The sequence below is a fragment of the Dipteris shenzhenensis genome, chromosome 16, assembly GCF_047967505.1.
Source record: "Dipteris shenzhenensis isolate YYH24624 ecotype China chromosome 16, Dip_SZ_1.0, whole genome shotgun sequence".
Lineage (NCBI taxonomy): Eukaryota > Viridiplantae > Streptophyta > Polypodiopsida > Gleicheniales > Dipteridaceae > Dipteris > Dipteris shenzhenensis.
The window spans coordinates 21,827,130-21,899,218 of NC_141611.1; the positions used below are offsets into that span (position 1 = coordinate 21,827,130).

The 72,089-nt window shown below is 44.8% G+C and overlaps 1 protein-coding gene across 1 annotated transcript; it reads left to right on the top strand.

Moving 5' to 3' along the window:
- Positions 1-6,962: 6,962 nt before the first annotated feature.
- On the top strand, positions 6,963-57,629 carry LON2 (lon protease 2). Its single transcript, XM_087386936.1, has 17 exons — positions 6,963-7,731; positions 7,826-7,941; positions 8,124-8,238; positions 8,833-9,002; positions 9,425-9,516; positions 17,397-17,576; positions 17,666-17,749; positions 40,820-40,947; positions 41,495-41,696; positions 41,872-42,078; positions 42,455-42,585; positions 43,482-43,695; positions 55,661-55,960; positions 56,107-56,301; positions 56,408-56,653; positions 56,775-56,876; positions 57,058-57,629. Exons 1-17 carry the CDS (start codon positions 7,625-7,627, stop codon positions 57,139-57,141), a joined length of 2,673 nt encoding a protein of 890 aa, XP_087243062.1. The 5' UTR covers positions 6,963-7,624; the 3' UTR covers positions 57,142-57,629.
- Positions 57,630-72,089: the final 14,460 nt, after the last annotated feature.

The following is a 72,089-nucleotide window of genomic DNA, read 5'->3' on the forward strand; positions in this document are numbered from 1 at the left end:
GTAATGAAGGCTTTCGCCTTCATTGGGGGTTGTAGGGATTAGGAGGAGTTTAAGGGTTAGAAGGAGGTTCCAGGGATAGAAGGAGGTTCTAGGGTTTAGAAGGAGTTCCAGGGTTTAGAAGGAATCCAGGGTTAGAAGGAGAATTTAAGGTTTAGAAGGAGGTTCCAGGGTTTAGAAGGAGTTCCAAGGTTTAGAAGGAGGTTCCACGGTTTAGAAGGAGGTTCCAAGGTTCAGGGTAGAGTACATGGTGGAGAACTCGTCTCCCTCGTAGATCATGGAGTTTTAAGGGATGAGGAACAAAGGGTTTAGGGGGAGCATAGGAGTGGCAGAGGAAGAAAGTGTAAGAGAATGGGGGAGAGAGGAGGGAGGAGGAGGAGGGAGAAGGAGGAGAGAGGAGGAGGAGGGAGGAGGAGAGGGAGAGGGTGGGTTACAAGGTTGGAGGAGAGGGGAGGAGGAGTTGCAAGGTTAGGACATGCTTTTGGAAGTGGAGTGCAAGGAAGCATGGACACTTGAGACAAATGCTTGGAATACCAAAGTAGACTCAACACAATGCCGCAAAGAGTGTGGGCTTCATTCCATTATGGGGTATTTATACAAGTTGGAGAGCTTCTCTCTCTGCATGTAGGAATTGTAACACAAAGTTGTAACACAAAGTTGTATCACAAAGTTGTAACATAAAGTTGTAACACAAAGTTGAAGTCGTATGTAGAAGTTGTAACACAAAGTTGTATCACAAAGTTGTAACACATTCTTTTTCTACATGTAGAAGTTGTAACACAAAGTTGTATCACAAAGTTGTTACACAAAGTTGTAACACAATAAGCGGCTAGTTCCTTGTAAGCAAATTGCTATTGCAAGGTTGTGCAAGGCACCGACACTGATTCATGAGAGTGACGCACATTGTTGCAGTGTGATCACCGAGTTCCGTACTCCATATGTGGAATCGATTATGCAAAGTACGCACGATACAAAAGACCAGACGGCTACACCTTTGCAAGACCGGATCGAGCCAATCGAGGTGACAGATTCAGACACTGAAACAGTACCTACGACAGAAACAGAAGCTGTCCAGGCCCACGAAAATATACAATATAACACTGAGCAGGATTCAGGAGCTGCGGAGCTAGATCTGCAACTGAGTTGCAAGAAACGCGATAGCTAAGGAAGCATTGATTGCCCTGAATCTCTTGAATTTTGAAGAATTCTTGAGTGTAGTCTCCACCTGTAGCATGAATCACATACCAAGTCTTCGCTTCTCTCAATGTATATGCAAATGCTGTTCTTAAAGTCACACACACATTGGTAGATAGACTAGTCTAAGATTAAGTTGGTTCCACAAAAATACTCTTCAAAAGACACTTGTTAGCACGTTCAGTTATCTCCCTTTTGTTTAAGGTCCTTAGGTTTTGAATTTTCTTACTACGTTGGATCATCACCTTCCCTTTGGAGAAAAAGGAAAACGTAGTGCTTAACATTCCATGTTTATTTCTACATGTAGAAGTTGTAACACAAAGTTGTAACACAGAGTTGTATCACAAAGTTGTCACAAAGTTGTATCACAAGGTTGTAACACAAAGTTGCATCACATTCTCTTTCTACATAAGTTCATGTTGGCACAAAGTCAACAACTACCGAATCCCTTGACCGGTTGGCATCGCTGTTGGCCCCAAGCTTGACTGTTGTGCTACCTTCCACACCCCATTGCTTCACACGTGCTCCTAGACTTCCTGCACAGATGTTCCTTATGTCACATCTACCCTTCTTCAAATTGGACTCACAGGTCTCCTTTTTCTTCTTCTCTCTTATTAACTCAAACACCCCCCTCCTCCTTTAACACCTCTCTCTCTTTCTACTTTCTATTTTGTAATTCATTTTTCCTTATTCTTCCTTTTTAATTTTGTGATTTTCAGTGCTTTTTTGTTTTTAGCATCTTCATCACAAACTCTTCTAGTTAATAAACCCCTTTAAACTAATGCTTTCTTTTTTAATTCTAACCCCTTCCTATCCTTCTACCCTCTAAATCCTCCTTTCCCCTTTCTTTTTTTTTTTTGGTCCTGCCCTCTGGGTAGCCTTAGCAATAGTTTGAGTTTTGCAAAGGTAAAAATCATGATTATTTCTATTTGTTGGAGTGAGAATTTCCTATTGGTTGCTAGCAACTTTGGCAGGCTGGTATTTATGACTTTGGTACAAAGGTGATTGGTCCAAGTATGCTCCTTGTAAGAGGCTTTAATGCGTGCATTTAATGACTACGTCTTCTCTCTCTCTCTCTCTCTCGCAAGGCTCTTCTCTCTCTCTCTCTCTCTCTCTCTCTCTCTCTCTCTCTCTTCTTCTTTTCTTCTTCTCTCTAGGTTTGCCCCCCCCCCCTCTCTCTCATTCATCTTGTTGACTTTTGGACCATTTGCATTTACTACGCTTTCTACATTGTTACACGCACACTCACTAGCATATGCACGTTTTTGCACATTTAGGAAGACCTAATCAATTTTGTATTAGGGATGATTGAGTCTTAGTTTCCCTATTAAATCCCACAAATAAGTATATAGTTAGTCCCTACCTAATCGACACATCACATGCATTCACATGATTTTGCATAGGCACATAATAGATTGCATCAATAATAGTATCACACACTTTCATTCCTTACTCTCAAAGCTGTGGACATGTTAAAATCCCAGCGGTAAAAAATGTCAAAGTGCAACGACTGTGATGATCTAAAAACTTGAGAGTGCAACATCTCCAGGAAAAAAAGAGGCATACAAAAAAAAGAGAGAATTTCATCATGGACTTGTTCGACATTCTAGAATAGATTATGCATTTTGGAAGGAGCAAGCTATTTCCCATCCAAATGAGTACATGTGCGCTATTGTAGATGGTATGGATCAAAATACAACAACATTACCTCGATTCGTTAACACTCCACCTAAGCTACAAGGAAAATACTTTTTAAAGACACATCTATGTGGAGTGTTAGTGCATGGATTTAAGTTTCTTGCAGACATATTCAAATCAAGAAATGGGGCCCAAATGGTCTTGAGATTCTTGTAGAAGACTAGTTTAGCACTAAGGAAAATGGTCATAGCTGTAAGAATTAAGCAGTGGTAGCCATGGTCATCATTGTCATTGTTGCCATCCAATTTCTTGATGCCAAGTTAGCAAAAACATGGGGGAGGAGCACAAATTATTCTATTTTACTAGCTAGAAGCAGTTCAGTTCCTGGACTGGTTCTTGCACTAAATTTAGGTCTTGGACCGGTTCCTTGATTGACTATGCACACATGTGCTCATGTGTGGAAGACTTGACAACACCCGTTTGCATAGTGAAATGACCAGAGAGTGAAGCTGGAGAATGGAATAGAAAGAGAAACTTATTGCATGAAAGGAAGAGTATTGATCAAGTAGGTGAACCCCTAAAAGTTACCAAGTGGTGGGCAATTTTGAAAAAATGATTTTGCACAACTACATAAAAGTAGAGCTTGGACAAGCCGTAGTAGCAAGCATCACTTCTATTGATCATAAACACCCCTCCCTTGTTATCAGAGTCGCAATAAAATTAATGTTTAACTACAAACTTATAAAGCTAGATGCGCATACAATTAGCTATAAGTAAACAAGTGATTAAGTGAGTTATGTAGGATTAAAGGATTGATTTAAGATCATCTATAGAGAGGGAAATATAAGAAAAGGTAGGGGGGAAAATGAGGGAAAAGGGTTAAATAGAATGAGGAAAGAATGAAAAAGTAACAGGTGGAGGAGAAGAAGAAAAAGGATGATAGGAAGGGGAGGGGTAGATAGTTTAACAAAGTGAACGATATGTGTCTATCATTCATTAGGCCTTCCTATGGGTGAGTGAAATGCTTAAGAGAGAGCATAAAATTGGAGGCATGAAAAGGAAAGAGTGAAATTTGTGGTGTGTACATGCATGTTCATTTGTGTATGTATTTGTGGGATGGACATGGACATATACCAACAAGTGTACAGGTAAATCTATACTTGTATTCATTTCTATGGAGACATGAATGCCTCAAAGAGTCTACATCCCATGTTTTGCTCTTCTTTTGCCATATGGCATCCTAAGAGGGCATGCTAATATACTCTCAAGGTCTTCATGAAGGAGGACATTATATAATAGAAAACGATCTATTTCAAGTATGATCAGAGAATTAATGTCTTTCAAGAAGTTCTAAAGGAATGGATTGTCTAATTTTGGACGGCATTTTTTAGTTTTCTCCCAAAAAGTTGATTTGATGATGCTAGCTTATATGGGACAAAAGAGCCAAGTGGCTTCATGATTTCTAAAACTTAAGAAGAGTGGCATTGGTAAGTTGCTTTGGCATGGTGCCCTTGGCATATTGACTAAGATCTTTGTGCCCTCTTTCAAAGGAAGGAGACAAGATAATATTCTAAGGGCACTACAAAAAATATAAAAAAGTTGGATTCATATAAAGGTGAGAAAGAATAACTTTGACTCCATTGCAATGACATTGCCATATGGTTGGATATGGGCTAGTAGATATTGAAAGGCAAGGTGTTTTTCTTAAGGCATGCCTTAGCCTTTAATGTAGGTATGTAGTTTTAAGTGGGTCCAAAACATGGGAATTTGTGATACTTAGTCCACTATGATGCCGTAAGGGGTGTTGTTCATAGAAGCATGAGTGAGACAACCTTATGAGGGAGAAAGGGTGCTTAACCTTGTGTTATATGTGAAGATGGGGCAATTGTCATTGCTACCATTGATTAGTTACAATGATCGACTATGTGGGTAGAGCAAGGATGGGGGCAACCCAATTCTATAAAAAGCAATATGAGCGAGAGTGACGTGAGGTGTGTGAGATTGAAGAAACCCCAAGGCACACCTCACCTCACTCTCGCTCACATCACTTTTTATAGAATGGGTAGCCCCATCCATGATGTATGTGAGATTGAGCGAGAATCACTTTGTAAAAGAACATATAAGACGTGCAAGCAATCACACATTTAAAATACCCCTGTATTTAAGATTGTAAATTTTTTTGCATAATTGTTTTCCCCACCGCCCTCTATATACGTGTTATAATTTCAAATTTAAAAGTCCTTCTCCATACATGTACATACCAGATAAGTATTTTTATACAAGATAAGTAGTTTTAACCCTCTCTTGTTTGTATACGGTTAGTAAGACCATGAGATTAAAATTGCACTTTGTTAACATATTATGTTACATATTTATAAAGGTACATGTGAACTTTGGGTTTGGGATATTGTTAGGAAAGGCATATGAGGTAATCCAAAGTTGGGTGCCCATCGCCATCCTCGCATTCATTTAACCAACTTACTATGTTACATGTTTATAAATATATGAGAGCTCGAGAACCAAGAGAGTAAGCTGATTGCAGTTACAAATTCATTGGCAAGAGGCCCAACTAATTGTCATATCTAAGTCATTTGCAAAATGGTTTGAAAGAAATCTTTGCACCATGATCCTCTCATTCAATTATTGAACCTACTATGTTACATGCTTATAAAGGTATGAGCCAAGCTTGGGTTTGGAGTAGAGTTACTTATTGAAGGAGGAAAGGCATACATGACAGTCCAATTTGAGGAGGGCAACGTGCCAAAATCCTACATCATCATCCTCTAATTCAATTAACGAATCTAGTATGTTACATGTTAAAAAGGTACCAACCAACCTTGGGTTTGGATAAGTGTTCAACCCCCCCCCCCAACAAACACATAGACACAACAATCTATGAGGGGCACAATCTCCTGTTGCCTACAACAGGGGGTCAGCTCTGGGTGATTATAGACTAGCGCACCATGGGTACCGCCCATGAATCATGCAGAGCAAGATTGCCTACCCACTGCCCATGTCTAGACCATGGCCCGGATACATTCAATGCTCTAGTTTGTTTGTATTTTTGGTTTTGTGCGGCCTACTTCCATTTTAAGTGAAAACAAGTCCATGGGGCTTGAAAATAGAACCGGTCCGAACTCACCCACCCCACATCCTTACGCGACAATGTTAATATATATTTTGGACATTTTCCCTTGTGAAAGTTATAGTATTCAGCATCATGAGCTTCTGTAGGGGAGGCACTATACACCTAGCTAGGTGTGGCTAGGAGCAGGGGAATGTTTGCTTGGGGTGGCAGGCTGGCAGCCTGTTGCATGTTGTTGCACCTAGCTGCCTCCCTGGATCAAGCTCATGATGTTGTTAGGTGACCTCCCCGTGCTAGTAGGAGTACTAAAATATCAGCAGGCCCTTGCCCAGTCATCATTTCCAAAAATGTGGTCCCATGAAGCCTCATGGAGGCTTGTGCATTTCTTTAATGCAGCGCAATGCTGCACTTTTGTACGCTGTTAAAGCCAAACCCATAGCCCACAGACTATTTGGGCAAATTAGGAGCTTTGGGCATTGCAAGGCTGAGTAAGCATCCTGAAATTTTCGGATGCTGGGCTAGAGCTGCAATGCCAGCCTAACATTCTCAGCCAACCCTAGCTCTGTATGGGGCTGTGAGAGTTGCCTGCTAGTAGGGTTAGGAGAGCCCCACCAACATGCATGGGGAAGCTCTCTTATAATGTGGGAATCTGTGTAAAACTTCCAGCCTAGGGTGACACTTAGGGGAGTTCACGCCACTCGCCCGGATGGTTGCAAAAAAGAAAAGAAAGGGGCGCTGTCTCACGTGGACAAATTAGCATTGCAGGCCCGAATAGAAAGAAGGGAAAAATTCGTCCGCCTTAGTGAGGCCACTGCCCAGGAGATGGGCAACCCGAGAATATTGTGCGCGAAGTGTTCTTTGTGGGTCTCTTGAACCCAGGAGATGGGACCCAACGAGTTCTCCCCAAAATGAAATGCTGTTGCATGTAATGGTTCTCATATTTTACATAAATTGTTTCGTGGTGGTGCTCTTTCCCTCTTCTTTTTCACCCCTCTTGTCTTCTCCACAACTAATGAAAAGGAATTTCCTATTTTTCAATGTAGGCTAGGGCCGTGGGGTGTGAATTTCCAGTCTTAGCCACACCGAGCTAGGCAGAGCCAAAATCCTTGTGTGCACCATCATCCATCATCCTCTTTTCCTCTGGTTCATCGTCATCTTGTAATAAGTATTGCTTTGCAAGCATCAGTTTTCCCGATTCTTTCATCTCCTCTCTCTATTGCTTTCCTCCCCTTTACGCTTCTTCCCTGTTGCTTCTTCTTCTTCTTCCCCATTCTGCCAATCCTTCCTTCCTTTATCTCCTCGCATTCTGCCTTTTGCTCTCTCCCTTCCTTGCCTCCTCTCCTCATAACCCTAACTTTCCTTATCAGAATCCTCACAGCAGCTCCACATCCTCCCCCTTCTCTTTGCTGCTCCGAATTCGTTGAAATGTCTGCTTTTTGTGGCAATTCCGATGGGGACGCTTCCTTTAGCCCCAGGTTAGGAGAATAGCGAGACGCTTATTGAAGAATTCTATGCGGAGAAGCGCCATGCAGGCATTGGCGAACTGAATTGCCACAAAGAGGATGTTGATCATCTGCCAGCTCGACGAGATGATACTATTGCGTTGCCGTCCAGTCGTGACCCGTGTTGCCTCTGCGAAGCTGCTTTAAAAGAGGCAATTGAACACCACCTTTCTAACCAGATAGCCTCCCTTGGTTCTGAGGCTTTAGAATGAGGGAGGTCGTGGAATTGCCAAATCGTTTGGCGATTTTGCCATTCAGGAATCGTGTGCTATTGCCAGGAGCAATCGTCCGAATACGTTGCACTTCACCCACAAGGTGCTTTGCTTTTCCAGAACTAAAACGTGATCTGCTTTGATTGATGCAAACCGCCTCGTCTTGGTTTATATGGAAGGAATGCAATTGTTTGCAGTGTCAGGCTCGTGGAACAGGAGCTGTGGCAAAAGGAAGAAAGAGGACTGATTGGCGTGCTACCTGTCACAGATGCGCAAACGCCTCCTCCTCCGCATCTAGCAGACTCCTCCCAGGGTACGCAATAGACTTGTTTCCTAGTGGAGAAACAAATCTTTCGTTTGGGTCTTGTTCAGAGTTTGGCTTTTTCTTTGTAGTGTTACTTGGTTTGTCACAAACGAGCTACAGACTCTTTGCTTGAAAGCTCTTGCAACAATTCAAGTTGCTCGTTGAACGCTAATTCTCAAAATTGAGTGAAGGTGCTGTTTCAATTTTGGACGAAAGGGGGGATAAAGGAAGTTCTGCACCTGCGTCAGAATATCATCAGGGACCTGTAGCAAAACAGTCAAATGAACCTGTCCAGTGGCATTCAAGGTTTCTTTTCTCTTCACTTCTACTTGAAGAAACTCAAAGATAAGGTCAATGCAAGACTCAGGCTTCTCTTCACACGTTTATTTCTGTGGACCTGTGCTGTGTACCACACACACAAACTGTGTGTAAAGACATGGGTGCGTACACAAGCACCTAGATCTCAATGCGTATGCAAATGATCTTCCAGCAACGTTTCTGCATGTGTGCTTTTATTTGTGTAAGCCATGAGAAGATTCTGCTTTGTGTAAGCTGGAACTGTTACGCACGATTGTTCCAACAACTTCTCCTTGGATACCTTTATTTGGCCCTTTTGCTATTGTAGAACCTTTCTAATCAATCTCCTCAAGCCTCATAGGCATGATTTGTTCTTCTTTTATGTTTTGTGAAAGGTCATTGTTTGTACCATTGTTGGGTTTAGGCTATTGAATACTTACTCTTTTTCTGTAAAATCACATTTTATAAAAAGTCTTCTTGCAAGATGTGCGATAACTTTTTGATGGGCTAGTTCTGTCACAGTAAAGCTCTGTAAAGCAGATGTTTGAATGAGGTGAACTATGACAGATGGAGGCCTTCTCTGATGTGCCATTTCTCTGACAGGGGAGTGGCAGCCAGGGCATTGCATTTATCAAGAGGAATGGAAAAACCGAGTGGGCGTGTCACCTACACAGTTGTGTTGGAAGGGTGGTGCAGATTCAGCTTGCAAGAGATGAATGCAAGAGGTCCCTATAACACCGCCTCAGTTGCTCAGCTTGATATGACAAGAGCTGGTAAATCATCACTTTGGACTGTGTGTAAACGAATATGGGGAATTATTTTTGGCATGGCAATATTGTGTCAGTTTAGAGAGTTATTTGACCAGGTGTCTTGGTTGACAATTTGAAATCAACTTGTTAATGCTTCCTTCGTAAATTGAATGGCACTTCCCTAACCCACGTCACCATAGCTAAAAGAGGAATTAGGATTCCTCATGGCGATGTCAGCCTTTTTAATCTAATTAGGAACAATAGAACTTGGCAATTGCCCTTGTGCAGAGGTGAATTTGGGAAGTGTGCATGCCATGATATTGATCTGCAACGTCTTTGGTCATGTGGAATTAGAGCTTTTTGAATACAGAAAAAAGATTTAGATTGATTTATTGGTTGGCATATAATTGCTTATGCATCTATTCCCTCACGTTTGCTTACTGTAGAGATGGATCAAGCAGAACGTGATCCTGAGGTGCAGGCTATTGCACGCCAGTTCAAATTGATTGCTGGGGAGTTGATTACGGTTCTTGAGCAGGTACATGGGTTCTCTCGTTAAGTAGAATATTTTTGGAAATATGGGGTCCACTTCAAGCATTTTACCAAGGTTTACTATGGCTGAGTGCACATTTCTCTAGTTGTTCTCTAGTGAACACTAAAAGATGGCTGGATATGGTTTAATCAATGCATTTCCATAAGTTTTGGGAAGTACAAAGTTTTTTGATTTCACTTTTCTTCGAACCTGTAATTTGCAAAGATGAATTCAAAGTTGCCATGATTGAGAAATCTGATTCAGTTTTGAAATTTCTGTTCGCTAAAAATGAAACATCATGACACTTCTTCATAAAGAAAGGTTAACACAAACGTTGTAAACACTGAAGTTTTCTGGTTGAATTTTCTGAAAGCTGGATATGGTTTAATCAATGCATTTCCATAAGTTTTGGGAAGTACAAAGTTTTTTGATTTCACTTTTCTTCAAACCTGTAATTTGCAAAGATGAATTCAAAGTTGCCATGATTGAGAAATCTGATTCAGTTTTGAAATTTCTGTTGGCTAAAAATGAAACATCATGACACTTCTTCATAAAGAAAGGTTAACACAAACGTTGTAAACACTGAAGTTTTCTGGTTGAATTTCCTGAAAGATATCCTTTAGGCTGTTCTATGTGATCCTTTGTTCCATTAAATAGTGAAATTTCTATATGTAAAATGTGCCACCCTTTCAACAAGCTTCCAAAAATATCTATGTTTTGATTTTGCTTTGTGTAGGATTTGATGGCTTCTGCATCTGAACAACCAAATCTGGATAACCTTTAATGAAAGTTTGGTAGTCTGTAGATATATTCCAAAAAATAGTTCGCTTTTCAGAAGATTTAATTTGTAAGGTTGGGTCTTATGAAGGGATATAGTCTGTATATGTTTTGTGCTCAAAATTTTCTAGCTCCAAGATCTTATGTACAAAGATTCAAAATTGCAATATTGGATTAATATATTATTCCAATTATAATGAGTCTAGTTTCATGTGAATCGGACTATATTATGATTCATGAATGAGAATTCAGTTTCCTTAAAATTATTCAATCTACCTTTCGTTTGGAGGTTGAAGGTGTGATAGAAAACAAGAACATAATCAGAGTATTTTAAATGTGTAAATAAGATATCTATCACTAATAAGAGTGCAGTGGCATTAGAGTCTGACTAGTCCCTTCTCAGGTAGGTGGATAGGTTAGTGCCTATTATGTGGGCCTCTTAGTTTAGGGTAGTCATCTCCGTTACAGCATGGACCATTGCCTTAAACATTTAATTCTCTGCCTGTTGAATCAGTAAGAGTGCTTAGCACTCTTCTTTGACACATGCATGCACTCTTGGATGCAGTGATGCGATAATCCGTCTTAGACTCTAGTCTCTTCTCAATGAGGGGCTGATCATTTATGATATGCATCGTGTGGGCAGATCACATTTCTACAACTTTTGAGTTGACCATCTTTGAGCCGCCAAGGCATTGGATGGTCCAACAAATGACTGCATATGTGTCTCATATGAAGCCATAGTGCCTCGTTGCCAAATGCGAATATCACTGTCTTGTGGTGTATGTGCATCTATAAGTGGCTTCTTATCCTGTGCTCAATAAGTTCAGCTTCAAACGCTTGTTTGATGTTTGCGTTTTTTGGAATTTCCTTTGCCTAGAAAACAGAGGTGGAGGTTAATTAGATGAGGAATCATATAGTGCTATACTCAAATCCATCTTCCTTCCTTAATGTGTACATTGAGAGAGAGAGAGAGAGAGAGAGAGAGAGACGTCTCATGGGCTATGAGACAAAGTACAAGCACCAAAAAGGGACTTGGATACCCGGAGAGTCGGTGGAGCGCGCTCGTCGAGTTATTATATGCATAGTATGTTCTAAAACTATCATAAATATCCTGAATAACATCAGTTTAAGACTGTCGGGTCTTTGAGTTTGGATTTAGAATCCCTAATGAATGCTTCCTGGTAGACCGCCCATTTAGAATCCCTAATGAATGCTTCCTGGTAGACCGCCCATTTAGAATCCCTAATGAATGCTTCCTGGTAGACCGCTCAAACATGCAAAGGGGACGTCAAAGGATGGATGCAAGATCATTGATGTGGTGAAATCAGAGAATGACATAGCTAAAAAAGGAAATGGCATATTTACGTGCTTCCTTCACTTGAGTGAGTTCAGTGCTTCTTTGTTTGAGCTGGGTTGAGTGAGCTCCTCAGATATCCAGGTCCTTGTACCCTTCAACTTGTGTGTTTGTCTGAGAATCTTTACTCTCGCTGCCCCTCTCCACCAGCACCAATGCTTGTCTCCATGGTCAAGGAGATGAGTACCAGTCAAGTGAGTTCTTCCAGCAAGAAATGGCTATTGATGCCAAGAACAAAATCATTAGAGCAGATCTTTATCTGGAAGTTAAAAAGCAGGAAGTCATAGTACAAAATAAGAGGATTCTATGCAGTGGTGGACTGCAAGATGGCTGCCTCTTTGATGATGAGGGGGAATACATAGATGATGAAAAAATAATATGCCTCGAAGAAAATACCAGAAGTCAAATGGGATGAGAATGGCATAAGTTGTATCACTCAAAAGGGAACACAATTGCCGGTTTATTTCAATAGAGAAGGCAGCAAGAGTCAAGATTCTCAATCAAACAAATAAGTTGAAGGGTACAAGGATCTGGATCTATGAACAGCTCACTCCGACCTAGCAAACAAAGGACATGGAACTTACTAAAGTGAAGGATGCACATAAAGCTCAGAAATGGGAAGTCTACTGAGACGGACAAGCATTAATTAAGGATTTTAAATCCAAACTTATCTTAGTCGTAAACTGATGTAATGAAGGCCACTTAATGATAGGATTAGAAATATAGATGTGTGCAAAACATATTCAGTCAAATACTCTAAGCAAGGTCTTAGAAATCTATCTAAAAAATAACTTCAAGCTGAGATGCCATGTGCAATCCTCAACTCTCTGATACTCAAAGATGTAATAGCTACTCTTTTTTGGTGTTCCGTTGTGTCTTGGGCCCGTGAGGCTTTCCGAAGACATTAGTAGATCTTGCTTTCTTTCTTTTTTTCTGAATTAAACCTGCACTTGTGCTCCGTTTTGAGCTTTTCTGTCTTTTTGGCAAACTTTTATCTTTTCACTTCTGAATTTGAGTTTATACAACGTCTTATATCTATCAATACCTGCCCTATCATTTTACATAAGCCTAGCCAAGTTAGGCGTTTATAGATGATTTATTTGTACTAGATGTTCCCGACTTTCAAGACTTTATGTACAAAGATGCTTGTGCTTTTGGGAAAGGAATCTATCCTCGTGGTTTTCTTAGATCTTAGACTTTCTCAATCTTCCGTAGGATTAGAGGTTGATATATATGATAAACGTGAACAACCTGAATATAGTGGTTTACACATTATAAAAATGCCTCACATTGACTCAAACATTTCTGATTTGGCAATGTAGTAATTTGATCACTTTACTAATACACAAGAGGTATAATCCAAGAAAAATAATGAAAAAAGTACACATGATCTTAGATATGAAGTCTTTTATCTATGGTGTATTGGACTTAGGCATGTTTAGACCGATTGAACATAAGCTGAAAACAAAAAGCGGGGAGCTGAATAGCCGGTTTTTCTTTTAGTTTCAAAAGAGAGTTTGATTGAGTATGCATGTGCTTTCTAGGATTGTAGTTTTGCATCTTTGTAGGAAGCGGTACATAAGTGTAAGGGGTCCATTTAGTTTTTTATGCTTTAATTAAGAGAGAGAGAGAGAGAGAGAGTTTATTCTTGCTTTTTGGAAGATTGTGCTTCTTGTTTTGCTTGTTTATTTTTGCTTAGTCACCTTCTTCCTTTCTTCTTCCTTTCTTGTTTTCTTTATATTTTGTTTATTTGACATATTTTAGTAAGCACTGGGTTTGCTCAACAGACTCTGCGGGTCTTTTGAAACCCAGTATAGGTGCTTATGCTTGGGCACTGATGACGACATAAGTGTTGCTTTGCTTGCTAAGTATGTCTTCCTTTTGTTTTTCAAAAAGTTTTTGTTACCTCTTTTTTCTTCTCTTTCGTTTTCTATTTTATTTTCTGTGTAGTTTTTTGGACTTTAGAACATCAAAAAATCTAAATTTGTATGATTGGATATATTCTAGTCTTACATATATATATATATATATAGAGAGAGAGAGAGAGAGAGAGAGAGAGAGAGAGAGAGAGAGAAGTAGAATTTATTAGCGTCCTCGGGGGGCCAAAAATGACCCATGGGACCCGTCTCGATACAATGTAAAAAGAGTCTCCTCAAGGAGAGGGGTTAGGAGTCTATGAGTTCCTGACGGCAGGTAAAAAGACGAGTGACAAAAGATCCCAATGCTGCCGGAGAGGCAGTGAAGAGAACTGATGTCAACTGTGCATATCGGGGGCACTGTAGAGCTACATGTGCCTCCGTCTCAACTGTCTGCATGTCACAATCCGAGTAGAAATAGTAATGTACATTGTCCCAAAGATGGACCAAAACCATATACAAAGTGTATGCACAGTGTGCCACTATCTAGTGGTATGGTGCTGCCCAGATGTGGACCTGTGTGACTCCAGAAATTTTCTCCTACCTCCTAGTGGCACCTTCAAAACACTCTCAGCCTGTGTGCTGTCCGAGAGCTTCAGTGGGCTGCGTAGTGGTGCTCCGTGGACACTCCTTGCTGCTGCTCTTCTTGATGAAGACGTGTAGATGAGTGCTCCATAAAACTCAGATCTGTTTGCTGCTCTAGAAGCGCAGCCAACCTGAGAACCTGTAAACCGTACGTGCAGGGTATTGCTCTTCACCCTGTAGGTGATCTGCAGATTGTACTGCACAGCTGCTATATGATCCTTAGTATCCCTGCTATACGTACCCGACCAAGACTGTAGATTTACAAACTGGCCCAACTTTATGTTGCAGACACAGACTTGCCCATATGCTTCATTCTGCTGCCACGTGGCAATCCTGAAGTAGGCGCCTGTCAGTAACTGTTTCTGGCCTGCCCCATCCTTCAGATCTCCTGCAGACTGCAGCTAGCATTTGCTCATGTGGCAGCCCTGCTAGTGCCTGCAGTTTTACTCCCCGGGGGTCCAACTCTCTGCCCACGTGGCATATCCTATGTGCTCTTCGTACACATCCCCCATGCTTTCCTCATTTGGGGGCTCACAAGTGGAGACTAAATAACTCCAATGCCCCCTCTCACCGACCCACCGTGGGCCAAAACCACACGTCGATGCAGATGCTTCATTAGCTCCCATGGAGAAGCCCCTGTGGAACAAGTTGGATCCTTGTTCATTGGCGTTTCAACCTGCAGCTCCTGCTCCTCCATATCAGGTCCCATGAAAGCAATCCATCTTGGTACACAAGTACATTCTAGGTGGTACCAACAGTCAATGGTGCCACCATCCGTGATCACGGACTCAATATTCTTCTTCCTGGTGCAAACAATATTTGTAATGAAGGGGGGGAAAAGGAGGATATAGTCCCTCCACATTTTCCTCTCCACTAGAGTATTACTAAATAACCCCCTTTTCCCTTCAAAATCTAAGGACAACCTGGACCTCGTCAATCACCAAGCTCCCGAGGTCTGTTTCAACTTATCTTCACTATGGCAATATCTGCAGCCAAGTAACAGACCTGAACAATGAGATCCTGGTGGCTGATCCACACAGATCTCCGAAGCCAAGTGTATCTCAAGAAATCCTAGGCCATGAGATCCAAATGAGCTCTCAAGTAGGTAATCCTTTGGTGAGAGTATAATCTCGACCTGCAGGTCCCCATGTCCACCATGAAGGCTTCAACACATTCATCAAGTTATTCTTCCACAACTTGCAGCCGAGTTTTGAACACGCACTAAGACTTCCCCCTCTGCCTACAATGAAGTCTTTTCACCCTCTAGTCTCTCAACGCTTGAGAAATATAAAGCAAAGATTCTGATGTATGCACTAAAAATATACATACCACCAGTGAATCCACCCCTTTGTGTGCTTGCTTTAAAAACAAGCCATGTACCTCACGAAGGCACCCACAACATCCATGTGTAATTGTGTAGTGCCATCTTCCATTGGCCTACATCCATCTAACTTTGATCCTTGAAGTCCTCTCAAAGACACCTCCCTCATGCAAGCGATTTCAGCTTTATACCTAGAGTAATCCGAGCAAACGTCGCTCCTGCACAAAAGTTGCTGGTCACTTTTCAAACCATCTCTCAAAGTCAGACATCGGTACACCAAGATCTGCATACCTCACATGAGTAATTTTTGGAGTTGTCACCAAGAAAAGCTCCTCAGTCATTACCACATTTCCATATCTTACATGAGTAACATTTGGGAGTTGTCACCAAGAAAAGCTCCTCAGTTATTACCACATTCGCTCCTGGTTTTGAATCTTGTGACTCTTGATTGGACTTCGTCCTTCTCTTCTAGTCAGCCTTCTTCTTTCTGCAGTCCTTCGCAAAATTCCTTGCTGGTCATAGTAGAAGCATTACTTCTTCTTCTTGCCTCCACTAGAAGAAGAGTCCTCCTAATCATCAGGTTTATTAGTCCATTTGTTGTTGTTGGGCTTGCTGTTGCCGGGCTTGCCATTCCCTGTGCCTTTGCTCATGTCTTGCGCAGTAAAATCCTTTTCATGGGATCCGTTGTATTTTCTCTCCTGAGCTTTCTCCCATAAGCAAAGGCACTAGCTCCTTGAAAGTTACCAGTGCCGACCGTTGTCATGCATCCATGGTTGTACAACAAAGGCTTCGTAGCTCATGGGGAGCATGCCAAGCAATAGACTAGCAAATTGTGCTGAATCCGTCTATTAACCGATTTGTTGACTGTTGATCTCTCACCACCTTCATCTTTGTGATGTGATCCTCTACTCTGCCCCCCTCCTCCACCTTCATGTTGTAGAGTTTCGTTTCCACATCGAGGATCTTGGGTTATTGTTGATTTTGTACAAAACTTTCAGCATGGTCCAAGCTGAAAATGCCGTGTCCTGCAGTTGAAAGTGAGGGAGGAATGAGTCCGCTATCGTGCCAATAATGATGGGGAGGGCCTCGGCATCTTTGCTGATCACAACTGCCTCGACCGCATTCTTTACATCCTCTGGCTCTAACTCCACTCTTGTTGTTATCTCGCAGATCATTCGAACCACCAAGTGGCTCCGGATCTTTATCTTCTAGAGAGTGTAGCTGCTTCTGTCGAGCTTACCTGATTCCCAAAACCTGGAATGGGCAGTCTAGCAAATCTACGAGGAAATGAAAGGCTTAGGAGGAGCACACCTATTTGAATGTGGATCACCATCCTTCTCGCAAGGGTGCCTGTCCTTCAGATGTAGATGTTGATTTCTACAAGCTGAGCCGATCTGCCATCATCATCTCTTTCTGATAGGGCATCCCGAGATCATCTCCTGCATAGTATACATGTCAAATTTAGTGGTAATGTCGAAAATAGCGATGAAATTTGTGTATCTCCATCCCATGTCTCATTTTCACTAAAATCACAGCCCTAATCCTTAGCTGTGAGCTATTGAGCCATGGAGCACTTGCACGCAATCTCACTTCTTTGAAGGTGTCTTTTAATTTGTCCTTCCATTCACTCCCAAAGAGTTCTGAATGACGGGAATGTGGTTTTGTCCTTGACTGTCAATCAAACTGCAAGCTCCTGCATCTCCCTGCTTTACTGTTGTTTATAAATGAACCAGTTTTATTGTTCTGCTCATTTGCCTGTTTAGGTAGCATGACCCAATGTCTTTATCTATCATGTCTACCAGTGATTGTGTGTTGAGTATTGGTTTGCAGATCTTTGTATGGTTGCTTCATTCTTTCTATAAGAGTTTTCTCTTTTATTTATCGTATATTTAACCATTTAAGGTTGTGTATCTATGCCATTTTGGACTTTCAGAAGCAGAGGACAGTTGGGCGAACCAAGGTTTTGTTAGAGACAGCCCCTGCACATAGGTTGGCAGATATATTCGTTGCCAGCTTTGAAGGGAGTTTTGATGAAAGGCTGGCTATGCTTGATGCTGTCGATCTCAAACAGCGCCTTTCAAAAGCAATTGAGCTTGTTAGCCGCCATTTGCAGGTTTATTTCCACATTCTAAGTTTTTTTTTCCGACATGAGTGCATGGCCTCATTGAGGAGAGGGTATTGATGTATACATGGTGAAAACAGACTATACAGGTTGCTGAGAAAATCTCGCAGAAAGTTGAAGGGCAGTTATCAAAGTCACAGAAGGAGTTTTTGCTTCGTCAGCAGGTATTCCCAAGATTGTTTAGGACTAGTTTGCCTTTTTAATAGTTATATGGAAAGCCGTATTAGCTTCTTAAGCTGCTAGCTATACTTATAATAGTCACTTTGCTTTAACAAGAGTGTGCTGATCGAAATATATTTTCGTTTGAGCTTTAAAACACATGGTTGAAAGGACATACATCCTTCTAGTGTACTCCATGCTAGACCCTAGGTATTAGGTGAATAAATAGTTTTCTGTATATTGCAAATTTGCATGTTATTGACAAGTCTTGGTCCATTGGTAACGTAGTGGAACTATAATGCCTCAAGAGTGAACACGTTCATAGTTCTCATTTGCTTAGTCCTATCATGTCTCGTTACCCATCCTTAGTAGCCCTTTGCTGTTGCACCAAGAAAAAGTTTACTTCTTTTGTTTTTAACATTTCTTGTTATTGCAAATGTTTCAATCCTTCGTATTGCTTTTCCTAGCTCTTCTGCAAATTTGACTTTCTTCATTCACGGATAAGTGGCTATTAAAGACCATGTACAAAGGGGTTTCAAAACTTGCTCTTCAAATAGAAGAATATTAGGAATCCGAGGTCACCTCTTATAATAATAAAATCTACAATTTTGTTTCAAATCCAAGAGAAGGTCCCTAGGTTCCACCTCCATGTGCTTAGCAAACTTCTACCTTTCTATTGAGGAACTTGAGACTCTGCAATGGCTGCATATTCAAGCTGAAAACAGAGAAAAACCAGTCGAAAATGGAGAGGAAAGCTATGGCGCTCTGACGCGAATTTGCGCCCCTTCTCCTCAGTGGACGTTCTGTGGTATATGAGCTTTCTTTTGCCTCAGAAACCCCCTTTTTCTTTGCTCTGGAGAGTGAGATACAAGCCCTCCAAGTTCAGTCCTTTGTTTTTGACAGTTTTGACAAAGTTTTGAAAGTGATGCTACATAAAATGCTACTTTAGCATTTCTGAGTTTTTGAAGTTTTGAATAGCATCAGTACAACTGTGGCTTCAGCTTTGCTTTGAGTTGCTATACCTGCTTTTGATTGGAAAGCCTTCCTTAATTTTAGCCACCTCTGTGAAGCATGTAAGAAAAAGCATCATTGATTGAAATTTGGTCACTAGTCTTTGCTACATTAAATGCTTATATTTTGAAGCCTTTCAGTTGTTATTCTAGCCTTGTAAGAGAGAAGACATTGCCCAATACCTGGGTTAGACCCTCTCATGGCTACCATATTGAATATAGATAAGTTCAATGGAAAGGGCTTCCACACATGGCAGATGAAGGTGAAATTTGCATTGATGAGGGAAAACCTCTGGGGACTTCAAAGACAGAAAATGCCAATCTACTTTCAGTTGATGTGCCTCCACAAGATGAGGCATCCTTTGAAGATTATGCTTTTTAAATCATCTCTATGTATGCTCGAGATCTCTCTTTTTTATGTTGAGTCAAGGTACTCAGCCTGGATAGTCCTCTAAAATGAATGAAATAAATTATTGTGTTTTGTGTATTTTGTAAACACCTCTGGTTACCTTATGATGTAGGCCATGTGTATCTGTTTTGCTCCATGGTACCTCCTGCAGACATTGTGTGCATGTACATGCAGGGGAGATACCCATTGGAAGGTCTTTTTGTATCCCTTTTTGTTTACCTTACACCCATGGGAACCCTTGCTAGCTTGAGATCCTAGCCATTGATAGATCCATGACCACCATGAGATGGCATGAGACACCTTGTGCTAGCTGTATCCTTGACATAGCCTGAGGCATTCCCTTGAGGGGGGGTTTGTTGGGATATATCAAGGTGTATGCCTCAGGCACACCTTGGTTTCTATGTGTGAGTGCTAGAGGCATAGTTAGGTGCCCATAAGCACAGTTAGGTGGTGGTAAGCCACATAGGATGTTGTGTTCATTACTGCTACAGGAGGAAGCTCGGGAGAAGCTCTACAGCGAGGATAAAGATGACAAGGCGATGCTGGTGAAGGATTCCGTTGGCAAAGGAAAGGGCAAGCCTAACAGTGACAAGTCCAATAAAGACGACTTTGACGACGAGGGGACATCGAAGAGAAAGCACAAGAAGAAGTGTTTCTATTGTGATACGCCCGGACATTTTGCAAAGGACTGCAGAAAGAAAAATGCGGATCTGAAAAACAACAAGGAGTTTGACTCAGATTCAGAGGGAAAGGCCAAAGCAATGTGGTAATCGAAGAGTTGTTCCTGATGACATCACCGAGTGTTACCGAGGTCAGATATGTTGATCTAGAAATCACAGTAAGGATGTCTGACATAGAGATGTGGGTCGACGAGGAGTCAGATGCCTTTGTGAAGGTGAGGGATAGCAGGGAGTGCTTGGTACCTTCCAGGTGTGTAGCCGTTGACACTGACACGAGGGTGGATTCCATGGAAGGCCTTGGGGTCTCATGGTCAGATGGATGCTAGAGTTCAGAAGGGGACAGTACAGGATTACACATGCGCTTGGTGGGTGCCTCAATGCAAGTTTGCTTTCAGAGCGAACATTCAGGCAGTACAACAGTCTGGTATGTATTTGATATTCTGCATTTGAGCCTTTATAGCATGCTGTGCAGAGACTCTGCTCTTCATTTGTCTTAGGTGATAAGAGGTTGGAAGGAATTGGCCTTCTTCGAAGGTAGGAGGGGAAGTATTGGTGCTTCTTCAAATCTTGGACGCAGATTGCTAGAAGGTGATGGACAAAGAGTACTAAAGCCAGAAGAGTACCTGCTTGAGAACTCAGCGGGAGTTCATGGTCCAGGTTATCTGGAAATATTCATTGGTTGCAGACCTTGCCAAAGGAGGGACGGGTTGAAACAGACCCTCACAGCATGGTGCCGGGAAGACTCCAGGTTGTTCACTCATTATGAGGGGGACGACTGGAAGATCGTGACAGCTGGATTTCTCGAGTTCAGAGGCGGGAACGTGACTAAAGGAGGTGGTACCAGGAGGTGCTACCAAAGATGGACCTGTGTACCAGGATGGTGTGCGGAAGCGGAACCGGACCTGGTGGAGCAGGAGCCACTGGATGAAAAGCCAGGAAAAGATTTCGACACCGAAAGGTTCCAGAGGACTACGACCAGGGAGTTACTGAAGCATCGTCATCGACGTGTTGGCATTGGGCTGAGATGTGTCGGTGAGAGGGGGTGTTGGAAAGGTCACCTCCCCATCTGTAAGCCCCCGAATGAGGAGTGCGTGGGGGAGGGAGACCTAGGGCAGGATGTGTCGAAGAGAGAAGAAAGAGAGAGGGGGCTGCCACATGGGCAGCACCTCACAAGAGAAGAAGGCTGCAAAGGACGGAACCTGTGGAAGGAGCAGAAGGCGGGGACAGCAAGCCCTAGATCTGACCTGGCAGGGCGCGATGACATCAGCAGTGTACGGCGCAGGACACGTGGCTGGGAAGAGGGCCTGGCAGAGGCACAGATATGGCAGGATGTGCAGGCCCAGATATGCAGCAGGAAATGTGGCTGTCAGTGGGCAGGAGGCAGGCCTTTTATAGGCTGGATACCTGCCTTGAATGGAGGGCCAAAGGACCCTGAAAGTTTGGGGCAAAAGCCCTGGGGTGTGTGCCCTTTTAGGGCTGGACCAACCACAGACTGGTCGGCCAGTCTGTATTAGGCTGGTCGGTTTTTTGCCAGCCCCCTTGGGGCCTATAAAAGGAGAGGCCCTGGGCCTCATTTCACATCCAACAGTTCAGCAGAACCAGCAGCAGACAGGAGCAGCCAGAAGGCATTTTCTTGGGCCTCATCTTGGAGGTGAAAGAGAGTAGAAGGTGTGCTGCAGACTGAGCTCTCAAGGGCTGAACCTTGGCTGTTTCTGAGGGCAGCAAGGTGTTGTGATCTGGACGGAAAGTCTACAGAAGCTCCAGGTGGAGCACGCGGGCTCGAGTCTAGAGATAGCCAGCAGAGAGGAGAAGGACCTTGTGGTAAGATCAGAGGACCACATCATTGGTGGGACTCTGGATTTGTCTCTTTTGTATTGTGTCCATAGTTGTGGACGGAAATATATATTTTGGTGGTTTCTCTATCTGGTTGGTTCATTGTCTATCGATGAGTCTGCACACCTATTGTATGCACATAAGTAAAGAAGTCTGTGATTCCACACCCACACCGCACACTGTGTGAGCTCCTGGGCATTACTATAAGTCTTCCGCTGCGTGTACCCTCTGTTGGGTATTTTCTAACATGGACATAGATGCTAACCCATCACAAGATTGCAGTGAGCCACCCAAATGTTCCAAGCCGTGATGCTGGCTACCACCTCCCAGACTCTGTCCTCCTTAGGAGGAGGAGCTAGACTGTCAGGGGGGACTGCCTCATGGAGTGCGATCCTCCGGATGCTCTGACCTTGTATCCAGTAGGCTGGGGAGATCTCATCAATCTGAAACACGTATCCTCCCTCTGTCAACCAAGCCACCATCCCTTAGGTGTAGTCTCTATGAAGACTCTGCATACGTGTCATGATCTTGAGGGCTCCCATCCAGATCCTCGCTGTGCTACGACAGCTCCACAGGCCTACATAATTTTAAAGCCACTAATGTGGTCTTACTACTTTAGCAAGCACTTGTGGATAAGGTATTTAAATGAAGCAATAGGGTGGGAAGATGCAGGAAGAATGGAGGAAAGAGAAAGCCAAAAGAGAAGAATGGGAGAAAGACAAATTGGAATGGGTAGCTATCGATACAAGCCTTTAGGATTACGTGCATGCTTTGAAGGTTTAGTTACATCAAATCGAAGAAATGAAAGGGCCCACGGAAGGGACATGCAAGGCAATGGAAGAGCTCAAAATAGAGAGTGCCAATTAGTCTCCAGGGCACCATCGGAGCAACAATGGCACTGCCCGTCCACTCGCATCTGCTCCAACCACGGTCCGATGGGCAAGCCTCCGTGGGCAGTCAGCCAAAAGAAGTAAGAGATCTTCCTCGGCCGCAAGTTGGACCATATCCACGTCCAGAACCTGGAGTGTACATCCCGGGGCACTCTCTAGGTCACCCAATGTCTCTCCCTCGAAGGGGTCCACCTCGATGAGTTCATCTGAAGCCTCCTGCCAATCCGTGTGGTATAGGAAAAGAAGGGCACCTCATCCACCTGCTTAGCTAGGCCGCCCCTAGAGGGCGAGAACCACTCTCCCGGATCCCACTGGACCTCCCTCAGGGGTCTACTCTCCCACAGCCAAAGGCGCCATCTAGAGGCATCGTGCTCTGAAATACTGGGAGGGTCAATGTGCCACTCCTTCCCCAAATGGCCCACCACTCTGATCATCTGCCAGTGTATCCCATCAAGACTCCCATCGATCTCGGGGTCACTCTCAGTGACTGGCTGAAGTAGGCCTCCAGGTCCTACTCAGAAGAAGCTGGGGTGCGTGCTGCCACGCTGCATCAACATCCTCAAGGGAACACTAGTACGGAAAAACTGCCCCAACCATCTGCTGTCTCTCCAAACATGAAGTCCTTCCCACTAGGACTCCGGAATGGCTAAGTCAATCTTGCCCATCCGCTGCCCTGCCCCTCGCAGATGCGCTAGGGCATCAAGCCTCGCCTCTGTCTCCATAGGTAGTTTGCTCCAATGGCCAAAGGACCCTGCTGGACCATTGTCCCACTGTGCCCAACCAATGTGAGTCCGTTGTCCAAGCATACGGCCCTCCTGATCTCTGATCTCTGGGTGCCACATAAGGGACTGGCGCTCAAACTCCTCTCTGCATCTGGGCGGAGCACGGATGAGACCCCCTGCCAGTCTCTGCCATACCCTATGAAGACTCCTCATCAGGGGGGAGCCCTTTCCCGTAAGGGGGGCCTCTGAGAAGATCTATCGATGTGAAGGTTGCCAATGTCCCCCAATGTGTGAGGTGTTCCTCAGAAGCCCTCACTCTAAGAGGAGCTTCCAAGGCTCTGCACTTGGGGTGAGGCCACGAACCACCAACTTGCCCAGAAGGGTCCTGCTTTGCATCTCCGGATCAATGACACCCAAGCCTCCTAGTGCCTGCGGCATGATCGCTGTCTGCCAAGCTACTCGGGCCCTAGTGTTTCTCGTGCCATCTGAACCTGCCCAAAGGAAGTTCCGTACCAACTATCAGAGCTGCCCAATGCAACCTTTATGAAAGCACCAGTAGGTGGCGATATACCAGGCCGTGGCAAGGAGGACCTGGTTTGCCAGGCACGCTAAGGAGAGTTTGGCCGAGCTCCAATAGAGAAGCTTGCGCTGAACACTCTCAAGGACCGGGGCAATCTGCTGCTCTGCTGTAATGTCAATACCCACCTGGCATCCGAGGTATCTCGCTGTTTGGCCCCGCAGTATCCATCTGAAGCCAAAGTCATTCCCCCACTCTCGGATCTCCTGTGTCTCCTCAAAGCCTGTGAAAAAACCTATAGATTTCGTCCATTTGATCTGTGCCCCTGTTGCCTCACAATAAATAGCCAAGGCGTCCGTGACTCTCTCCTGACTCGCTGTGGTGCCCTCAACATACAAGGTCGTGTTGTTTGCAAACTCCGAGTCAAGTAGCTCCTCCTCCAGTCTGATTGGGAGCTTCAACCCTGTGAGACCCGCCACCTGTGATCTCAAATAGTAGCCCAAAGCCTCCGCCACAAACAAGAAGAGGAAGGGAGCAAGTGGGCAGCCTTCGCGGACTGAGCGAAAGAGAGGAAAGGCCTTGCCTGTGTCCCCTCCGATAAGCATCTGGCTAGAGCTCCTTGCATATAGCATTGAAACTTCTTTGACCCATCTGTTTGAGAAATCCAATCTCCTCATAGTGCCCTCCAAGAAAGACCACTCCACCCTGTCGTATGCCTTCTCAAAGTCCAAGAGAAGGACGGCCAACGGCTGTGACTCCTCTCTGGACCAATTCATTGCCTCCCAGAACGTGAAGATGTTGTCTAGGATGCTACGCTCTTGGACAAACCTAGTCTGTGTGTCATGGATGATGTCGGTAAGATGGGGCCATAACTGCAAACTCAAGACGTTGGCGAGGATCTTGTATGCGGTATCAAGCAGAGTGATCGGCCTCCACTGTCGGATGTCTGACCTATCTCCCCCTTTCGGGATCAAACAAATCCACCCCCTGCTCAAAGATTGAGGGAAGGCCTGTGTCAAAAATCTCTTGGCAAGCTAGACGGAAAGGGGTGGAGATAATCTCCCAGAAGTTCCGGAAGAAGGCCGGAGTCAAGCCATCCTCACCCGGGCACTTCTAGGTCGGGAGAGCCCTGAGGGCTTCCCAGAGCTCCTCATCTGTGAAAGGCTCCTCAAGTTTGCTGCATAAGTCCTACGAGACTATTGGCGGAACGTGATCCCAAACTAGCTCTCGGGCCACAAGACTAGCTGGGTCATCCTCTCCGTTTGAAAGAGCTAGCTGTAGAAATCCGTGGTCATGTCCAGAATCTCCTACAGGTCAGTGTGCATGATGCCCTGCGAGTCCCGGAGATGCTGTAGTTGTGTGCCTGCTGATCGGGGCCTAGTGGTCTAAAAGAACTACTTCGTCATCTTGTCCCCTGTTGCACCCATCGGGCCCTGGAGGAATGATAAGAGAACTCAGCCCGTCGCACCTTCGTGTCTTGGAGCTCGACACGAGTGCTCTTGAATTCGTCACTATGGCGCTGAGACACTGGGTCCTGCTCCCTGAGCCTCTCGATGGAGGCGAGGTCTCTCCTCAAAGTCTGCTCTCGCTCCTGAAGGGTACTCCTTCGTCGAAGGGCGTGAGCCTGCAGCTCCTCACTGCTCCTCTGAATCACATCGGCCACCCATGTAGCCCAACCCTCACACGGTGCCGTCTCTGACTGCTCCCAAATCCCTGCCATGATCTGCTGAATCTCCTCGTCCTGCAGGAGGTCCTTTGGAATGCGGACCCCCTTTTGGGGGAGACCTCGATGGGGCTGATCCAAGTGAAGTACCATTGGAGAGTGGTTTGACATCGTGGTACCTGCCGGAATCCCGGTAGATCCGCCTCTGTGTAGTGCCCAGTCCCCAACATAGAAACGGTCTAGTCTCTCTAGCAATCCATTGTGTCTCCTCTGTCCAAAGGAGAAGAGAAGGCTGTCAGGTGTCCCGCTGAAATTTGGCTCTCTCCACGGGTCTCTACCACTGATCATGAAAATGAACTGCTCCCAGGTGCTACGCTCTATTGCTGGCATCTAAGAAAAAGAGGCTCCGCCCTGCTTGTCTTCCCCAAACTCTAGGTTGTTGAAGTCACCTCCAACAATCCATGAGTCTACATCTGGAAGACACTCTGACAGCGTCCTCCAAAAGGCCGGGCGGTGCTGTCTGCACGTTGGGGCATACACGTTTAAGATCCCGATCTCGGACTCTCCTGTTCGAACTCCCATCCAAACTGCCCGTCCTGGAATGAGCTCACCCTAATCGTAGACCTCTGGGGCCAAAGTCTGTGAGACTGAGATGTAGACCCCTCCACTCCGTCCTACCGCAAGGGACCACTCCTCTGGACCTCTCCTTGGGAGAAGGTGATGGCATCGTCTGATGTCTGAAGCTGAAAACATGTGCTCTTGAATCATAAGGATGTCCACTGTCCGTCCTACCACTGCCCTCTGCAACTCTTGCCGGAGTATCAAGTACTGCGGCTGGCTACCAACACGGTCGTGGAGCCCGTGTACGTTCAAACTCACTATGGTCTAGCTCATGAGGATGGGGGAGTCGGGAACAAGGCTCTCCTGTGAGTGGGTGCCTGTCCCAGAAAGACTGCTTTGTGTAAATTGTCGGGGGTTAGAGAGCGAGTAGTTAGTATCTGTGCGTCGCTGTACTAGTGTGGATACCAGCTCAATACCGATCTTCCGTGCCGACTTCATCATGAAAGAGGCTTCCACCCCAAACAGCTCCGCACACTTCTGGAGGGGCCAGAAGTGTGCCTGCTCCACCTTTGCCTCCAGCAGCAATCTGATAACTCCTGTTGCCAAACCTCACATCGGCTCCTCGCGCGTGAAGCTCAACTGAAAGTTCACCTCCGCACCATGGGCGTACCGAAGGTCTAGTCCATGTGGCTCCATCCACTTATCCATCATGAGTGTAATCTGATTCCCCAAAATAGCATCGAACACCTCTGGGGACCATTTCTCAACCCCTGTGGAGGCAAACAGAAATCTCCAATTGGGGTGTGTTGGAGATCCCATTGCACTGATCAAACCCTCCTTTCGGGGCTGAAGGACCATGAGCGTTACCTCCAATGGTAGAGGATAAGAGTCTGGAACCTTCAGATAGTTCGAGGGTCCTAACCTCTAGGAGTCCCGTGGTAAGGGACGCCCAGGCTAGAGGTTAGGGGCGGCTGACTAGGAAGATGAGCCTCGTTCCTCAGGATCCCTCCCTGAACGGACCTGTTGATGTTAGGAGGCGGTAGAAGGGGGCGTCATCGTTCCCTTGCCAGCTGCTAGGGGTGTCGAAGCAGAAGAACCTGCTACTGAAGTGGAGAGAGGGACAGTAGGAGAGGGAGCGGTGGGGACGCGGGGAATAGAGGGAGGGGGGTGGGTGTTGAGGGCGACTATATGAGGGGGGGCTGGGGGGGGAGGGGGCGGGGAGAACCCTGGAGGGGGAGGGGGAAGTGAAGAAGAAGAGGGGGAAGGGTCTGGGGGGGGAGGGGGAGGAGGGGGGGGAGGAGGGATAAGGACCATAGGGCCCCCCTGCTGGTCAGGCACGCTAGGGCTCTGGATTGGCTCCTCGGGGCTTTGGATTGGCTCCTCCGTGGATCCCATTGGGCTAGCGTCTGTGGCTTCCGCCGCCGCCGCGTCTGGAGCTCCTGGGGATCGATGCTACTGCTGCAAGGGTGGAATCGGAGGCTGAACCTCCGAAGCTAGAGGGCAGGCAGGATGGGCGGTGGGCCCTGCTGCTGGAGGAGGTGGCTCCTGTTGTTCCTCCTTCGGGGCCTCTCGGTCAATCCTGCCCCTCTCTTAGCGATTGACCCTCTGCCTGCGGCGCTTGCGGGCTTGCTTGCTTGGGTTCTTTTTCTTTTTAACTTGGGTCAAGTCCCCTTCTGAGGGGGTAACCCAAGGGGTCTGAGACTATTGCTGCTCTTGCCTGAGAGAACGCTGGGTTCGGGCCTGCTGACTCTGTCTACTGGGAGGGGGGGGCGCGAGGGAGGCCACGGGGGCAATCTCTGGCGAGGTGACCCATTTGTCTGCACCGAAGACACTGGCCTGGTGACCCAGAAATCTCCACCCTCAGGCGAAGTGTGCCCCCTTCAAGTGTCTCGAGAAGGATCAACCCTGGGAGGGACTTCGGGCTCTCAATCACCAGTCTGATCCTGGGAACTCCATCATCTGCTAAAACTGAGGCGGCCGACTCTGGCAGGGACTCGAGCACTGTGCCAAACGCCCGACGAATGGAAGGGAGGATGGCTCGATACTCTTTGGGGAGCCTTGGGAAGCGAAGTGTAACCGAGAAATGTGGAACATGGTGTGTCGTATCCATGTCCTCCACTGTGAACCCATGATACCAAGGAAAGAGGTAAACAAGATGTGGGCCGAGGAGGATGGGGCTCTACTCCACAAGTGTCGAGGCAATGTCGGGGGAGCTTAGCTGGATGAGGAAAACGCCTCGTCCATAGATGGTGACCTCCTGGATGTGGTCTCCTTCTAATGCCAAGCTCGCCTGGATCCACTCTTGCACCTGTCTTCGTGTAGGTGTGAGGCCCACAATTTTGCCCAAAAGCGCCTTGTCCTGGAGGGACTGAACTACCTGTTGTACCTATTGCTTGTCAGCTGGGGAAAGAAGAACCTTAATGCCGTGGGATTCGAGTGTGCTGCCATAGAGCCCATCTGGCCAGACCAAGGGTCACCACCAAGGTTTTCTTTCGCCTTAACAAGCGCAAATGCTCCTCCTGCAGGGAGGAAGAAGAAAAAGGGAGAAAAACGTTAGAGGGGGAGGTGGAGACGAGGCGGAGTGAGGGGGGGTAAGGACGGAAGAGGAAGGAGGGAGGCAAGGAAGGCTGAAGGCAGAGAAGGGAGGGGGGGACGAGAAGGCGAGGAGGGAGAGAAGGCGAGGGCAAGAGGCGAAGACGAGGTGGGAGAGGGAAGCCGGCAGGGGGGAAGGAGAGGAGGCGGAGAAGGAGGAGGGGGGAGGAGGTAGGGGCGGCAGGAGGCGGAGAAGGCAGTGGGGGGAGGTGGTAGAGGGAAGGAGGCGGCCCGCGGGGAGGGGCAGCAGGGGAGGCGGGAGAAACAGCGGGGCGGGGAAGCGGAGAGGGGGGGCGGGGAAGCGGAGAGGGGAGGCGGGGGGGTGCGGGGAGACGAGGCGGGGGGAGGCGGGGAGGGTAGGCGAGGGGAGACGGGGAGGGGGGGCGGAGAGGTAGCAGAGGAGGTAGAGGGAAGAGGCGGCGAGGGGGAGCGATGGCGGAGGCGGCGGAAGGGGCTGTGGGAAGGAGGAGATGTCGGGAGGGGGGCAGCGGGAGCAGCCAGGTTCAGCAGCACCATCCTCCCGCTGCTAGTTTTTGCTGTATTGTGATGCTAGATCTCTTTTTAGAAGCAACTCTTTATATTTTAGTCCGTCCACAAAGCAGGACAGGATACAATACCAAAAGGTTCTCCTACTAGATGTCAAGCTCTTCTAGATCTCTGAGCCCTTGTGCTTCACCTCGAGCAAATGTAGACTCTTTGTCTAGAAGTGTTCTCCTCAACCTTGCTGCCCTGAATGTCAGCCTAGGTAGGCAGCTGATGACGTAAGTGGGGATGTCATAGTAGCTAGTCCCTGCTATGCGTGATGGAGTTTATGGTTTTCAATCTTATGAGTGACTATCGTGAGATTGAAACTGCACTATGTTGTGTTTTTAGAGGATGAGTTTGGGAATGTTCCTGGATTCATCTAGGTATATATATATAGGTAGGCAGCCGTCCAAGCTCAGTCTGCAGCTCCTCCTTCACCCCTTGGTTCTCCGGGAATAGGCTCCAAGAGTAGGTCTCCTGCTGCTCCTGTCTGCCTGTCTTTTGCTGCCCCAGAAGATGAGAAATGAGGGCCTGGAGGCCCTCCTTTTATAGCCACGAAGGGCTGCTGCAAAAACCGACCAGACTTGGTTGGCTGGTCCAACCAGCCCTATAAAAGGGCCTTTGGCAGGCCCTTTTGGGCTGCTGCCCTGCCCCTTCCTGCGCCTATTGCAGGCCTTATGCCTGCCCATTTATTGCGCCAAGCAGGCTGCCATAGCTAGAGGCTGTTCCGTCCTTCTGTCAGGCCTGATCAAGGCCCCGAGCCTGCCCATATCCTCTGCCAGACAGTTCGCCATGTAGCTGCCTCCAGCCTGCTCATCTGCTGCTTCTTTTGCAGGTCCATGGCCTGCCCTTTGCCTTGACAGCAGCTCATGTGCTGCCCATGTGGCAGCCGCAATATCTCTAGGTGTACCTCCCCCATGCTCTTCTCATATGAAGGCTTACAAATGGGGAGGTGACCATTCCAGCACCCCCTCTCACTGACACATCCAGGCCCAATGCCAACACGTCGATGACGATACTCCAGTAACTCCTTGGTCGTAGTCCTTTCGAACATTGCGATGTCGAAATCTTTTCCTGGCTTCTCATCCAGTGCTCTCCTCCACCAAGTTAGGTTCCGCTTCCGCACACCATCCTGGTACACAGGTCCATCTCTGCTAGCACCTCTTGGCACCACCTCCTTCAGTCACGTTCCCGCCTTCAACTCGAGCAATCCAGCTATCACGATCTTCCAGTTGTCCCCCTCATAATGAGTGAACAACCTGGAGTCTTCCAGGCACCATGCTTTGAGGGTCTGTTTCAACCCGTCCTTCCTTTGGCAAGGTCTGCAACCAATGAATATTTCAACTTAACTTGGACCATTAACTCTCGTTGAGTTCTCAAGCAGGTACTCTTTTGGCTTTAGTACTCTTTGTCCATCACCTTCTAGCAATCTGCGTCCGAGATTTGAAGAAGCACCAATACTTCCCCTTCTGCCTTTGAAGAAGGCCAAGTCCTTCCAATCTCGCATCACCTGAGACAAATGAAGAGCAGAGTCTCTCCACAACATGCTATAAAGGCTCAAATGCAAAACATCAAGTACATACCAGACCGTCGTACTGCCCGTGTGCTTCCTTTGACATCAAACTATCCACCTCATGGAGGCATCCACCAAAAGCCTGTGTAATCCTGTATTGTGCCCTTCTGAAGTACATCATCCATCTGACCATGAGACCCGAGAGCCCTCCATGGAATCCACCCTCGTGTCAGTGTCAACAGCCATGCACCGTTTCTTCTTCTTCCACATCAAGATTATAGAGTTGATGCTGAAGAAGCAAAATCCGGGAGGTGTTGTCTATCTCGTAGAGATCCTTCAGAGTGACCCACGCCTCTATTGACGTCTTGGCCATTTGGATATGAGGAAGAACGGAGTTTGCCGTAGTCCCTATGATCAATGCCAAGGCATGGGCATCTCTATCTTCCCAAGCTTCTAGCTCCTCTCTGTCTATTGCCATCCCTTGCCTGTCCACCATGTCCTCCGGCTTAGCCTCCACTTCCATTATCAGTTTCCATAGCTTCCGAGCCACTAAATGACTCCGGATCTTCACCTTCCAGATTGGGTAGTTGGTCCCGTCCAGTTTCCCAGACTCTCCAAAGTTAGGGATAGTGAATGAGAGAAAACTGGGGGAGGAGGAAGGGAGAGCATGGGCTGAAGAGGCTGTAGCGGCCGACATCTCTGCTGTTATACCACACAGCAAAGTCAACTAAACTCAATTTTCAGTAGACCAGAACTTTGAACGCACCTGATTGAACCTGAATCACCCTCCTTCTCGCAAGGGCACTGTCCTCCAGTCGTGGAAGTCGATTCCCAAGAGCTTCAGAATCAGGGTCGTCCTTCAGCAAGGTCCTTGCCTTCAAGCTCCCACACCTGTGAGCCTCCTACTTGGGCTCTGATACTCAAGGTGCTGCCTACCTAGGCTGATCTACAGGCAGTAAGGTAGAGAGAATCACTCTGATACCATGCTAGAAATGACCCAACAAAGGGTACTCATAGTGGAAGACTGATAGTATTGCCCAGGAGCTCACACAGTGTGGTGTGGGGTGTTGAATCACAGACTTCTTAAACTTATGTGCATAGATGTGCAAGCCAGTAAATAGACAATGCTCAGAAACAAATATAAAAGAAACTCTTTATATTTCCGTCCGTCCACAAAGTAGGATAGGATACAATACCAAAAGGTTCTCCTACTAGATGTCAAGCACTTCTAGATCTCTGAGCCCGCGTGCTCCACCTTGAGCAAATGTAGACTCTCTATCTAGAAGTGTTCTCCTCAACCTTGCTGCCCTGAATGTCAGCCTAGGTAGGCAGCCCTCCAAGCTCAGTCTGCAGCTCCTCCACCTCTTGGTCCTCCGGGAATAGGCCCCGAGAGTAGGTCTCCTGCTGCTCCTGTCTGCCTGTCTTTTAATGCTCCAGAAGATGAGAAATGAGGGCCTGGAGGCCCTCCTTTTATAGCCCCCAAGGGCTGCTGCAAAAGCTGACCAGACTGGCTCAATCTGGCCGACCTGGTCTGTCACAAAACTGACTTGGTTGGCTGGTCCAACCAGCCCTATAAAAGGGCCTTTGGCAGGCCCTTTTGGGCTGCTGCCCTGCCCCTTCCTGCGCCTATTGCAGGCCTCTTTGCAGGCCTTATGCCTGCCCATTTATTGCGCCAAGCAGGCTGCCATAGCTAGAGGCTGTTCCGTCCTTCTGTCAGGCCTGATGCAGGCCCCGAGCCTGCCCATATCCTCTGCCAGACAGTTCGCCACGTAGCTGCCTCTAGCCTGCTCATCTGCTGCCTCTTTTGCAGGTCCATGGCCTGCCCTTTGCGTTGACAGCTGCCCACATGGCAGCTCATGTGCTGCCCACATGGCAGCCCCTATATCTTCAGGTCTACCTCCCCCTCATACGGGGGCTTACAGATGGGGAGGTGACCATTCCAACAACCATGGTGGGGCAGAAGTGGCGTAGGAGTGCCACAGGGCTGTCATGGATGGAGAGGACATGCATGTGCAGGGGAACCTCAGTACGGACTGGTTGGAAGCTTTCCAGGGCCTAGGACAGGACTGAACAGAGATGGAACAGATGCAGCAAGTTTTGGAGGGTCTATGGGCCTAGATATAAGGCTGGATATGGGCAGGCCTGCCTGGACCTGTGGCACCCTGCCACATGGCCAGGTAGGACCTGCAAGTGTGCCCTGGGGGTGTATTGGGGGGGGGGGGGGGGGATAATAGGCTGCACAGAAGGAGTCGGCTGGGGGCCTGTTTGAGTCGCCTATTTTCAGGGGGCAACCAGCCCCTATAAAAGTGGGCATTTGAGCATTCATTCCGTATCAGCCCTCAATACAGCAGATAGGAGCAGCACCTTGGGCCTATACTCAGGAGGTGAAGGTTACCCAGAAGAAGCTGCAAACTAAGCTATAGTGGCAGCCCACCTAGGCTGGCTTTCCGGACAGCAAGGTGGAAGGGATATTTGGACAGAGAGTCTATGTAAGCTTGTTGGAGCACGCGGGCTTAGAGATCTAGACGTGCCAGATTTATCTTAGTAGAACATTTTGGTATTGTATTGCGTCCAGTTTGTGGACGGACGGAAATGTATAAGTGTTGCTTCTATATGCATAGTCTATTTGCTGGCTTGCACACACATGATTGGTTGTGAAGTACACACATGTTTATAAGTTTGATTCCATAGTGAAACACTTCCGCATGTAATTCTTGGGCTCATCTATCAGTCTTTTGCTGTCTGGTGGGATTTCATTCTCTAACATGGTATCAGAGCCTTGACGGAAGCTCTCGCAAAGCGGAGCTTGAAGGCGGGGACTTACTGAAGGACAACCTTGATTCATTGCTCGGAGGAATTCTGAAGGATTGTATTCAAGTGGGAGGCTCAAGTTCAGGCAAGCGTATGAAGGATTGTACCCAGGTGGGAGGTTCAGGTGCTGGTAGGTGTACGACACTCTTAAACTCTTTACCTCTTTTAGTTCATTTTCATGGCCTATAGATATCAGATCCTAAATTTGGGTGAGATAGGAAGCTCGATGGGACCAACTACCCGTTGAAGGTTCGGAGCCACTTAGTGTTGAGGGAGTTATGGGGATTGCGATTGGGAAAAAGTTGTTGCCTTAGGCCACCGTAACTACTCTAGTAACATCAACCTTGGTAACGGTGGCAATGCTAGTGGACCTTGTATTAGTAAAAGCATGACAGAGGGATGCGGAAGCCTTGTCTATCATTGTGGTTATGATGGCGGATATGGTGCTGCCTCATATTTAGATAGTGAACTCTTCTTACGAGGCTTGGACAACATTGAGGGATATGTATGAGCTCAAAAATGAGGCAAGAATCTTAGACCTCGAGACGGAGCTGTGCGGCATGAGGATGGATGAAGGGGCACTGGCGTAGGAACACATCACGAAGATGAAGGTGGTGCGGGATCAACTGGTAGCAATTGGTCAAAGGATGAGCTTAACTAGGATGGCAATGCTATTGCTGGGAATGCTCCCTAGTTTTGTGACTACTATGATTGCAGGGCAGAGGATGGCACCAGTGACTTTCGAGGAGCTGGTTCCATTGCTATTGCAACAAGAAGCTCGAGAAAAGAATTACGATGGTACAAATAAGAATGACAAGGCCCTAATAGCTCAGGACAGGAGCATAGGCAAGGGCACGGGTAAGGCTGGCAAAGGCAAGCCCAAATCTGACGAAGGAGCGGTCTCTTCAGATGAAGACAACAAGAAGAAGAGAAAGAAAGAGAAAAAGTGCAAGTGCTTCTATTGCGATGAGCCATGGTTTTTGTGAAGATTCCAAAAAGAATAAGGCTGATTAGAAGAAGGGGGGCAGCTCGGATTCAAAGGATTCGGCTCAGCTAGTGGTGATAGAGGAACTTTTCTTGGTGGCAATTCCGAGTGCTGCTGAGACTAGGTACATGGACCCCAGTGTTACTGTTAGAATGTCAGACATTGAGGATTGGTTAGGAGAGTCCTTTGTGAAGGTGATGGATAGTGATGAGTGCTTTGAGTCACCTAGGTGCTTGGTTGGTATTGCTGAAGCAGAGGGGGAATCTTCGACAAGACCTGAGGGCTCAGGGTTAGACGGAGGTTGTGACTTAGTGGGGGACAACGATAGAGAACCTTAGTTAGTTCATGGTCCAGGTAATCTGGATTTATGCTTGGGTATGTTGTTTGGTTGCAGACCTAGCTAGATGAAGGATGGGTTGAAATAGACTGTGAGAGCTTGGTGCTGGAGGACTTCAAGCTGCTCACCCATCATGAGGATAGTTGGAGGATGTTGGTACTCGGAGTGCTTGAGTTCGAAGGTGGGAAGGTGATGGTGCCAGGGGGTGTTGGAATAGGGTTGGTCACCTCCTCGCCTGTGAGCCCCCATATGAGGAGTGCATCGGGGGGTGGACCATAGATTGAGGTATGGGGCTGCCACATGAGTAGCACATGGGCTGCCATGTGGCCAGCAGAGAGAGAGAGAGAGAGAGAGAGAGAGAGAGAGAGAGAGAGACCTGGTAGATCAGGGCCACCATGGTGGGCAGAAGTGGTGCAGGAGTGCCACAGGGCTGTCCATGGATGGAGAGGACAAGCATGTGCAGGGAAACCTCAATACGGCTCCAAAACTTGCTACATCTGTTCCCTCTCTGTTCAATCGTGTTCTAGGCCCTAGAAAGCTTTCAACCGGTCCTAGTATTACATCTTTAGCAACAGGTATACTACAAAGGAGATCGATGTTGGATAATCCACTAATATGTTGGAATCGCCAACAAAGATTCTCAGGAAGTGAAGGTGACCCAGAAGAAGCTGCAAACTAAGCTAGAGTCGCAGCCCACTGAGGCTGGCTTCCCGGACAGCAAGGCGGAAGGGATCTTTGGATAGAGAGTCTACATAAACTCAGTGGAGCACACGGGCTCAAAGATTTAGAGGTGCCAGACTTATGTAGGAGAACATTTTGGTATTGTATTGTGTCCAGTTTGTGGACGGATGAAAATATATAAGTGTTGCTTCTATATGCACAATATATTTGCTAGCTTGCACACACATGAATGGTTGTGAAGTACACACATGCTTATGAAATTTGATTCCATAGTGAAACACTTCTGCGTGTAATTCCTGGGCTCATCTGTCAATATTCCGCTGCTGCGGGATACCCTCTGGTGGGATTTCTTTCTCTAACGGAATTTACTTGATTGCATAGCAAGTCGAAGTTTTGAGGTTCACTTTAACTCTTATCTTAGTTTTTGCTCATGCACATCTCATTTTGGTGTATGTGAAAGATCATTTTTTCCTTGGATTGAAGGGAGTTATGCATTGTCGCTGGTTTGGAGGGAAGGCTCTAAGCATATTTGCGTGTGCTTCCATGTTGTATATGACTAGTGAAATTTCGCCACAGTAGGGGATCACATTGTAAGAATTTGGTCAAACTATACTTCGCAGGTTGGCCATCATGGTTATAGATTGTGTTGCTCAATAAATTACTTTGTTTGAAGCAGCACTCATTATCTTGGAGGAATCAGAACTTGGTACCATTGTTACTTGCCTCTTGCTATAGTGATTGATTGATTGCAGACCTGATTTGGCTGAAGGAAGGCATGTGAAGAGTCTTTGCTGTATAAACTAAGGTAGTCCTTAGTTAATTTTAAAGAATACAGTCCCTTTATCCCAGACGAAGAAACAAAGGTAGTTACAAATTTCCTTTTAATACTGTGGAATGAAAGAATCTTGGACTGGTTATTTACAGCAGCCATACATCTAACAAATGCTTGAGATGATGTTAGCAATAGGAGGGGTATCACCTCATCTCCTGAACTCTTTGCCTGCACCTACCAATTGATAATGGCACTTGCAGAAGAGGGAGTATAAAAAAGAGAAGAAATGAGAAATGTCATGAGATGGTAGAGGTCATGTGTGACAGCATTAGCCTCCTCATCCACTGACCTCAGTTAGGTGGGTAAAGGTGTGTTGTGCTCACTGTATTCACCCATGACTTGTCCAGCTGACTCGTCTCCATTTTTTGGAGACTCCAGTTGAGCTATCAGCTCCATACAGTCCCGCCACTGTTTCCTGGTCATCTGCGCTGCACATGGCTACTGTTTGCACACCACAGCTTCCGTGACATATTTGGGTTGCCATTTATTGAAGGCCTGCAGTTGTGACTATAGACGACTTCTCCTAGAGGTTCAATATGTTGTTCAGCCCCTGTCATTAACTGACACACAGTCAAGATAGCTGGTGGGAACCTTTCTAGCCAGTCATGACCACACCCAGCACTATTTTGACTCAGAACTAGCTTCAAAACAGGCGCGACCACCTGTTGCTACATTTCAACCAGGTTCAGCTCCAAAACCACCTGTCTGTACAGACATCCAGCCGTGCAGTCTGTACAACTGTACAGACCTGCAATTTTTTGACCATTTTGTCGTCCATACAACTCCTAGTACAGATTTTTGCTAGGATTTTGCACATTATTGGTTCGACTGTCATTTGATTTCAGCCATTTTTTATTTGGAGTTTACATTTGCAGATCAGTCAACAAAGTTGAGTTGCTAAAGCTGTTAGAAATTGGGGTAATGAGGTAGAATTGAAAATTGCTGTGACATTTGGGATTTTCTTGGGATTTACCCTTTTTTTGGCTCATTTGCCATCCACAAATTTGGGGCTTTTGTCGATTTTGCTGTTAGGATTGTGGTGAGTGCCTGGTAAAGCCTTGTCCTCCATTTTTGCACACTTTGCTTTACGAGAATTTGGCGCTTTTGCCCCCAGTGCCTTGCATTGGCCTTGGTGTCTCGGGGATTTTCCTTTGCCCCTGATTTAGTGGCAGGGCAATAATTTTGGCGGACAGATTTTTGCTGTCAGTCTAGTTGTAGTCAGAATTTTGCAGGACAGATATGTGCATTTGGATCAGGTTTGAGCAGCCAATTGGGCATTCTCATTTGTAGACATTTTGTAGTCATTTTCGCTTGATGTTTGCAGATTTGCAGTGAGTTTTTGGGCCGCAAGCTCATTTGCAGTGTTAGCCTTGAGGCTTTGACATTTGCAGAGCACATTTCTTTTTTGGGGATTTTGCAATGGCAAACAATGATTTGCTTGGAATGCTTTCAGCTGAGGATAAGCTTGATGGCACCAACTATCCCATGTTATCGTACATGGTGGACCACTTGTTGGTTGCCAATAATTTTTGGGGTATTGTTGCAATATCAGAGGTGAGACTTCCCTCTACGGCATCCACTGCCGCTACACTTGCCTCCACGGGTGGCGCTACTACTGCTACATCTGGATCATCTAACACTACTTCTTCCGTGCCTCCAGTGTCTCTCACATAGGATTAGATCCGATGGGATCACAGATGCACATGAACATGCCTTGATTGTCTTATCTTGCAAAGAGGTTCATTATTCCTCATATTCGGTCTTGTAGGGCAACAAAGGCCACATGGGATACATTGGCTAATCTCTATTAGATTTGGAATGAGGCTAGAGTTGCCATTTTCTACAATCGTTTGGAGGATGTCAAGATGGAAGAATGGGACAACATGGATGCCTATCACACAAAAGTCAAGGACTATAGAGAGCTGCTCATAAATGTGATGAAATTGTGCTAGATTCTCAAGTCGCGTCCACTACACTCGTTCTTGATTCTTATCAGAGCCTCGCTACGACGTTGAGGTTAGTGGCCATGCATAACTCCAACCACTACACCGTTGATCAGCTGTTGTCACCTTGCTCTTGCATGAGGAGCAAAGCTGTTCAAATATAGCTGCCTCCATTAATGTAGACTGAAATAGAGGCAGTCAGAGGAGCTTTGGCCATCTATTGCAAGGCCTCTAGGACTCAGATCAATTGGACCAAATCGATCGGGCTTTTCATAGGGACGGAGGAGGTCCAAGACTGGGGTGCAGCCTTTGGTTTTTGATGGATCGTGCAGGGGCGGACAACGAGATATTTGGGTTGCTAGATAGGGATTGATTACAGTGGAGCAGTAGATTGCTAGGGTTAGCGTACAACGGAAGCTTCTATATTGAAGCTCGGCCAAACTCTCTCTAGTAGGAGGGGCTCTTGTGGCCATCTAGCCATGGCTTGGTATATCGCTTCCTGCTAGTGTTTTCATAAGGGCTGCATGGGACAGCTCAAGTGCAAATTCCTCTATGCTGGTTCAGACGGCACGAGGAACACTAGGGCTAGGGTTGCTTTGCAGACAGTCATCATGCCGCTGGCTCGAGGTGGTTTGGGCATCATTGATCCAGAGATGCAGAGTAGAGCCCTTTGGGACAAGCTAGTGGTTCGGAGCCTTACTCGAGGTACATAGCCTTGGAAGCTCCCTCTACAAAGGGGGCTTCTCAGGAATACCCCACATACAGGTGGTCAGTGGCAACGGTCCCATTGGTGGCTCTTGGGTGAATGATGATGAGTAGGATGATGACGACTCCAAGCGAGCTTCTATTTTGCACTATAGAAGTCATGCAATCCTTACTCTGAAGTCAAAAAGATATGCGGATCAAGCTTCTTCGACAATCTTACAAGTTGAAGGGCACCAAAGTATGGATAGCAGAGGAGCTTACACAAGCTCAACTCAAGATTAAGTCAACTGAATTAGCTAAAGTCAGGGCTGCCAGAAAGGATGGAAAATGGGCAGTTTACCGTGAAGGCGTAGCACTAATCAGAGAGTTCAAAAAAGACTCTTAGGCTTAAACTGATGTATGGCTGTTTACTCTTCCAGATTATCATTAAATAATATGGGGTTGCTTTTTGCACTCCCTAAAGCAGATGTACTAGAGGGTTTCTTGCTGTCCCATAGACCTTTTGGTCTCCAGTGGACGTTAATAGACTTTCTTACTTTCTTTCTTTCTTTCACAATGTCGTTAGACTGATGCTCGTGCTCAGCGTGATTTACCATAGCTTCACAATCATGCTATTGAACATGCAGTTGTAGAGGAGAGGGCTGTCATTAGAGAGCAGAAAAGCATTCGAGGATGATTTGGAGAAATCGTTTGCCATGTTAGATATGGCCAGTTGCATTATTATGTCGGCCTCCAGTTTGCTCATTTTTAAGGGGCCATAATGATGAGCCAGTCTAAGTACATTGGACAACGTTTACATTGCTTCCAGTTCAAGGATTGTAAGTTGGTTTTGACACCTGTGGAGCTTGGCTTCCATTTCTCCTTTGAGGATGGGAGTGATCCATTTGATGCCACTCTTTATCAGCAGGCTGTTGGCTACCTTATCTATTTATGTCACACAAGGCTTGATATGCAGTATGCAGTTCTTAGTTAAGCAGGTTCATGCACAAGCTCAGTACAGAGCATTGGTAAGCAATGAATTGTGTCTTTCCATGTTTGAAAGGAAGCAACATTTGGGATTGTTATAAGATGCTCATGAGCTTGTCATCGCTAGGGATAACTAGGATGACTAGGACCATAGGCCACAACCACAGCAAATCATAGATATCTTCTAGACCCATTGATAGGCTAAACCCTAGCAACTCTGTATTCCATTATCCTTGATATACATTGAGAAATACATCAAGGGATATAGACCAGCTTGATACATCCACATCTTCATCGTAATAGTTGACGTCTTAACTTGAGTCTCAAGTGAAATGGCATCCCATTGTATTACTTGGGCAATGGGAGCAAGTGTTGAGTCTTAATCTACACGAGTTTTTCTCTGCTCTAGTGTAAATGTATTTTGGATGTTAGGTCTTATAGAGTGTAGTTGGAGGCTATGTATTTTCTAAGCTCTTTCCAGAGAGTATGCCTAATCATCAATAATTTGGCAATTCATGATGTAACATTGAAGATTAAGTCCACAAATATAATGTCGTTGTTGTTGTGCATAGCTATGATGATTGAAATGATCTACGACTGTGCTTTTTTCCAAAAGAAATTATTGTACGAAGACTTTGTATAAATGGATGCTCAAGTATGTGTGGGTGTGTGGATTTGTATGTGTGAGCATATTTTTTTACTATGGTCTACACCCACTGTTGGGCGCTGATGACGTCAGTGGGGATGTCATAGTAGCTAGTCCTTGCCATGCGTGATGGAGTTTATGGTTTTCAATCTTATGAGTGACTATCGTGAGATTGAAACTGCACTTTGTTGTGTTTTTAGAGCATGAGTTTGGGAATGTTCCTGGATTGATCTAGGTATATTGTGGGTTTGCAGATGAGGGCTATTAAAGAGGAGCTGGGGGATGCTGATGACGATGATGACGATGTTGCTGCTCTTGATAGGAAGATGCAGAGTGCTGGCATGCCTGGAACTGTTTGGAAACATGCACAAAGAGAGTTGAGGTAAAATATGTATTGAAGTTTCCTGTTTCCACATATGGGGTCCATACTTTAACTTTAAAAGGGAAGTCTGGAAAGTAAAGAAATCTGCAGTCAAACATAATTTAATGGGTTCCTGCTCAGTTTAAGTGCTTCGAATATGATTTTTTTAAGAGTGTCCAGGGCCTTCCAAGAGAATCTCAAAGAAAACTGTCTATCATGCAATCACAGCTGGAAGCTCCCTTTGTTCTCCATCTTGAAATGCATTTCAATTCTTCCAGCTTGTTTCTTAAAGCCCTGGATCATACTGTAGCTTATTGGTTTTGCATGTATTCCATTGTTTGTGATAGTATTTAGACCAAAAGTTGTTCTTATGCTGTTGCTTCATGGCTGGGGTTATTGTCTTCTTAAGTTGCTTGTGCATCTTTGATTGTATCTGTTGCTAGGAGGATTGGAATTTTGTATATAGCAAATTATCACTAGGGAATTATTGTTCTTATTTTGCAAGAACTTGACTCCCTGTTAAGCGACCTTCTAACTATATCTTTTGTTTATTATGACCACCATCAAGACGGTTGAGAAAGATGCAGCCTCAACAACCTGGCTATAGTAGTTCCCGTGCATATCTGGAATTGCTAGCAGATCTGCCATGGCAGATCAGCAGTGAAGAACGTGAGCTTGATCTTGCTGTTGCAAAGGAGCGCCTTGACAGTGAGCATTATGGACTTGGAAAAGTGAAGAAGCGCATCATTGAATATCTTGCTGTTCGGAAGGTCTGTTATACTGTCCTAGTCCTATAGAATAGTTGTTGATGTTGGTCTGATCACATAATGTCTATACTGCCATTTTATTGCTTATTCTTGTTTTCTGCTCTTCTCGGGCCCTATGGTAATATATCGTTTAGCAGTGGCTTTTCCCGTCGGTGATCGTCTTCTACTTTTAATGCAGCTCAAACCTGATGCAAGAGGTCCTGTCCTATGCTTTGTTGGTCCTCCTGGTGTTGGGAAGACTTCCTTGGCATCATCAATTGCAGGAGCTTTGGGTCGACGCTTTATTCGGATATCTCTTGGTGGGGTGAAGGATGAAGCTGATATACGGGGCCATCGACGCACCTACATTGGCAGTATGCCAGGAAGACTGATTGAAGGCATCAAGGTTCTAATCTGCTTCCTGAATGGGCTGTCGGATGCCACACTAAAAGAAAAAAATCTAAAAATGCACATCAGACTTATTCCTCTTGCCTCTTCTAAACTCTCTCTCTCTCTCTCACACGCGTGCACATGCACGCACCCATATGCACACACATTTACCAACTTGCTAGATAGCTTTCAAGTTGGGAAAAGACAGGCAGTTTTAAGTAAAATTTTGTAGGGCCCAGCCATCTGCTTAAAAAAATTTGCAGGATTTTTGCAAGCCTTGGTATTGAAGTACTGGGGTGTGATGGTTGATTTTTTAAAAGTGCTTGGCCATCATTTTGTTTTGAAAATTTTAATTTCAAGAGAGTACTAAATCAATTTCTGGCATAATTTAGAGAGTTGGAGTCAACAATCCTGTTATGCTGCTGGATGAGGTAGACAAGACAGGAACTGATGTTCGTGGTGATCCTGCTTCTGCACTCCTAGAAGTTTTGGATCCAGAGCAGAACAAAACGTTTAATGATCAGTATCCTTTGACTTTAGCAAATTGATATGGCATTAATTTGAATTGTGCTTAAAGTTTGTACATCAAGGATTCATGATTGACTTGTTTCTTTATCCTGCCTCTGCTTTACTTATACAGTAGGGTCTTGGAAGTGGGGGAGGTTTCTCTAAATTATTGGGCCTGATCAGATTATGTGATTTGATAATACTACGAAATGTTTGTCAGCACGGCATGTTGACAGATTGAATATCATGAAAATATTGATATTATTGCCAGTTTGATATCCAGGACAAAACATGTCATAACTTGTTTGGTTTCTTTTGTGTACCCTATTTATTCGAATCCTGTCCATATTATCAGATGGCAGTACTCCATCCATAATGACTCGATTTGATCAGCGGTAGGTAGTGAGCTTTTACTGATCAAGCCTTTCCCAGTGGGGAATTCTTATTGCATTGTTCTCGGACAGCTGACTTGATATTTTCTAGAGACAGTTTTCGGGATGTATTATGAAGTCTAGTTGTATAACAACTAACAGATTAAGTTATTACATTGACCAGGCATTTGGCATGAGTTAGAAACTACAACTATCGCATTCACACAGGCTTTGGGAGGGCCAGATTTCCAGTTTGCTTTTGTATGAAGTTTAGTTTTTGTGGTTTTTTGTTGGATTATTCAATGCTTTTTCAACCATTTTTTAAATCTTTGTGCATCTAAGAACTAAAATGTCACACACTGCATTTTTTACTATTATTTGGAGATACCTGGAGATGGTTTATATGATTTTTTTTCTTGTTTCATAGCATTGTGTGGTTTGTACCTTATAACGATGTTATAAATTCTAACTTTGTAAAAGTAAACTGTCTCAACTTCACTTTGAATTCAGCACTTTTATCCTTAACGAAGCACTTCGAAAGCTATCTAAATGTACCCTTTGATTTGTCAAAAGTTGTCTTTGTGGCTACTGCAAATAGAGTACAGCCAATTCCTCCACCTTTGTTGGATCGGATGGAGGTCATTGAGTTGCCTGGTTATACGCAAGAAGAAAAATTGAACATTGCAATGCGCCATCTTATCCCTCGGGTTCTTGACCAGCATGGTATAACCTCACAACATATTCAGATTCCAGAGGTAAATTTTCTTATCGGTGGATTTTGATTTCTTGAGATTGAAAGCAATATCAAAGGACTCTCTTTTTTGGCATCATTATTGTAGGTTGGTCTGCAGATAACTAAATAAGAACATGGCTACCGAGCTTTTTTCCAGCATTTGTGGAGTCTCTCAAAGGAAACAGCCTTCTTAAAACTATGTGGCTACAAGAAATATATCATTGCCATGTACGTGAAATCCAGCTGCCCAACCATAGAACTAGCTAATAGAGATCAGTGCGTTGATGTTCATGCAGACGCAGGGGGCCCCACCCCCAAGGATTGGAGCCTGAACATGTCCTCTTCTAGAGAGAGAGCTTGGTCTAGCTTGTGTTTATGACTCTTGAGCGGTCCTGCTACTTACGGCACAAGGCGACGCAAGAAAGCATGGTCATCAGCCTGAGACTCATATAAAGCAAAGGCACCAGACCCTATGTCTCATCTTAAGAGAACAATCTGAAAACATCAGTCCAAGCTACCATGGCAATGTGATAGCTCCACAAGCAATACTTGCTGTTTCTGAGCCCTACTAATCTCCCAAAGTGGGTCCAAAACCTCGCCAAGTGACACGTCCCAGCACTCCTGAAACCTCTGATCTGCAAACAAACACACACAACGTGAGGAACTGAGCAGGCTGCTCACCACCCAACCATGACATCTACGGGATGTGATCCCGAATCAGGAGATGTCCCCTCCGAGCCACGAGCTGAGCTACTGGTACAAACTCCCAACCAGATCCAAACCAGCCTGGTGTCCCATACCACCAGGTGGCGCTGTGAAGCCTGGGATCTGCTACTGGGCCTTGGGCTACGCTAAGATGCAGGCGCGCGTCGGCGACTCAATCCAGGATCAGACCTAGCACCTGGGAACGAAACTTGCTCCCATCGGCTCACTGAGAACTGAACCCCTGGGCCCCTTTTATAGACTCGGGCCCCAAGCGCCAAAAATAGCGAAGACCTATAATTGGTTCGTACCCTTGCCACTCAACCCGAGAATCAAGCCTGCCTAGCTCTAAGCCTCCCCAGGCTACCTGAGCTAGTCTTGTGTACCCAATACACGTTAGATACCAATCCGTGCACATGACATACTTCCCCTCCTCTAAGAACTCACTCCTGAGTTCGCTAAAAAACCCGAAAATGTTCTTTGGAGGTTTTGTAATGTCTCCCATGTTGCATCCTTCTCAACACGATCCTTCCACTTGATCTTGTATTCCGTGATAGATCGATTACGAATCTGTCTGTCACGAAATTCAAGAATACACTCAGGTTCGTGTGGAATAAAAGTCAAATTTGTAACTTCTATTATATCATGAGGAGAAACAAGTTGATCATCCGCACCCAAGACTTCTTTCAGTCTACTGACATGAAAGACTGGATGTACTTTAACATCAGGAGGCAATTCTAGTCGATATGCAACTGGTCCAATTCTTTTAATGACCTTGAACGGACCACAGTATCTGGGGGATAATTTCGGAACCAAACCAGTACTTAGGCTCTTGGATTCCTTGGGAATTCGCAAATATACCATCGTTCCTTCAGAGAACTCTCTAGGTGAACGATGTCTATTAGCATAAAATCTGTCCCGATCTTGGGCACTTCTAATAGACTCCTTGGCAAACCACAACATTTCCTGCATGTCTAGCAAGAAGTTCTTAGTAGCATCATTTTGAATCCCCTTTAACCCAACCATAACTGGTGACGTAGGTTGAAACCCGTACATAAGCATAAAAGGACTGTAACCAGTACTAGAATGCTTTGCACTGTTGTAAGCAAATTCTATCATAGGTAGATAATCTTCCCATGAAGACCGTCTCTTAGATACATATGCCCGAAGCATGTCTTCAACCAACTGGTTAACCTTCTCTGTACTGCCATCGGATTGTGCATGATATGAGGAACTCATACTTAGAGTAGTTTCTAACTTCTCAAAAACAAGTGTCCAAAAGTTACTTGTAAACTTTGAGTCCCTGTCACTGACTATGTCGGATGGCAAACCATACAGCTTAAACAAGTGGTCCACAAACTCGTGAGCCAGCTGAACAGCTGAAATAGTTGTTCTAGTAGGTAAGAACCTAGCCATTTTTATCAAACGGTCGACTATGACCCAAATGGAGTCATGACCCTTGCGCGCTCGAGGCAAACTAGTAATAAAATCCATGGAAATACTTTCCCATTTATTACCTGGAATTTGTAATGGCTGTAATAAACCCGCGCTTCTAAGGCGTTTTGCCTTAGTAACCTGACAAACCCGGCAACCTACTACATAGTTCTCAATAAATGCACGCATCCTAGGCCAATAAAAGGTATGCTTCACAAGAGACAGAGTCCAGTGTATACCCGGATGTCCAGCACTAGGAGCATCATGACACTCCCAGAGAATCTTGGATCTAAGTTCCAGAACATCTGGTACACAAATCTTTCCATTTCGGAACAGCAAGCCATTCCTAATCATCCACTGACCTCCCGCCGCCTGTACCGTAGGTGGCACAATCCCTGAGTCCTGGTCAACCATGGAGCTCCCATCCTGGACTCTCTGCCAATAATAACTGAAATGACTATCAGTTGCGTATAGCCCTCTCAAGGATTGAAATAGGTCTGAGGATATTTTCGTAAATGACATAGCATTTACAAACTTGACTCGACTTAAGGCATCCGCCACACTATTCAACGAACCCTTACGATAACGTATTTCAAAATCAAAGTCTTGCATTAATTCTGCCCATCTAGCTTTCCGTCCCCTCAATTCAGATCCGTCACACACATACTTAATTGACTGATGATCAGTCAATACAAGGAACTTCGAACTATACAAGTAGTGTCTCCAAACTTTAAGGGCATACACTACAGCATAAAGTTCCTTTTCTAGTGTGGGCCAACGATATTGGGTGTCGTCTAGCTTCTTACTCTCAAAAGCTACAGGTCTGCCCTCTTGGAATAGAGCTGCCCTAATCGCAAAATCACTCGCATCGGCCTCTAAAACATAAGGCCGGGTAGGATCGGGTAATGCAAGAACGGGTGCTTCCTTGATAGAAAACTTCAAGGTTTCAAAAGCCTTGTTCATTGCATCATTCCAAGAGATCGACTGGATAGACCTGCGTTCGCGACCTTTCAATATGTTTGTCAGGGGTGCCGTGATATGTGAATAATCACGCACAGACTTCCGTAGAAATACCGTAAATCCTCGGAAAGAACGAAGTTGTTTCACAGTCTGAGGGATAGGCCATTCTAAAACCTTCTGGATACGATCCAGATCAATGCTAATACCTTCAGAAGAAATCTTGTGTTCTAAGTAAATGATCTCCTTCATAAAGAAGTCACATTTACTCATCTTGGCATAGAGCTTATGCTGTCTTAGAATAACTAAGACAATCCGGAGGTGTCCTATGTGATCCTCAAGCGTTCGACTATATACCAAGATGTCATCTAAGAAGACTACAACAAATTTGCCCAGAAAATCTCGGAACAAATCGTTCATCATCTGCTGGAAGGTAGTAGGAGCATTGGTCAAACCAAAAGGTAATACAAGAAACTCGTAGTGACCATACCTAGTTCGGAATGCGGTTCTATCTATGTGTTTAGCATAGATACGGATTTGGTGATAACCTGTACGCAAATCAATCTTAGTGAAATACTTCGCTCTGGCCAAACGGTCGATCAGATCATCGGAACGAGGTAGAGGGTATCGATTCTTAATTGTCACTTTATTTAATCGTTTATAATCTATACACATTCTCCATGAAGAGGACAGGTGCACCCCAGGGTGATTTACTCGGGCGTATATAGACTCGGGCCCCAAGCGCCAAAAATAGCGAAGACCTATAACTGGTTCGTACCCTTGCCACTCAACCCGATAATCAAGCCGTCCTAGCTCTAAGCCTCCCCAGGCTACCTGAGCTAGTCTGGTGTACCCAGTACACGTCAGATACCAATCTGTGCACATGACACCAAGAGCTGCTCAGTAATCCCCTGTGCCTGCCAGTGCGGCACGGCCGTGGGTATATGGTGAATCTCTCTCTCTTGAATCATGTATCCGATCCTCATTGAATATTGAAAAAAGGGCAAAGGATTTGAAGCAGTGGATGTTGGCCAATTCATTTGACCTAGAAGCTTGGATGCGCTTTCAGACGAACCAACCAGCCTGGAAGGCTGCTTCTGGTACATATGAAACGCATAATATGTAGATAGCCCACCAACCTATAAGGCTCCCATGTCCGTGTGCGCACACACGTATGTGTCTCTGCCTCTTCATCTGCCTCTGTGTGCTTGTGCCGATGCCTGTGGTTTGTCTGTGTATGTGTCTATGCCTATGTCTATATGTTGATGTTCTGTTTTCTCATTTTATTCATTTGACCTAGAAGCTTGGATGCGCTTTCAGACCCACAAGCTCAAGCTTAGGAGGCCATTAGAGGTATGTTTTGGGGAATTATATAGATGACAACATGTAAATGAAACTTATAATCAAAAGTACGTATTCATAAGTTAGTAAGTATCCAGGTGCTCTTCAAATCATGACTAGATTTACAGAATCAAGAATCTAAAAAGTAAATTTAAAATTTAAAAAATAAAAAATAAACTAAAAGGTAAAATTAAAATAATCAGATTGATGCAGCCATACCCTTGGATTGGGTTCTTTTGGGTGACAGGCCTATGTCTTGGTTTACTTAGCTAGGGGCCTTTACGAGATCAGGGATTCCACCTCTAAGTCGTCGGATATTGAGGATCAGACAAGGATGGCTTGGTTTTTTATGTCTGTGCTTGGGGCAAGCTGTCCTCATCTATAGAAGGTATACTTATGCATTTTAAATTTTAATCTGTTAGGGTTGTAGGGCATGTGGAGCAGTGTGTCTTAGGTACCTAGACCCTAACCCAGATCAATCTCCTTGGGTCCATGGAGGTTTTGACTCTGTGAAGGTGTCCCCATGAAGTACATGCAGTAGGATCTTGGGGAGTGGGAATGGATTGATGCAGGGCACCAAGAGAAGAGCCTCCCCTTCTTTTGATATATGGTTAGTAATTGTTACCTATTGAAACTATTCGTTCTGATTTTCTGCGCTTCTTCTTCTTCCATGCGCCATTCTCTCTCTCTCACTCTCTCTCGCTGTACACAGTACTAGGGCCCAGGACAACAGTCGGGCTGGACCCCCTCAAAGGATTTAGAGAAAAATGAATACAAGAGTTCAGCGTAGAGCTGCTTCTACAAATTCCAAACGTGTATTCTTTTTACAAAGAGCTCATGGCTCAATAATTTGGCAACATGCCAAGTGTCAAAATAACTAACTAAAATTTAGTACATGCCTCAAAGGGCAATCTCTAGGGTCTTCGATGTTCCTTGGTCACACGAACATCTTCTGGTCGCTTGCTAAGCTCCTTAGCGCTTGGGAAATCAACCCTTCTTAGTACCTGTAACAATTAATTAAAGCGCACCACCATGGCACCCATTAATTGTTAGTGCTTTGCATGCTAATAATAAATTGTGGACTAATCCTAGTCACAGTGGGCGTCCCCATTGAACACATGTGCACATAACAAATATATATGTATATATTCTTTGGTTGACTGGAGGCAACGCTCTTGATCATAATTAAGGGGGCTTTTGACCACTGGTCGAGGCGCCTTAATTATGGCCAAGTCTCTGCCACCGAAGCTGGCACATCTCTCGAACCGAAGTTGGCACAACTTGGTTAACTGTAGTTAATCCTCTTGGCGCATGCTAAGTCTCGTTGATCGAAGGCAACACTCTTTGACCGTAGTCAGCTATGTGGTTCTCTGGTTAATCATAGTTAACCCTCTTGGTAATAAACGAAGTCTCCCCGATCGAAATCAGGCTTACTTGACCAAAGTTAAGTATCTTTGACCGTAGTCAATTCTTTAACCATTAAAAGAACTCTTTTGACCATAATTAACCTAGATGTAAAACTCTTTAATTATGATCAAATAAATGGTCAACTGTACTTTGACTTAGGATATTTACATTGTGGTGACATTCCCTTGGCTTCTAATCAGTTGACCTCAACTAAATAGCTTCCTTGTAAACATCCAAAAGCTGTGGATGATTAGTTAACATCTCCTCGTTCATCCACTTGGCATCAAATGATATTTTACAAGATATCTGTAAAATTCCTTGCCCTAAGGGCCTTTGCGTATAGTATGGTACACAATCAGCTTTGGTTGAAAGACCTCCTCCAGCTCATCCACTTCTGGTGGATCCTCTGATATTGGCTTTGTAGGCTTTGGCCCTTGGAATTTCTAGAAGACTCACATGGAAAGCATTGTGGATTCTCCAATGCTCTGGCAATGCTAACTTGTATGCAACCTCATTTATTTCTTCGGTAACCCTGAAAGGGCCATAGTACCTAGGAAATAACTTTGCATACACTTTCTGTTTGCCTTTATACTTGCGGAGCCTAGCTTTCTCGAACTTAAAAAGTACCCAATCCCCTTCCTTGAGATCTAACTGTCTCCTATGCTTATCTGCAGCTCTTTTATGCTTTTCTTGAGACCTTTCAATTGCTGTCCGGACTTGCCTGAAAGTTGTCTGGAGGTCTTTCACAAACTGATCAGCTGCAAATATTTCATCTTTGGTCCTTAGGATAGGTGGCATAATCACCTTCCCATGGATGACCTCAAAGGGGGCTTTCCCTGTAGAACTGTGAACTGTATTATTGTAAACGAGCTCTACCAATGGTAGGTACTTTTCCCAGTTTGAACCTTGGTCACCCACATAGCATTTTAGCATATCCAATGCTGCAGAATTTGCTATTGCACTTTGACCATCTGTCTGGGGATGAAAAGAAGAAGATAAATTCAGATTCGTCATCATATTATCAAATAAAGCTCTCTAGAATAGATTGGTCATTTTGGGATCTCGATCACTCACAATGGACTTAAGCATACCATGGTGCTTAAAGATCTGTGCCATGAAAAGCTTAGCCATATGATCTGCCTTTATGGCTTTGCGAACCGGAATGAAATGAGCTTGCTTGCTAAATCTATCAATGATAGTCCAAACCCCATCATTCCTTGACTTTGATCTTGGCAAATAAAAAATGAAGTCCATTGCAATACTTTCCCACGGTGCCTGAGGCACGGGAAGAGACATAAGTAGGCCAGGTGCCTTCCGTCTATCATACTTCACTTTCTGGCACGTAAGGCATTCTGTAACAAAGTGATGTATATCTTTCCGAATCCTTGGCCAAAAGAAATACCTCTCTAGTGCTTGAGTTGTCGCTGTAATTCCTCTATGCCCAGCATAGGGAGGCGCATGGCATTCTTCCAAAATCTTTTTCCTCATCTCTTGGGTGATGCATAGGTAGCCATCTTTCATTAATTACCCATCTTTCAGGGAATAGTGACTAGTGGATTGCCCCTCTTGCATTTGCTGTTTTTAACGTTTTATATTGGCCCATCATGTTTGACATCCCTTTTAATTACATTTAGGGTTTCATCGTGCCCCCTGTCCCCCTTAACCCCTCCGAACCCCCCCACCCTCGTCGCCCTCCCCCCCCATCGCCCTTCCCCTACTTGCCCCTCCCACACCCGTCGCCCTCCCCCATACCCCCCATACCCCCCCTCCCCCACCCTTGCTACACCTCCACCCCTCCCCTTCCCCCGCCCCACGCCCCTCCCTTCTCTCCGCCCTCCTTCACCATGTCCCCACTTTCCCCTAGGATCCTGCATGTACACGAGACTAGCCACATTGACTGAATGCATAAGATCTGATATTTTTTTAATATCTTTAGTGTTCACTTGAGCCTGTATCTTTGGAGTGAGTCTGGCCCGGTACTTCCTAAGTTGATTCTTGTCAGAAATTTTATTGAAAGGCGAAACCTGCAAGTATGCATCCCAAAATTTCTGGTTGTAAGACTCAACTGTATCTTGTGCTTCCATATGAATGCTCTCCCAACCAAGACATGATCTCGAAACTGTTTGGGAATAAACTGTTTATAGAAAGCTTTCTTGAAGTCCTTCCATTTCCTGGGGGCTACATAGTTGGCTGTTTTAGCTATCCACCATGCATTAGTTGTACCAGTCAAGTGCAAACCAACCATACGAAGCTTTGAGGACTCACTGAAATTTTTGAAGGCAGCATCTAACTGCTTTATGAACTGCATTTTGCCTTATGAACTGCATTGCCTTTTCAGCTTGGCCATACTGGCCATTATAAGTGGCAAATCTTATTGACTTCCCACCATCTTTGAATTCTTTAGACTCTACCTTCCTGCTGGACTTCTTCTTCTTCTTCTTCTTCTTCTTTTTCTTTGGCTCTGAAGATCCAGAAGAAGGAGATGATGTTGAGGATGAAGAGATAGAACTAGAAGAAGAAGACAAACTTGATGAACTATGATGATGCTTCGCCTTTTTCTTCTTGGGAAGAGGACCTGCTCTTTTTCTCTTTTTGCTGTCCATATAGCGAGACTTCTTACTCTTTCCCAATGTGTCATTTGTGGAAAGAGGAGTAGAACTCAAAGATCTCTTTTTGCCCACCACTCTTCTTGATCTACTCCAGAGGGAGGCTTCTCTCAAAAAGAGGTTGTACCAAGGGGGTCGCTTGTTGCCTCTCTCAACTGAGTAATCAGCTCCCTGTAGGCATTCTCTTTATTTATTTGTATAGCCCCTGCCTGCTGTACCTGATCAGACTCTGCCATTCCCTCATGGGATGATTGGGCATGTTGCTGTGAAGCCATCTCTGCAACTTGTCTGCGATCTGCAAACTCTCACACACACTGTGTAAGCAACTGATGCACTCAGCCTTTGCTTTTCAAAGAGAAAAATACCTCAACAAAAGAGGGGTGTTGCATTCACACTTGTGCTAGTACAAGCTGTCAACTCAAGCATGAACTCAAAACTGTGTGCCCCTTTTCTAGCTACTGCAAATGACATTCAAAATGCATCTGTTTTCCCCTTTTTCACTGCTCAAGGCAAGCATTTCTTTACTTGTGCAAATCTCTGATTTTTGCTGTGTTTTCTGTTGCTTTTCTGACAGATAAAGTACTGACAGTGTACCTTTTGACATGTGAAAACCGATGGGAAAAACTGTCTTTTTTTTTGGGGGGGACAGTTATTGGATGGGTAACCGGTTGGTTACACTAACCAGACTGGCTGGTTCTGGTCTGGTTAGTCTGTGACTAAACTAACTGGACTGGTCACAGTCTGGTTACACCAACCAGACTGGTCTGGTTAACTGCAAACAGACTTAACTGACTGGAATCTGGTTAGGCCAAGTTAAGTGGAAAAGGGTTGAACTAATTGGGTACTGGTTCAACTGACCAGAGTCAACTAACTAGGGTTAGGTTAGCCCAACCACTGGTCTGCCACATTGCCTCTGCACTGTGCACTGCCACCTCAGCATTGTGCAAGCATTGCCACGTGTCACAACTTCCCTATCTAGCAGCAAAGTCCTTCACACGGACTGATTTCCTCACGCAAGGGCCGTCTCTCTACAGAAATAATCATCGACGCCACCGTCAGACGCACCAACGTAAGAGTAGCGCTCACAATTTGCCTCGGTTTTTCCACAAAGTCTTCCTTCGGTTGCCCGTCACTGTGTAAACCATGACTTGGTGCGTGCAATTCTTGGATCGATTATACATGTTCATTTTGCCCCAAGAGCAACTACATAGCCTTTCGTTGGACTAGCCTTTGAAACAGATTGTGTGACTAGCCTTCGAAACAGTCTGTGACTACATGCCAAGTGTCAAAATAACTAACGAAAATTTAGTACATGCCACAAAGGGCAATCTCTAGGGTCTTCAATGTTCCTTGGTCAGTCGAACATCTTCTAGTCGCTTGCTAAGCTCCTTAGCGCTTGGGAAATCAACCCTTCTTAGTATTTGCAACAATTAATTAAAGCGCACCACCATGGCACCCATTAATTGTTAGCGCTTTGCATGCAAATAATAAACTGTGGACTAATCCTAGTCACGGTGGGAGTCCCCTCTAAACATGTGCGGTGACAGTAATGCCGGGAAGTTTCAGCTTAGCCTCAGAGGTTGGAGGCCCACTTGAGCCCCTCATTTGGAGAATTTTCAGATTTTTGCTTATTTGCAGAAGCCCTTTTGGAAGAGACTATGGAAATACCTTAGGAATAAAAAAACTTTTGGCTTTGTATTCACGGAGGGATTGCAACGAATTGGTGGAGGTCTAGGTTTGGGGCAGACTCCATACGTACTCGTTGCCTTTTTGCTAAGGGGTCTATTCAACCTTGCTTATAGGACTGCAGACATGCGAGGATTGTCTGGAAAGGCATCACTACTTTATTGAGCAAATTTAAGCGTTCCAAACCTCAGATGTTTTATGAGAGACACGACTCTTCCTTGGCTCATTTGGTTTGACAACACCTGGTTGAGTCACGTTCCTCACTATCTGTATGGACCTGTGCATGCCTCTGTGGATACTTCATGGGAGACCCGGCAAGCATAACAGCATGGCATATGTGGAGATCCAAATGCACAGAGGCTTTATATGGTTCCCAGGTCCATCTTGCACACACATTGGCTAGTATTTGGATAGATACGGCGGGGGGGGGGGCGGGGGGGGGTATGCAGGGATTGTCACGAACAGCCTCTTCTAGGAGGACTGTTTTCTTTAGAGAGTGGAGCGGCTCACCGTTCTTCTCGGAGTCCCCCACAAGGGTTGAGATGGCACTTTCAGCCTGAACCTTGGATTTCCTCTCGCTCTATTACGATAGTTCGAGCTTGATTTTCCCTATTTGGGTTTTGTTTTCTCATGCTTGCTGTTGGATTTTCATTCATACTTAAGAGAAGTCCTTTTCTTTTTTTAAGAGGGGGGGGGGGAGGGGGGGAAAGTAAATTAAAAGAGTGAATGAGTTGCTGCAGCATGGAAAGAGATTGTGGAGCGAGCTTGTCAGTGGGAGAGAAGCCGCCGAACAAGATGGCTTGAAGAGGAGACAAGGAGGCCTTGCCAAAGAAGAGTTGTAGGGCAGAAAAGAATGTACAACAGGCTTGGGAGGAAGTGGTATGGTCAAGAGGAGAACAGAGTGATTGTGGCTGATGGTAAATTCCTTTTTAGCCTTGGGGGCGCACATGCTTTTCCAAACAAATGTAGAACTTGATAAATCTTGTCATGTTTTTACGAGTGCCTTTCTTAGACCAAATTATTTATGCTCTGTGCTGGCAAGCATTGAGGAGTGGCACATGAATGTAATGGTAGCATTGTATTTCTTTATTCCTAGGTTAATGGGTTTGAACCTGTGGAATTGTCTTCGGGCTTTCCATTGCAAAGTATTTGTGTAAGCTCTTGTATTTATAGGTAATGAGTATGTATATATGCATGTGTATATATTATACATATACATGTATGTACATACATACATACGTATGTGTGCGCGCGCGTGAAGATCATTGATAAGACAATGAAACAAGAAAGCGGGTCCCCTTTTTTTAGGACCATATCATACATGGTTAGGCTCATAGAGGCATGCCAAACAATTAATAGCGATAGTAGTTCGTCTTGTTGGCCAATGTTCAATAATTGACTAAGGACAAGGATCAATTGAGTAGACCAAAGTGTTGAAGTGAGTTTCATCCCCCAAAGATATTTATATGGTTTTGCTCCAGCAGTTTGTGATAGAAAACAAGACATCATTTTTACAAACTAGATCACGTCTCTGAATCAATAGTTTTGAGTTGTTTCTTGGTTGGATATAGTACTAAGCTTAAAATTTACCTTTGAGCAACTTGTCTTTTTTATTTTGGGGTGGTGAATACTATTAGGAACGCGATTCTCAAACATCTGTTTGTGAATGAATGAATGCAAGCGCTTTTCTTTAAAGACTCGTGCAATCACATAAATATGGAGTCACTTTTTCCTTTTTGGGGCCTTTTCTATTTTTTTATTTTTTGTTGTTCATGGTGCCGGGCGGGGGGGAGGGAGGGAGGGAGAGATGATGAGATCTGACCATCTTAATGGGGTGTGAAATACTTTTTCCAGCCTATGGTGGAGCTCATGATCCAGAGATACACACGAGAGGCAGGGGTGCGCAATCTTGAACGCCATTTAGCAGCACTTGCACGAGCAGCAGCTGTCAAAGTTGCTGAGGGAGAGCATGCTTTTCGCCTCTCAAGAGACTTGCATCCTGAATCTACCTCAGTGCTAGGTGGGGGCTTAGGTGATGGGGAAATTGTCATGGAGGTGGAGGCAATCGGTGTACCCAGTCGTGACATGGTTGCTGCTGTGGATACTGTACGTCCATTGCTAATAGATGAGAGTACAATGGAGACTATTCTCGGGGTAAATTTTGTAGCTCTAAAGCTGTATTGTACTTTGTTTTTTCATTTTTAGGAAAAACTAGCATTCATTCTTTATTACAAAACTTGAGCCAACATTGGAAAATAATTAGATTTTAATTATTATTATTTGCTTGGTGCTTGGTATAGCCTCCTAAATTTGATGGAAAAGAGGCTGCAGAAAGGGTTGCCACTCCTGGTGTGGCTGTGGGCTTGGTTTGGACTATATTTGGCGGTGAAGTGCAATTTGTGGAGGCTACCACCATGGTTGGGAAGGGAGATTTACATCTGACAGGACAATTGGGGGATGTTATCAAGGAATCAGCCCAGATTGCTCTTACTTGGGTAATCCAACAAGCCCCCTTCATAGCATTTGAAGGAACTAGGAAATGTACTTTCTCAATAATGCTAGAAATTGGTCCTTTTTGCTTAGTCTAGATTTTTGGTACAGATTAGGGCAAGGGCTGCTGAACTAAAACTGGCTGTGAAAGAGGAAGGGAACCTTATGGAGAATCGGGATATTCACATCCATTTTCCAGCAGGTGCTGTGCCCAAGGATGGGCCATCAGCAGGCGTGACTCTTGTCACTGCACTTGTATCACTCTTTCTGCAACGTAGTGTTCGGGCTGACACAGCAATGACTGGTGAAATGACACTTCGTGGGCTGGTTTTACCCGTAGGAGGTGTTAAAGACAAGGTGCATCATTTCTAGCTCGTCAAAATCCCATGTTGTAGTTTGTTAAGAAGCAGCCCAGTGTTCAGGAATTCTTTAATTGCATTCTCATTTCTTGCTATTTTTTTTCATGGAAATTTTATAGATACTGGCAGCACATCGATGTGGAATGAAAAGAGTGATCTTGCCAGAGAGAAATGTTAAGGACTTGATGGAAGTCCCTGCTGCAATTCTAGCAAATATGGAGGTACGGAGCGTACTTGCAAGTTTGCAGTGCTGACGCAGTTTCTCTTTTTTTAATGCTTTTAAAGCTGTCTGATGAAGGATGATATCATTACTGTCTGGATATTGTGATAGTACGGTGTATCGCCCTTTTCAACTGGTATTGAGATTTGTGTATGTATGGGATATCTTTTGGTTGGTGACAGATACTTCTGGCAAGAAGAATGGAGGATGTTTTGCATGAAGCCTTTGAGGGTGGCTGTCCATGGAAACCACAAGCCAGATTGTGAAGGGGCTGATTTTTCCAGTGAAAGGCCTCAGAGGATCCTGTCACGGTAATACAACATGATGGCAGCTTTTTCACATTTGCAGATCGCTATCGTGCAATTATTGGAAACGTTTTTTTTCAGCTAGCCACTTGCTGAAGTGAAAATCGGGTTGATCTTTTTCTGTTATTAGGCAATAAGCTGAGGTGGATAGGCAAACTGTCACAAAGTGAGGGATTTTGTTATTCTTCAAAATTGCAAGTGAAGGCTGATGGATACAAGATTTATCCACTTGCAAAATATTGTAAAAAAATTATAGCAGCCTTTAGCTCACCTCATCCTTCAATGAAGTTATGTGCTGTTGTCCTTATGGCCTGCCTTGGGGTGGATGACAAAAGCTTTCACAGCTGAGAGGGAAAATGGGTCCCTGTTTTCTGGGATTGGTATTTGTCTTATAGTTTGAGAGATGTTAATCCAATTTGTTGATAAAAAGCAGCCTCAATGAGGGTTCTGTACAAGCTTTAGTATCTGCGTGCACATAATTTCATGGGCAATCCCCTGGCATTGGATCCAGTAACAAGGGGGAAAAAAAAGAAATGTTAGAAAGCATGTTAGAATGGAACGGAATGTTGTAATAGTGATGGGGCATTAGTATTGGGAGTTGATAAAATTGCAAAGTGCCTTTGAGAGATTCAAAGACAGGATTGTGAGTCTTTGATCCTCTCACATCATCATGATTAACAGGTAGTCCAAAGCCCGGAAACACTCCCACACTATCTCTATTCTCTCAAGTTCTCAATATTCTCGTACTTCTTGGCGTCCAATGATAAGTTGCCCCACCACCTCTGATGTCTGCGAGCTGAGTAATGCAAGCACCACTCTTTTGCTAAAGTCAATCTATTGATCAACATCTCTATCAAGATACCTACATGTAAGAAATCCAAATTAACCAAGCATAATGCATGAATATCTAGGTTTAAATGTGTTTTTACATGTGATAAACTTATTTTTTGATTTTATCCAAAGATTGGTGCTCTAATGAGGGACAAATGATTCGGATAGCCAATGCTTTGGACTATGACATGTCCTCCAGAAAAGTGTAAAAGTAGTGGTGTAGGATCAATGCTTGGTTTATAGGCTTTCCTACTTGATTTAACAGGATTAGTGTGCAAGCCATGCGACAGGTGTGCAAGAATTGGCTCTAGGAGTTTTGGCCACTTTGAAGTTGATTGATGGATTTGATGCGTTTAGCATCGAGGTAGTAATCTAGTAGGCATTGAGGTGGTAACCTTCGAAGTTGTGTGTGAGAAGCCCACTAGCATACTCCACTTTTAGTATAATGCATAAATTACTAAGAGGAAACACACCTAGTCTCTATTAAAAAACCTCATGGGATTTGGGTTGACGTTCGATAATCACCGTGGCCTTTAGCCTTGTTACTAGCAGCTCCGAACTTATAATTTTAGCTTAAAATGGGAAGCTCCTAGGGTTGAAGGAGAAATAATATTCTTTGAGGCTCCTAGGGTTGAAAGAGAAATAGTGCCCCATATGATGCATTGTAAGTAGTCCCATAGAATGCCATCAATGATGGATCATAGAGCATTTACATAGCAAAGATAGGCTACATTGCCACAAATTATTACTTCAATGTAAAAAGGTATATATTAGGAGTCGTCTTTCAAGGGGTAGAAGGAGAAAGGCGGCAAAGAAATGATGGTCACATACTTTTGAATTAATACCCAAGCTTGATGGTGTCCTGTTACTTAAAGTTTTAGTTATTATTAGTAAAATTCGTTTCATATCGTGTAAAGGGGATTAGTAAATTCAAATGGGAACACAAAAGGATTGTTCTAAATATCCCCTTAAAATTTTCAAAAACCATGTAGTTCGATATTTCCTTGTCTACTGTCGGTATGGGTCTGTCGACCTTTGCGTGTTTTGTCGTGACTTTATACTTCACTTCATCGGCTTCATGAATCATTGCTTAGTTTGCCATGGCTTCAAATCCTCCTCGAAGGATACACATGTTGCTCTCAGGGACTTGTTCTCTTCCTCGAGTCTTTGTGCCCTATATTCGGCAACTCTTGATGGTAGAAAATTCTCCACTACACAGCATATTCATCGCCTATTGGGAGAGGTCCCCTTGCACATAGCCATTTGTCCATGAGGTATAGCCTCATTGGTCAAGCTTCGACTATGGGTCATTGCTCTGATGGGCATGCCTCTGTGGTGTGGGTCGGTCATTCAGGCTCGAGGGTTGCTCTTGGGTTGGTTGTGCCTCTTCGTGTTCTTCTGCTGCCCTTTGTTTGGACGATGGGGTGGCCACTCGTTCATATCTCCTCTCTGGCGCTTCTTGGAATAAATCGTCGAAGAAATTTGTTGGCATGGGTGGTGGTTGACTCTTGATTTCCTTGGTGCTTCTTACCACCAGACAAAGGTGTGTGCTCACAGGTCCTAGCTTTTGCCTACTCGCTTGGATCACCATTTGCTCGTTGATATCATCAGCTTTGCCAATTCAATGGTGCTCCTCGTCTCCTTCAACGCCTTTTGGACCAACATTTATGATACAAATGTATCCAATATCTTGATCTAGATTCATTTTGATAGAATCCGAATAAAGTGTTCTCTTTCACTCCTTTGCTTTGCTAGTTACATACCGTTGCCCTTGCAGCCACACGTCTTCTCGTTAAATCGCACGTTGTTGCAATAGGGTCGACAAAATTGTCATCGATAGCTGAAATGCCTTTGCTAACTCCATTTGCCTAGCTTTATTAGGAATTGATTGCCTCAATGGTGATCCTCTGGTTGAATGCATGGTACCATGGCAATTCTTGGAGGTTGTTGAGGCCCGGTCAAGTGTAGCTAGTTTAGCTGTTGGTGGTGTTGAGTTTTGACCCCTTTTTTTTGCGGCGCAAGCCATTCGGTCTTTGTTCCCTTTCACTTCAGGGGTTGGTTTGACTCCATTTTGTCTTGCGGGGTGAGAGCTCAAGATTTCAGGTGGGGGTTGGGAGTTTGTGGACGCAAGGGACTCTTGGTTGCTCAAATTGTGAAAGAGAAAAGCGAGCTCTCTTTCCTTGGATGGTTTATATATGAGGGCTTCTAGGGTTCGCCACCCCGAGGAATTCCTTTGTTATGACATCGATGGCCGAATCGATGAAGTGAACCCTTGGCTGGACACGATCTCAATGGGACTCCTGAATCTACAAATGATACTCATACAAGAAAACTGCGGTGCTTGGGGTTGTGTTGTCTCCCCTAAGGGCTTTTTCTTCGGCCCTTAATCGATCCTTACCATGATGTATTTGATTCACGGTGGATGCGTGGCCATATTGAACGGACTGGTGAAATGAATTTCCCATTTTTTGGAATGGCTCCCACACGGGTAGGTCGGTTACTATGGCATTTGTTCTTGGAAGGTTATCTTCCAATTTGTTCACAAGCATCATAGTTTTGTAGAGTTTACAACATCTACGTTCCACAATAATCCCTCACATGAAGTATTTTGTACCATGACATCAGTGAAGAAATGACCATCGGCTAACCCTTGATGGGATTCATTGTGAAAGGACCATGTCACCCCTATTTAGTACACCAATGAGCAAATACTTCTAGCATGGAAGTGCAATCCTTCTCCTTTTTTCCTTGCACCTTCAATGAATGTCCCCACTGTCGAGGGAACTTGTCTTCGTACATTCGTACATCGACACTGCTAATAGACTAGCATTGGCAAGACTATTGTCAATCCCTTCACTAGATTTCTAGTTGTTGGTGCAAGACCAATAATTGACTCCACAAACTAGGCTTGTGGATGATCTTGAAGTGGAATTTTTAAAGCAGTGGCATCCACTAGGTCAATCGTGGCTTCATGTTCGTTATGTTGATTGAGTAGAGCAATGCCTAATGATCCACATAGAAGATGAATGGTTGCCTAGTAGATACTGGTAAAATTTTTGGACATGTGCACCACACCCTAGGGCTTCTAGTTTGGTCATTGAGTAGTTCATCTCTGCTGATGAGAACATTCGGACTAGAAAATACAAATTCTATTCAAGTTGAGCCATGATGGACTTGATCACCAGCCTCGATCAATACACATGCACATGGAAGATTGAATTATAGTTTGGCTTTGTTGGTGCCTTTACTACCATTGCTTGTAGGACTTGGGATGCTTCACTTTATGCTTTAATCCATTCAAACTTTGTATTTGCTCTTGTGAGGCTAATGAAGCAGTTTGTTTACTCTTGGAAACATCTTGATGAAGCAAAGATAGAAGGTGAGAGTCACAAATGAGCGCATTTACTTGACATTGTTTGGCTCCATCTTTTTATGGCATCAATCTTGGGATTTTTAGTCATGATGCATTCACCAGAGATTGAGTGACTTAGCAACACCGTTGAGAACCACAGAACACACTTGTATGGATAGAGGAAAATTTGTAATACCTTTTACTACAGACATTCCAAGTGTCCTTGCTTTGTGACGTAGATTGAGAAATCATCCAAGAATATCGTAAATAATTCATTGAGGTACTCATGGAAGATTTCCACCATGAAGCATTGAAATGTGGCTGGCGTATTCTTTAGTCTAAATGGCATCACTTTGCTCAAGTATGCCCTGCCCCCCATTTGTGATCATGATCTTTTCTTGGTCATCTTTGGCCAACATTACATGATTGTTGTATCCGTCCATGCATGAATACATCCTGTTCTCTACTACTTTGTCTAGGAAGGTGTTTGTGAATGGTACCGAGAAGGGGTCTTTAATGGTCTACTCGCTTAGATTCTAGTAGTCGATGCAGACTCATAACTTGCCATTCTTGTTCAATATAATGATGATTGGAAACAACCAATCTCTTTGGTTGACCTAGTGCATGAATTCTACCTTGAGCAATTGGTTGATCTCTACCTTCACCACCTTGGCATAATTGGGTTCATGTGGTATCGCTGTTGTCAAGTGGGTTTAGCATCTAGAATGAGAGGGATTCCGTGATGAATCAAGCTTGGTAAAAAAACCCATGTATTCACAGGCGAATATATCTTTGTACTTCGTGAAGAGTACTTTGGCTTCCATGAGGAATTCATTAAGAAGTTCTTTGTTGATCTAGAAACTTCTATGCTTCGTGTGACCCTACATTAATTTCTCTAATTGCTAACCTTTGGTGATTTGTCCCTATAGAGCTCTTCGGCTTCCATCAAGATTTTGGTCACTACCCACATTGTGTTAATGCTTGCAATGAGACCAAAGTCGAGGGTGATTATTCTCAATGTCCGAGGTGTAGACATCTTCCACCTGTAGGCATTCGAGTTTGTGATTTTTTTGCATCATGCTTGACACCTGCATGTCTTTCCCATCTTGGTTGATGGTAAGGGTCTTTCCTCCCCAATGTGAAGAACATTGGAACCCTCAACCATGGTCATCCCAACATCATCCCGTACCCTTCTTCGCTTTCCATCTTCATCATAATGAATGTTATTGTGAAGTAGGTTCCACTAATCTTGATGTAGACATCCTTAAGCATGCATGTTGCCATCACCCACCTCTGATCTACCATATGATTTTTGAATAGCAAGTGCTTTAAGTTCTTCAAGTTCCTCTTTTGCAGTTCTTCACAGATGATGTTTACTCCTAAGTCTTGATCAATGAGCACTCCACTCATATGTGATTTTGAACTTTGATGTCGATCATGGGCACTTCTTCATCCCAAGTTGCCATTTTGGTCACCTTAGTCGAGCCTCATTCCTTACCTGAGGGGTGTGGCCATAGGTTGTTGGTCAATGTTTGGACATTGAAAGAATTTTGCACCATGAAACCACATTAGTTAACAAAGGCGCCATTTTGGTATCATGACATTTTGTAGATCTAATAGGATCATGGAATAGAATGTATAGGTGATTATGTCTTAGAGCCATATTGGCCCAAGTGACGTGTAAAAAGAGAGAGGAGGGAGTAGAAGTGAGAGAATAGGGTTGCCCCCCGTTCAAAAGGTTAGATATATATAAGACCAAAAGTTTGACTTTGGTCTTCATTTGTTGTTTGCACAAGTTTGGAATACAAGCTCTCTTTTCTCTCCCTGCTTGCTCCTCACCATGCTGTGCCTTGCTCGTCATGAGGCCTCCCTCCCATGCTACTCTCTCCTCTCCCCCCGTCATCCTAGCTCCTTGCCATCACCTTGCTTGCTCTCCCTTGCTTGCTCGCCTTCATGTTGCTCTGCCCGCCAGCAAGCCTAAGCATTGCTGCCCGCACTGCCCCGCCTTGCTTGCTCCTGTTGTCTAGCTCTCCTAGCCCATCCTCCTTGCTTGCTATTGTCGCCTAGCTCTCCTAGCCCATCCACCTGCTCTCCTAGCCCTTTCTCCCAGCTCCTAGCCCCTGGCCTAGCTCCTAGCCTTGTGTCTAGCTTCTGTCTAGTTCCTAGCCTCCCACATAGTGCCTAGCCCCTCACCTAACCCACTGCCTAGCCCCTAGTCCCCCTGTCTAGCTTCACCTCACCTACCTGCTATGCTTGCCAGTCTCGCCCCCAACACATAAATCACCTCAAGCACACAGGCCGCAAACAAGCAAGCCCCACACAAACCGGCAAGAATAGACACAGGGAGTTAATACTAGCCCCGACACCCTCTATACCTCCTCAACAACTCGGATTGCTAATATGGGGGCAAGAGAGAGATCACCAGACCAGTATAGCTTGATTTGGATGAAGGCCGAGAAGATAGAAGACCTGAATGTCAAGGCTTGCATATCAACACTCAAGGAAGTATGTAAGATGCAAGGCACTCAAATTAAATGCCTACACAATGGCAAAGGGAGATGCAAACCAAATGGACATGTGAAAAAAGTAAAATGATGTAGGACATGACTTGTTCTAGGTGATAAAACTAGTCCTTTGGCCTCTCAGATACATTGGAAGCCCATGTTGCTACCCTCAAAGATGAGAATGACAAATTGAAGGTAGGTGCACATTGGGAGGAAGGCGAGTTTCAGCCAACTTTAAACGGGGAGATGAACACCATTAAAGAATAAATGAAACGGCTCAAACATGCAAAGGGGACGTCAAAGGATGGATGCAAGATCATTGATGTGGTGAAATCAGAGAATGACATAGCTAAAAAAGGAAATGGCATATTTGCAAAGAAAATGCCGAGTTCATATATCAAATTAGAAGGGGAAGGCAGATATGCTTGCATGGAAAGATGTACTAAGCAAGGACACCACACCAAAGAAATTGGAGCTCATCTCTGAAATGCTTGAAGGAGAAAAACAGTGGGGCAACAAGACTCTGAATGTGCTGGTTAAAGGCTTAACAATAGGTGATAGCCCAACGTCAGATGCCAAAACCCTTTTTGACAAGATGGGAGTCAACCTTACCTGTGAATCATCCTGGAGAGTGGGTAAAGTAAATGCATCGATGAGGCCCTTGGTAGTAAAGCTACGAACATCCACAGATAGATCCACCCTCATGAGTACATAGGCAACACTGAAGGGAACGAAGATCTTTTTGGATGAAGATCTCACACTCCTATAGCATGAGCATAGAAGGGAAGTAATGATGTGGGTGATGGCTCTAAGACAAGAGGGGAAATGGGAAGTTTACGGAGATGGCAAGGTGATGATTCAAGAGAGGGCAGAAAAAGATGAAGGAGAAAGGGACATCACATTATGGTGTTTGAACAATGCGACAAGTATGCAAAACAAAATGATGATGGCAGTGTGGAATTGTAATGGAGACCCTCTGGTCTAATCCGGGGGGTTTCTTGGAGAGGCACACTAACAGAGACATGATCTCCTACACCGAGACACATGAGAGTCCATAGAGAGGGCTACCCATAGTGACATGAAACACATGGGAGTCTGCTCATAGAAGGGAACTAAGGAGGGATAGTAGGGTACGAGGATCCGGAGGTGTGGCTGTTGTCTTCAGATCCCATCTGAGGTCACTCCTTTGTGATACGAAGGGAGAAGCATGCAAGGCACATGGGGATCTGAGTTTAGCTACCAGACGCATGGCCGAGGGCAAAGGCTAGTGGATCGAGTAGGTAGTCCATAGTACTTCTCCCCCCGCCATGTGGGAAATAAGTGAGCCTGCGAGATGATGTCCATCTCTGGAGACCACTTTATATGATCAGGTCATGGATAGCCCCCAACTCGAGTAGATGCCTCCCATATGCTATCACTGGTGCATCTGCATCTGTCGACTACCTCACAATACCTAGCTCTGTTGCATCCATCTCTAGTACTATGAGGGAATCCTCATCAAAATCAACAATCCAACCTGTTTGTTCCTAGTACGTGCATTGAAGTCACCAAGGATGAGAGTGTCCCCGTGTCTAAAGAACTCAATGATGTCATCATGGATAGTCTCATATGGGTTGTGCCCATCAATGGTGACCTCTTATGCATAAGATGATGTATCTGGGGGAAAGTAATGCACTGCAACGGATACATGATTTTACTGTGCCTCCTCCTCCACTCGGGGCCGACCACTCATACCTTGCCTTTTGTATATCGGTCGCCATGCCAACCATGAGGACGGGCCCCCCCGCCACCCATTCGCATTCAGATCCATTTTGACTGTGCTCTTGTCCTGGTGTACATGAGCCACCTGGCTTTTGAGCTTCTTGTATTATGGGATGGACCTCACACATGCAGTAGATACCCTTATCTCAGTGATATATAATGTTGCCACCAGATCCTTTCCCACAACACGATCTTCACATGTCGCATATGGGAGGATGCCCCAAAACCCCTGGTTCGACGATGAGTGCAGAGATAAGAGCCCACCTTACACGTGAGTGAGCACTGGGATACTTGACTTGACCAGAGGCACAATGGATCTCATGCCAAGTGACACGGTGTAAGAAGTGAGCTTTCCTCCTCATACACACAATGGACGAGGTAATCAGCTCCTTTCGTAGAGGAGACCCTACTATGGGATGGGGGTTCTTTCAGAGGGAAGTCGCCCATCCCCATCATATATCTAGCAGTCTGGGGTACATATGCATGCTCTCTATATGATGTCCCAAGTCAGGCACCACCTGATATGTCCCCTATGCCCAGACTCACTATGTGTGATTTGTTTACTGCCCTTCTCCGGCTTTCTAATCGGGGATCGATCACCAGATCATGAGGGACTATGCACTGAGCACTTTGCGCATGGGCAAGAGATCTTGACCCCGATCCTAGCACAGGTGTTCAACCATGCCATATGCCATGGCTTCCTACCTACTTGGAGCACCACCACCATAGTACTGATACACAAGGCAAGTGATTCCATGGACACTGGGAACTATAACACGCTTATGAGTGGCCACACTTTGCTAAGATATATGGGTCAGTACTAGAGAGTACTAGAGAGGGAGATCAACAGAGCCAACAAAGCGTCACGGTCAGCGGGCTCTTAAGCAGGCAGGTTTTCGGAGACAACACTCCACCTTGGACCATATTTTAACCTTGAGGGATATTATTGAGGAGGCGAAGTCGAGGCATCAGAAAGTCTACAGTTGCTTTGTAGACTTTCGTAAGGCCTAATCAGGAGTTTACAGAAGCTGCAACTCTTAGAGATCATGATTTGGGGGTGTTGAGATATGGAGCCATGAGCACATAGATTAAAGGAAAAGGTATGGTATAGGAAAGAATTAAAGTAGCCACCCTTGGATATGGACTACATGATGTGGAGATGTGGATCAAGGATATCCACAAGGAGAGATGTGGATCAGAGGATCCCACAGCTGTGGTTGACAGAACTATCAAAGTGAAACAAGGCTGCCCCCTCTCATCGACTCTTTCAAGGTCAATATGAGATCACTTCTTTTGTCGATCGCCTAGCTGGAGAGGGTTCGCTTCTGGTTGACCTGATGGTGCATATATTATTATACACAGATGACATAGTCCTCATATCATCCTCAACAGAGGGACTGCGAAAACATCTAGAGGATCTGGAGGTGTTATGTAGAGAAAGAGACTTGACTGTTAACCTTGGAAAAACCAAGGTTATGATCTTGAACACCTTGGGAGCAGTGTCCCGTCGCCATAGCTTGACATACCGTGATGAGCCTATGGAGATACTACAATCTTACACATATTTGGGGATAGTATTCACCAGACTAGGTTTCACGATGGCCCATGAAGGTATGGTAGGACTCACACGAGGATAGGGTTCTTTGGCTCGACTAGAGAGGCGATGCTTCCACGCACAATTCCAAGACCCTCTGACGAAGGGTTCACTTTTTGACACGCTGATGAATCTCTCTTGCAGGCACTAGCATTTGGGATTTTGTTTCATTTGCATCATGGCATCCCCTTCCATGTCTAAAAAGGAGTTTTTCAGCATTAAAAAGTTTGATGGGACAAACTTTTCTTTGTGGAAAGAACAAATAAGGGATGTGCTTATTCAAAAGAAGCAGATTAAACCCTTGGCAGGGATTGAAGCTAAGCCTGCAAATATGTCTGAGGATGATTGGAATGAGTTGGATGCATTAGCAAAGTCTACTATTAGACTTCATCTTGCAGAGTCAGTTTATTTCACAGTAGTAAATGAGCAGACTACGGAAGATTTGTGGAAGAAACTGTGTGTCACTTATGAGAAGGAAACTGCCTCTAATAAAGTTTACCTCATGAAGAGGTTGTTTGAGCTGCAGATGAAGGAAGGGGTCTCCATTGCTTCTCACTTGAATGAATTCAATATTATTTTCAGCCACAGAAGATGAATTTTGATGCGGAGACTAAGGCAATATTTCTCTTATGTTCATTGCCATCCTCATGGGATACCTTCCGTATAGCTGTAAGTAACTCTGCACCTGGTGGAGTACTGAAATTTGATGATGTTGTGGGTAGCTTGTTGACTGAGGAGATTAGACGAAAGTCTATGGATGGCAACAAGCAGGATGCAGCCTTAAATGTGCAAAGGGGTAGATCACAGTTCAGGGGGAAGTCCCAGGAAAGAGGGAAGTCTCGTAGCAAATCCAGGGCACGAAACATTGAGTGTTACCACTGTGGCAAGAAGGGCCGTATGAAAAAGGATTGCTACAAGCTAAAAAGAGAGCAAAAGGATAAGAAAAAGAATGCAAATTGGGGTGCAAACCAAAAGGAAGAGAGTCCAAGGGAGGACAAAGGAAAAGTGAAGATCAAGGAGATCAATGCAGTCACACATGATAGTGACAATGATGTTCTCTTCGTGTCAAGTTTATCTGCAGAGTTGCTTAACACTTTAGATGATCCCAGGATTGGATTTTGGATTCTGGTGCTTCATTCCATGTTACTCCCCATAGGGAATGGTTCTCCACTTATGACAGTGGAAAGACAGGTTGTGTGCATCTTGGAAATGACTATGCATGTGACATAGTGGGAGCAGGTGACATAAAGTTTTCTTTTGCAAATGGGTCTGCATTTGTTTTGAAACATGAGACATGTGCCTAAGCTGACCAAGAGTCTTATTTCAGTGGGTTAGCTAGATGATGCTAGTTTTCACACCACTTTTGGCTTTCAGAGTTGGAAAATTCAGAAGGGCTCTATGCTTTTGGCCAGGGGTGCCAAGTGTGGGACATTGTATCCCTTACATGTATCAGGGGTATTTGATCATGTTGTTGCAATAACCGAGCAGCCAAGCACTTCTTTGTGGCATTGCAGGTTGGAGCACATGAGCCAGAATGGAATGAAACTCTTATGCCGTTTGGGTTATGTACCGCATTTGAGTTTCTCTGATTTTGAATTTTGTGAGCATTGTCTCTATGGGAAGCAGACTAAATCAGCCCATAAAAGAAGGGGAAAGAAAGAGTTTGAAAAGCTTGATTTGGTGCATTCAGCTTATGAATGGGTCATACACATGAGCACCCATTGTTGACCATCCCCTCACTCGATGGACATGGTCAAAATGAACCCATTGTGATCCCAAGCTACCACCAGGCCGCATGCGATTCACTAGATCAACTCCTGATTCTGGACCAATGGTCGACATTTTGAAGATATGTGGTTGTTCATCATCTTGCAATTGTTCAGGAAATAGGATACTTTGTAGGTATGGATATTTGCATCTCCTCTTTAAATCAAGTATTCAATCCATTCCACCATCCCCTCCTCTAGCCTCACTTCTTGCGCTCTGCACCACTCTCTGAAGCCTCCTTCTCTGGGTCATTGGTGTAATGGTTTCAAGCACTTCTTCGAACTTTTGATCATCTAGCGGCTCCACAACAACCCCATCCTTTGCTAGCATCATCTCCATCACAAGGTCTTGTGCCACAGACACCTCGATATTTTTGCAAGAGGAATTTCCATTCAACCTTGCACGCATTGAAATGAGATCATCTACTTGCATTTCCTTTGCTCGACTTCTACCTTTTTCAACTGGATGGTCATGGAAACCCACATGCACTGCGCATCTCGTTGTCTTCACTCGTTCATGGGGAAAGCAATAATATATAATAGCACTGCATAGGTAAACACACTCTGGTATTGCATCACAATGCTTGCACACAAGTGACCCCAAGGCTGGATCAATGGGACCAGGTAGAGGAGGTCTCCTAAGCTTTCCTTTCCATTGTGTATCATTTAAAACTCCCATTCGTTCAAGGAAAGGACAATCCAAATTACAACATCTCAAATAACCTGAACATCTACTCATTCTCACAACACCATTGAAGCAGTCTTGCGAACATGTGGAATATTTTGTCCAAACATGACCATCAGCATTTTGTTCCATTCCAGACATTGGTGAACCCTTAGGCATAGGTGGAAGTTCAAAGACAATATATCCATCATAAGTTAGAGGAAGCTCAGCAACCTTCTCCACTCGAACTGCAGATTTGAGCGCAACATGAAGAGAACTATTCAAAGGCATCCTCTCTATCAGTGAAACCACACTATTTAGTTCATGATTCATAAAGTCACCATGAGAACCTCTTTTATAGGGCATGTGAACTCTTAAGGTTGATTGTTGGCTACCACTAATCTTGAACCCTTTCTGACCATCCTCTAAGTTTACCACTGGAAGTACAATGGCAAGCTCATCTATTCCGATTTCTTGATGCAGCTCAATGTCCTCGTTCTCAATGTGAAAGTGTTCCTTAAGCTCCACCAATGAAACCTCCAGGAAAGGAGTGTCAAAACGAATGGTCAATGATTCGTGTTCTCCAAAGCGAATGAAAACTGAGAAAGGCATGATTCAAATGCTAGAGCCAAGATGTAGCACCAGACAACACCAACCAAAGAACAAGAGAAAAGCTATCTACACAAAGGGTCCGAAAGCAGAGAGGCAAAAGAAGAAATGGCATAGATGTGTTGGAGACAGAAGAGAATGGAGCAAAGAGAAGTGTTGAAAGAGCCACTGAGAGGGATTATGGGAGAGAAGAGAAGAAGCAAGTTCGTCTCTGTAAGTGTCAAATGCAAATGGATGTCACTATTAGCATCCAAGGTGGTCGTTTAACTGCAAGTCTTTATTGAACAAGATGTGCTTATTTGTTTAGAATAATGGTAATCTTTGAACAAGATGCCTTCATGCATATAGTAACTTGAACGACGCCTCCATGCATTTCATTCAGTAAGGGTGTACATTTAATATAAATGAATAAAAAGACAAGTAACTTTCAAATTTATATAATTGAAAGACTAAAATATCAAGAAAAAAATTAAAGATTTATAATTACTATATTTTAATAGTAATAGTTAGAATGAGTAGTATCTTCAAATCCATATCTAAAATGAAAACTATCAAAACGTGTTAGTTTACTTCACATTTGCATGAACGAGCAATATTACTATTTCCATCATGAGTCATTACAAGGTGTTCTCCTCACATACCCATACCCACGTCTTCTCCGACCGTCTAATAATGACCAGGCCTGCAAAATCTGATAAAATCGTTTCTCTAAAGGCTAGGCCTGCCATGGGCGGGGTGACAGGTCCATTGGAATTCGAGAGGAGTAAATGCTGATAAAAGAAGAGGAAGATCTCAAGAAGCACGCTCTAGCATCCACATTCTAGAGTAGTCTAGTTGGTAGCTAACCGGTTGATAATGGAAACATAAACCCATAAGGCCACTCCACTCAATTGCTTTTCGAGGAGAGCCATTCCTTGTCTGACGTTAACTGACCTCACTTCTTGTTCTTTGCTAGATCCTCACTTCTCTCTCTCGCTCTCTTGATCTAAGTCTCTCTCTCTTGCTCGCTTGATCTAAGTCTCACTCTAGAGGTAGAAGAATCTAATAATTGCATTCAAGCGTGAGCGGTGGCATTCAAGCGCGAGAGACAACGGCATCGCAACTCGGAGAACCCATGGCTTTGCTTAACCCTCACTTCTCTCGTGGGAGCTACACAATCGCACTTTCGCGCCTACCACCTCCCTCGCAATTCAGCCGTGGTAAGAGCTACTACGACCTTGCAACCATCGTCGAGAGCATACAACCATCGTCGGCGAGAGCATACAGCAAAGCCCACCGAAGAGAGCGAGAGAGAGAGAGAGAGAGAGAGAGAGAGTGAGTGAGTTTTCTTCGTCAGCGCGGGGCAAAGCGAAAGAGTTTCTGTTTTCTTCATAACTTCACAGAAGACACTGGTAAAGCTCCAACAGTCGCCTCGTCTCAACAACATATTGTCGCAACTTTCCTCGCTTCTTCCCGCTTATCCCCAATTCCTGCCCAGCATCCAGGTCAGTTGCGACATCCCCTCAAATGCAAATCGATTGTGTCTGTTTCTCAAATTTCCGCCCACAATTAGGAGATCAGCGTTGAGCACTCCTTTGTTCCTGCCTTTGTCTCACCTTTTTTCATGGCCAGCGTTTCGCTCTATGATGATCTTTCGAAGATCGGCCGTTTAATCAATTTCTCATTGCAGGATGGCTTCTCTGTTTCATTGATAGGCAGGGGACAACTTTGCCACAGACGTAGATCTCACAGCGTCCATTCCACCTCTTCCCCTCGCTCTGCCCCCACAATTATTAGCTGTGCAAAACACTCTCTCTCACTCGCTTGATCCTTATCGTGCTAGAGATTC

Bases quoted from the DNA above. Each gene is read 5' to 3' on its own strand.
- LON2 (XM_087386936.1), top strand. From the start codon at position 7,625: ATGAGGGAGGTCGTGGAATTGCCAAATCGTTTGGCGATTTTGCCATTC. The intron at 40,948-41,494 runs GTAAAATATGTA...ACCACCATCAAG, and splicing joins CATGCACAAAGAGAGTTGAG to ACGGTTGAGAAAGATGCAGC. The intron at 43,696-55,660 runs GTAAATTTTCTT...TACTTTTTCCAG, and splicing joins AACATATTCAGATTCCAGAG to CCTATGGTGGAGCTCATGAT.